At 45.9% G+C, this 72089-nt stretch overlaps 1 protein-coding gene across 3 annotated transcripts; it reads right to left on the bottom strand.

Annotated features, from left to right (window-relative positions):
- Window positions 1-22483: 22483 nt before the first annotated feature.
- RASGEF1B (RasGEF domain family member 1B) lies at window positions 22484-56304 on the bottom strand. Of its 3 annotated transcripts, none has more exons than XM_075544910.1 (14): window positions 56293-56304; window positions 54165-54350; window positions 52269-52391; window positions 51516-51653; window positions 41492-41704; window positions 40724-40798; window positions 39177-39272; window positions 38956-39058; window positions 36523-36602; window positions 35067-35162; window positions 29298-29393; window positions 28425-28548; window positions 26604-26676; window positions 22484-22684 (listed from the first exon to the last, which is right to left on the bottom strand). In XM_075544910.1, exons 2-14 carry the CDS (start codon window positions 54342-54344, stop codon window positions 22660-22662), a joined length of 1422 nt encoding a protein of 473 aa, XP_075401025.1. In that variant the 5' UTR covers window positions 54345-54350; window positions 56293-56304; the 3' UTR covers window positions 22484-22659. The 3 variants fall into 3 exon arrangements, with proteins under 3 accessions (XP_075401025.1, XP_075401023.1, XP_075401024.1); XM_075544908.1 differs by lacking the exon at window positions 56293-56304 and adding an exon at window positions 49016-49018 and having other exon boundaries at window positions 54165-54344; XM_075544909.1 differs by lacking the exons at window positions 52269-52391; window positions 56293-56304 and having other exon boundaries at window positions 54165-54344.
- Between the last annotated feature and the right edge of the window lie 15785 nt (window positions 56305-72089).

The raw sequence follows: 72089 nt of genomic DNA, 5'->3' as shown, positions 1-72089 counted from the left end.
CAGCGGTTCTCCACCCACCTAATGCCGCAACCCTTTTATACAGTTCTTCATGTTGTGGTGACCCCGAACCATAACATTGTTTTTATTGCTACTTCATAACTGTAATTTTGCTGCTGTTATGAATCAGGTGACACCGGTGAAAGTGTCATTCGACCCCCAAAGAGTCATGACCCACAGGTTGGGAACCGCTGCCCTAGAGAAATGAAAGTAGCAATTGGTGATTTGATAATCATCTAGAAAATTGTAGATGGCTTCCTGTGAAAACCTGCGTATTTTCTCATATTGCTTGTGGGGCTGTGATCATTGCAAAACCTGTTTGTTTTTGTTGTTGTGTAGTTTAAGATATATATCTCGCTTAATTTTCACTGAATCTTGGAATCAGTTTGGAGGTAGCAAACTTCACTGTTTCCTCTGTTTTGCACTTGCAGAAGTCAACTTAGTGTCACGAACCAACCTTGTCTCTGTCTTTGGTGGAAACAGTGACAGGAAACCCTGGACCCTTGTTTGCTAGCATCAGAACCACTTATGTGGTTGTGTTCATCTAGGCGGACTAGAGAAACAAAGTCATAAACATGCCTGTGTGTATAAGAGAGAGTTTTATATAAAGGGTAATTATACATGAAGAAAGCATCACAACCCAGTCCAGTCCAAGCCCTTAAGTCCAATATTAGCCCATATGTCTGAAACCAATCTATACATTCTTATTCAGAGTCACAAAACACATGCAATGACGCCAAAGGCAGGACAATCACAGGACAGTGGGTAGAAAGTCTTTGGATCCAGTGGCCTTGTAAGCATCTCAGCACTGGTAGGGGTCTCTACAAGGCCTCTCCGGCTTCAGAGGTCTGATTGCATCAGGGTAGGTCCATGTGGCTTCTCCAGATCAGGACACTAGCATAGTTCCATGTGTCTTGCCAGCTGCAATGTCTCCCAGGGAATGAGCAGAGAAAAAGTAATATCTCCTATCTCCAAGGAGGAAAATACAGCAGTTCCCAGAATTCTCAGGAGAAGGCCATGCCCACACAAAGGTCTCATTGGCTACCTCTGGATTGACAGGCTAGACTCCACCCCTACACTCTGAATCCTCAAATTGACACCAGATTTGCAGTCTGTAACTACCACAGTGGTTCATACTAGATCTTGGCCTCCGTCAAAGGAGACTAAAGACTCCATTCACACTCATCCAAGATCCACCTAGGATGGGCTAAGAAATAATGTGGAAGTGAAAACCAGAGATTTGTATGCATCATATTCTGAACTCTGATCATGTCAACATAAAACTAAATCTGCTACCTTCAAGTAAATTCCAACCCATAGCAACCCTATAGGACAGGGTAGAACTGTCCCACAGTATTTCTAAGGCTATAATCTTTATATAGAGATGATGGATGGATACATAGATAGATAGATAGATAGATAGATAGATAGATAGATATAGATTCTTAATAGAATCAGACTGCAACATCATTCTCCCATAGTGACTTTGAATCACTGACCATTCAGTTAGCAGCCAAACACTCAATCACTAAACCACACGATTTCCTACAGAACCTTGAACATAGAAGGTTCTAATAGTAAAGCTATTTTGGTAACAGACTTGGATCTCACTGTTTTATACAACTCAACCACAGAACTAAGAAGTCAAACTTATACTACTGTGTACTATGTTGTCAACAGGAAGGTTGAATTGGTCCTGAAAGAATGAAACTTTTTTGCAGGGTGGAGTGGGAAGGCACGCTGGATACTATTTCTCTTCTGAGTATAAAGTGGTTGAGGGAGCAAATATTCTGGCCATGACTCCTTTGTCCTTCATAAAGACATTGCTAATTTTTGTATTACATTTTGTAATGTTAATTTTTGCATTACATAATTTTAATGAGAATATCCATATTTCATAGTGAGTTTAATATGCTACCAAAAAAAAAGCACTGTCATTGAGTTGATACCAACTCCTTGTGACCCTAAAAGAGCAGAGTGAACTGCCTCTGTAAGTCTCTGAGGCTGTAAATCTTTACACCAGCAGACAGCCCCTTCTTTCTCCTGAGGAGCAGGTGGTGGTTTTAAATTGCTGACCTATGTTAGCACCGCAACTCATAACAGGCTATGCCACCGTGGCTCACAATCAATTATAGTAACTGAAAATAATTCTTCTAGGTATCTATTCTGTTCACTCCCTGAGTACCCACTTGTTTAGCTTCAAGCCTTTAAGACTCTAGATGCTGTATCTTTTGATAGCCAGGTACTATGAGCTTTCATCACCACATTTGCTTATGCACCCATTTGTCTTCAGCAATGTTAGGTCACATGTTAATACAAGGGGAGCTCCCCCCTAAAACCGGTAATATATTTTTTGAAAGCTATGTATTTAAATTTCTTTACAAAACAACCTTATCTCCTTCAAAGTGCTCTTCATTACACATTTTTCAAACTCATCTGTTTGGATGGCTGACAGCACCTCTTTTTTTTTCTTCATATCTTCGATGTGGTCAAATCACTGTCCTTTCTTGTCCCTCTGCCTTTGCAGTAACAAAAAGAAGTCGCATGGACTGAGGTTATGTGAGTCAGGTGTGTGGAGCACGAGAGGCATATTGTTTTTTTGCCAAAAACTGGAGCACTGAGATAGCTATGTGAGTGGGTGCTTTGTCGTGGTGACAAAACCAGTCCATTGTCTGTTACAAAGCAGCCTGTTTAGTCAGACATTGTTCCACAATCTTTTCAGAATCTCTAAATAGAAAGTGTGGTTAACAGTCTGACCTGGTGAATTGAATTCCAAATGCACTATGCCCCTCATTTCAAAAAAAAACCAAGTGTATTAGATAGGGTTCTCTAGAGAAACAAAACCAGATTGCTAATAATTATATATATATATATATACAGGTAGATAGATATATAACACAAGAAATGAACAGTTAAATTATAAAATTATATACAGATAGATAGATAATACAAGAAATGAACAGTTAAATTATAAAGCAGTACAAATGGCTCAGTGCAACTCACTCCCGTGAGAGAGTTGTGAGGCACTGGCAGTCCTTAACATCTTGAGGGCTGCCAGGTCATCCTCTGTAAAAAGATTCAGGCTATCCCGGCACAAGCAGCACACAGCAAGGTAGGTCACCAACACTCAGGTCACCAACAGTCAGTCCCCAGCTCAAGAGATGTTAATTCCAATTGTGTGCCAAAGCAGGTCTTGAAGGAACCTCAAATTACAGTGACACAGTCCACAGGTTAGGTGTCCCACAGGTAGTGTAGCTTGCAAATTGAGGCACAGAACAAGCAAGGCAGATACCACACACTGGTTCGATGATCAAAGAGTGAGAGACAAGAAAGGCGAGGCTCGCCAAGCCATTTATCTCTTGTCCCTTGCATTAATCCCACATGTGTTTGTCAGCCAGGCTGGCACAATAAACTAACTACCTCAACAAGTGAGTATTGTCTTGATCTTTGATTTGACTTGATGAGCTTTTGGGGACCAGGTGACAATTCCATCTTCCACTAGCTTGACTGGCATTTGTTTTCCAGTTTGTAAGAATAGTACCATGTCTCTTCATCAGTAATGGTCTTAGAATAAAAAAGTCTCTTCAGAACTGTTCTTTCAAAGCACGGCATGTTTCCAGTTGAAGATCTTTTTTCTGATCAGTCAGAACCCGAGGCACAACTTTTGCAGTGACCTTTCTCATTTCCAAATCTTCCGTTAAAATTTGCTGAACGGAACGCCAAGATAGTTCAAATAACTTCCCCATCTCTTCAATGGTCTGTTGTTCGTCTTCAAGCACAAGCGCACAAATTTTGTTGACATTTTCATCCATTCAGGAATTTGATTGACATCCAGTAGGAGATTTGTTATCAATCAACATTTCACCTTTTTTGAAATGAGAAAACCATTTGTACACTGGAGTTTTTCCTATAGCGCTGTCCTTGTAAGCTGTGTTCAACATCACAACACTTTCAGTGGTATTTTTCCCAAGCAGGAAACAAAATTTCACAGTCACATGCTGCTCTCTTTGGCCATCACAAACTTGAGGTTTATGGGAAACTGCTTTTATGAAAAAATTCACTGTGACCAGAGAGAACCTTCCCAGGTGGAGCCACTGGGTGCATTAACTCAGAGCGAGTTGCTCTATGCTAGCCAGGGGGGAAATGTGTGATATGTAAGCTATGTAAGCCCAGCAGAGCTTTTTTACCTTTTGGGGGAGGTGCCTCCTTGTACTTCACCTCACCTGGAAAGCCATACCTCTACTTTCTAATTTAGTCTGCTAGAAGCAAAGTCACCTATTGTGACTTTTATACAGTTTTGGTTCCTGGCTCTGGATCCTGCATTGAACTGGTCTGGGCCTGGCCTTCCTATTGGGGACTGAGCAGCACCCACATTTCCTCAGCATTTCACGATTTTCTGTGGGGTGTTGTAGTGAATCATAGAATTCAAGGATGTAAGGGAATATACCTAAGGGAGGAGCAAGGGAAAATATGGAGCAGAATAGAATGTTGGAAGAGTTAGATATTTGAGATATCTTAAACTCTATTACCTTGGAACTAGTCTGTTATCAATTCTTCTAAATGGAATTATTACCATCTCCAAAGGACCGGTATATACCATTTTAGTTTCTTTCAGTGTGCAATCTTTCCTAAAATAAATATTTTAAGGCGGCAGGTTACTTTTGCCTGGACAACTTTTCAGAGTTAGTCACCTTTCAAAGTCAAGAAACAAAAAGTTGAACACATGCAGAAGTTGATTCTGATGATCACTTATCAGATTATTTTTCTCCTAAAGCAGTGATTCATTCACAAATGATGAGGTGTGACCATTTGATATATGATTTTATCTACAGAAACAACTACAATTACAACTCTGCTGTGACAAAGATGCATTCTGCACAACAAAGCTAAATTTCAGTCATCAGAAATGATGTTTTCTTAATCTGTTGCCTTTGAAATCATATACCAAACAATTTGCACAAAGGGCATTTTCTGATTTCTCAGCTAGGTAACAATCAGTCAGGACTTTAAAGACCCGAGGCTCCAAGGGATCTACACATGGAGGAATTGGCCCAGGAAGGCCCCCACTGGTATCAACCCCATGCTTAAGGTCAACAGAGCCCAATGGGTCCAAAGGGAGATGGAACTGTGTAGCACAAAAACTCGTGGGTTTGGGCTCAAGGTAAAACTGTACTCACATAGTCTCCTCTTACTGAGAATGTCTGGGGTGCTGGGTCATTAGGAAATTTGATGATGGTAACAGTACAATCTACTTGCACCCCAAGGGAATGATTGACAATGCTATACTTCTTTGTTTATATGGGGTTTTGCTTTCCTGGTTGTAGCTTCCGTGTGTGCGTGTGTGTTTCTTTCTTTTTTGTGTGTGTTCTGTTTGTTTGCTTGCTGGTTGGCTGTGGCTGCTATGGACACAGTTGATATTATAGGGTTGTGATTCTGTCATAACTTCCAAAGTAAACCTGAGGTGTGCAAACCCCATGGACAACCAAATGGAGAACAGTTAGTTCTGATAACATGCCATGCTGATAACATGCATACTCACCTTCAGGAAAGGATCGCTGAAAATAAGGGTGCTACAGAAAAGTGTGGTGAAGAAAGCAGATGGTGCCTGACTATCAACTGAAATAGTGTCTGGGGTCTCAAAGGTTTATATTCAAATAAGCAGCCATCTAAATGAGGAATCAACTAAGTCCACATGGAAGAAGCACACCAGCTTGTGTGATCCAAAGATGACAATTAAAAATTCAAATATGGTGATTGGAAAAGTATCAGAGCTAATATTATGAACACCTAATTTGTAAAAGGCTATGGAGGACAGTGGGAGCTCAAAACACGTCTGCAGAGTATCTGGTCAGACTGAGCCACTGGCAGATCTGCTCTAGACACACGCAAGAGTCTGGAACAGCCTGCTGTCAGGCAGAGACCACTGTAATCTTGAATATGCTGAATCAAGCTTGATACTTGGTCAGATGACCTCCCTATAGACCAGACCTCAGTTGGTTCTGTGTGCAAGTATCTCTTACTTGCTCCATGACAGAAATTTCTTCTCTGGCTTTTGGAATGTCAACGGGGGTCTTTTCTTTCTTACTCATTATTTGTATTGGGGTCTTTATGTTATTTTTATTTTATCCTTACCACATTATTTTGATTTGTATTGTTTCTGTTGGGTTTGTGGCCCACAGCAAGGGTGGATGCATAGTGATAATAACTGATACAGGGGTTGGTAGGGATGCAGGGGTGGGGAGCGGGTGATAGGGAGGTAAGGGGGATTTCAGGACTGAGAAATGGTGGTAGGAAGGGGGAGGGAGTACTAGAACTGCCTGAGATTGCACAATTCATTTTAAAGGCAATTTAACCATAGGGGAGGTGCTCAAAAATTGATATTATAATGATTTTACAATTCTCATTTATATGATTGAACTATTGACTTGTATGATATGTAAACTATGTGCTAATAAAACTGTTTAAAAAAAAGAACTGAGGCTCTGACAGGAAGAGTGAGATGAGTGTCTATCACTCTGTTGTCACCAATCAAGCAGCAATTCGCCCTCTTGAACGTCCACAAAAACAGCTGCAAGGAAGAGAGAGAAGGGTGCGGATGCAAGAATGCAGCCATTGCGTTCATCAGGTGCACAGACCCACAGGCGGTGCTTGGAACAGAACAAAGGCATACTGCTTGCTTTACAAATAGGACGCATGTCTTTTACTGTTCTTACTCCATCAGCATGCTGAGTAAATAATCCTAGAAGCTAGTTTTTGTGAAGAAGAAAACTGAAAACCCAAACCCATTGCCCTGTAGTCAGTTCTAACTCAAAGTAACCCTGGGGGACAGGGGAATGCTGCTTTGGGGTTCTGAGGCTGTAAATCTTTGCTGTTGTTGTTGTTGCTGTTGCTGGTAGGTGACATTGAGTTCGTTTCAACTCATAGTGACACTATGCGTAACAGGACAAAACACTTCCTGGTCCTGTGCCAACTTCATAATTGTTCCTATGCTTGAGCAGCCCATTGTTTCAGTTACAGGGTCACTCCAACTTGTAGACAGCCTTCTTCTTCTTCCCTGCCCCTTTACTAACCAAGCAGGATGTCTTTACCTGGGGATTGGTCCCTCCTGACAACATGTCCAAAATATGTAAGACAAAGTCTCGCCATTCTTGCCTTTCAGGAGCACGCTGGCTGTACTTCTTTCAAGACAAATTGGTTCGTCCTTTGGAGAGTCAGAGTACGTTCAGTATTTTTCACCAGCGCCACACGAAATCTAAAGGGGATCAGAGAACCTTGTGTCGCTCTTCTGGAGCAGCTGGCGGGTTCTAAGTGCTAAATTGTTTTGAGCACCCTCACACATGACCCACTCTGCCACCAGGTTCCTTGTGAAGAGTAATGGGCTCCATGCCTCAGAGTTGATTCTGACTCAGAGGACAGGGTAGAACAGACCCTGTGGGTTTTTGAGACTTAAAAAGCCTCTTTCTCCTTGTGAAGAAGAATAGAGCATTAGTATTGGAGGAAGTCTCATTAACAACTTTGCATATGCAAATTATACAAGAGTGGTTACTAGAAGCCAAGAGGCCTTGAAACCCTTAAATCTCTTACTGATAGAGATCAAAACTACATCCTTTGGTGTGGATTATACATAAACATTAAAAAAATCCTTGCAACTAGATAGAGGCAACATTACACTAAATGTAGAAAATATTGAAATTGTCAAAGATTTCATTTTATGTAGCTTTGCAATCTACCGACAGTCAAAATTTAAACAATGCATCGAATTGGATAAATCTGCTGCAAAAGAACTGCAAAGGGATCAAAGAGCAAAGGCGTCAAACAGAAGGGAAGTTTGCCTCACCCAAAAGGCGTCAAACAGAAGGGAAGTTTGCCTCACCCAAGCCATGGGTGGCACTTTCAGTCGCCTCATCCGAATGCAAAAAGCTGGGACAATGAATAAAAAGGGATGCTTTGGAATTAAGGTGCTGGTGAAGAATATTGAACATACCAAAATGAAGCAAGTCAGAGGCTGGCAAGGGAAGAAGAGGCGATGGTGAGAGGAAGCTTGACCCACAGGAGAGGAGGAGACACATTGCTGCACTTACCTCCCTGCCCAGAGGAAAGTGAAGGGCAGAAAAAGGACACTTCCCCATCAGTGGAAGAGACCCAGAGATATTAGAGACCAGGGGAAGAAAGACAGGATGTCTTTGAACAGGGGAAGAAAGACAGGATGTCTTTGAACAGGGGAAGAAAGACAGGATGTTCATGGTGACTGAATAGACTGGAGTTTGGGGCCTGACCAAGAGCACAGCATGGAGTCTGGGGTGCTGGGTGATGGGGAGCTGGGATACACATACCTGCAAAGAGTAATGGTCCTATAGAGGACCAGTCAATAGCAGAAGACTGTCCAGAAAGCTAGCCTGTGCTGGGAGGTCTACATGGTCAGCAGTTGGAAACCGTCAGCACTGGTGGTGGGGGGGAGTGGGGTGCTTTTAAACACCTTGTAAACAGTTACAGTCTTAGAAACACGCAAGGGGTCACTATGAGTCAGTATTGACTCAATGGCAATGAGTTTTAAACTAATTAAGGGCCCTTTGGACTTCTTTTCCAAAGTATTCCCTTCAATAAACTTATTCTCTGCCACTGGTCTGAATCTCCCTCACCGGAATCCTTTCTTCCTAGCAGGACAAGCCTTCTCCCTGATATGGATCTGTCTTAGGAGAAGTACCACCAGAATGCTTTTCACAATCACTGGAAACATATTTGGACATACATGTTATCTCATATATGGATGACATACTTTGGACACACGTTATCTCACATAGGGAAGACATACTTTGGACACAAATGTTATCTCACATATTTTGGATAAGTTATCAGGAAGGACCAGTCTTGGAGAAAGGACATGGTATTTGGGGGAGTAGGGAAACAGGGGGGACTATCATCTATGAAATGAACCAAAACAGTGACTGTAGCTTAAACAACTTAGCACACGGCCACGATTAGGAGGACGGTGCAGGCCTAGGCAGTGCTGAGTCTGCTGTGCATTCGGTCACTTTGAGGCAGAACCCCTGCACTAACAAAACAAACCTAGCAAGTTGAGCAAGTGCTTTCCCAAACCACAGCCTGACAGGCCTGGCAGGGCCATTCCGTACCAGTGAGTACGGGTCTAGAGGAACACTGCGCTCCGAACAGCAGGCCCACTTTCCCAAAGAGCCTGCAGTCCTGAAAGGGATGGTCTAGCCCTTCGTCCTCACGTTCCCAGTCCAACGCTCTCACTCGGCGTATTGCAAACTTCTCCACCACCTTCAACAATATCAGTCCCAGGGTTTTTACAATTTTTTTTGTTTTATAGTTGTAGAATGTTTATATAATTACATATTTTATATAAATATATATAAGAAAATATATATTGTTTCTTTTACATAATTATTTAAAAACCCTGCTAGAGAAGTGGTTACACATTGGGCTACTAATAAGCAGTTCAAAACCACCAGCTGCTCCACTGGAGAAAGACAATGTTTTTCTTTTTTTGTTTGTTTTTTAAGAGAGTGAGAGAGAGAGAGTGAGTGAGAGAGTGAGTCAGTGAGGGAGTGAGAGAGAGTAAGGGAGTGAGAAAGTGAGTGAGTGAGAGAGTGAGTGAGACAGTGAGTGAGTGAGTGAGTGAGTGAGTGAGTGAGAGAGTGAGTGAGTGAGTGACTGAGAGAGTGAGTGAGACAGTGAGTGAGAGAGTGAGTCAGTGAGAGAGTGAGTCAGTGAGACAGTGAGTGAGACAGTGAGAGAGTCTGTTTTTCTTTTTACTGCAAGGTCAGCAGGCATTTACTACAACATAAGTGGACCAGGAAAAGATGACATGTTCTACTCCTTTAAAGAGTTAGTCTCAGCAACCCACAGGGGGGCGGGGGCGTTGGTGGGGGTGCTACTCTGTCTTCCAGGGTCATTAGGAGTTGGAAGTAACTCCATGGAGGGAGTGAGATAATTATTAATGATCAATTTCTTAATACGATCACTGGTATTTAATAAACAAGGGAGATTGCCAACCATCAAATGAATCATACAAATTTAAAAAATCTTCTCTGTAGCTTGAATTTTCTTATCTCTATGGGAATAGGGCTCCACCACTGTATTGAACTTGTAACCTAGAGTATTTTTAGGATTTGGGGTGATTTTACCTGGTTATTGCTTTTCTGCACTGAAAGAATTCATGTGGTGGAAGCCCTTTTGTAAGTCCAAGTAACGTGTTTGAGTGAAAAGGAAGTTCGGATAGTACAGTCTTAGGTACTGCACTCTGTCTCTGGAAAGAGGGTAGGGCCAAGTGAGAGCCTGTGAACCAAAACTGGACTGCTTCCAGGGAGCGCGCGCGGGTGGGGGAGTGCTGGGAGGTGGGGTAGTGGAATGGAAAGAGAAAGTGCAGGGGCTGGTTTTTGCTTTTATCCCAGCCCACCGGCCCCCACAACCTTGCTGCCTCTCAGTTGAGTGTCATACTTGAGAGTTTTGGCAGTTTTTTGGTGGGTGAATTTAAGCATACAAGGGGATACTCAAAAAATCCAGAATATTTTTTCAAAGCTATATATTAAATTTTTTTTTACAAGACAACCTTATCAACTTCAAAGTACTCTCCATTACACTTAATGCATTTGTCAAATGCGCAATTCCATTCTTGGAAACATTTTTCAAACTCATCTGGATGGCTGACATACCTCCTTCTTTTCTTCTTCCCCTCTTCTATGTGGTTGAAACACTGTCCTTTCACATCCCTCTTCATGCTCGGAAACAAACGGAAGTCCCACAGAGAGAGGTCAGGTGAGCAAGGTGCATGGGGCAAGAGAGGCATGCTATTTCTTGCCCAAAACAGGTACACTGAGATGGCTGCATTGTCCTGGTGGCAAAACCAGTCCCCCGTCTGCCATAAATCAGGCCTTTTCTGTTGTACACTGTTATGCAATCTTTTCAGAACCTCTAAATAGAAAGCTTGATAAACAGTCTGACCTGGTGGAATGAACTCCAAATGTACTAGGAGTCAACATTTTCATCCATTCAGAAAGTTGACAGATGTCCAGAAAGAGGTTTATCATCAATCATCAATCGACATTTCACCCTTTTTGAAATGAGAAAACCGCCCATACGCTTGAGTCTTGCACTGTCCTTGGAATCTGTGTTCAACATCACAACAGTTTCTGCAGCATTTTTTTCTGAACAGGAAACAGAATTTCACAGCTGCATGCTGGTCTCTTAAATTGGCCATCACAAAAAACAAAGTTGAAAAAAAAAGTTCAAGTGAAACTGGTTTTATGAGAAAACTCACTGTGAACAAAGAGAACCTTCCCAGGCAACACCATCGGAAGCACTAGTTCAGCAAGTTGCTAGATACTCACATACTGGGGAAAAAATTCATACTATGAAAGCTCAGGCCTGTTGAGCTTTTTTTCTGGTGTTTTGGATTGTTTTGGGTACCCACTCCCCACCCCCACCCCCATGTGTGGCAAAGTGTTGCTGGTTTCTAATGTGCATGCCCGGTGGCTTTAATTCACGTATGCAAACTTGGGGTCTTTTTCACTATAAGGTCTTCCCCATCGTCTTCTAATGGGTGCCTGATTTCTTTCAAGGCCATTATTTGTGGCAATGACCAGCTAATTTTCGTTCGGCATAGGCATTTGATGGAGGAAGCCCTCTTTTTCCAAAGCTTCCCTTCTGTCATATTGATACTTATTTGCAATTAGAATGCAAAAAATGGAAACAAAGGGGAAGAAATATGGGTTTGGTAAAAGAAATGAAGCTAGAGATCACATGGTAGAATTTTGCAAGACCAATGACTTAATCACAGACAGTAAATACCTTTTTTCTTTTCTTTCTTTTCTTATTTTGCAAATACCCTTTTCCAACAATACAAATGGTGACTATAAACATGGATTTCTCCAGATGGAATACAAAGAAATCAAATGGACTGCAACTGTGGGAAGAAGTGATGGAGAAGCTCAATATTGGCAGCTGAAATCAAGCCAGGGGCTGGCTGTGGAACTGACCATCATTGCTCATATGTAAGTTCAGGATAAAGCTGAAGTAAATGAAAATAAGCCCGTAAGAGTCAAAATATGACTTTGACATATTAGATACTAAGGATGGAAGAACTAATGAATTGTGGCAGGACATCAAGACCACCATTCATGAAGAAAACAAAAGGTCATTAAAAAGATAAGAAAAAAAAGATCAAAGTGAATTTGAGAAGAAACTGAAATTTTTATTAATTTTTGGGTAGCTAAGGCAAATAGAAGTTGTTATAAAATATTATAGTGAAATGTGCACAAGCCTACAATTAAAAAAGCAAATGGAAGAATATGCTCAGCATATCTTAAAGTGAAAAAAAAATCAAGAAAAAATTCAAGCATCTAGTTGCAATATTGACTGATTCTATAGGCAAAATGTTGAATGAGGCAGGAGGTATCAAAAGAAGATGGAAAGAATACAGTCACTGGACCAAAATAACTGGTCAACATTCCACAATGTCAAGAGGTAGCATGTGAGTAAAACCAATGGTCTTGAAGAAAGTTCGAGACACACTGAAAGCATCAGCCAAAACCATGGATCCAGGAATTGACGGAATGCCAATTGAAATGTTTAAACAAGCTGATGAAACATTGGACACACTTATGCCAGAAGATTTGGAAGAGAAACTCCTTGACCCACTATATTTTCACCCATTCAAAAGAAAAATGACTCAGCAGGATGCTCAAATTATAGAACAATATTACTGATATCACATGCAAGTAAAATTTTGCTGAAGATAATCCAACAATGATAATAACAGTACATTGACAGGAAATTTCAGAAGTTCAGACTAGATCCAGAACAAGGGATATCATTGCTAATGTCAGATGGATCTTCGCTAAAAGCAAGAAAATTTTTGCAGAAAATACCAGAAAGATGTTTACTTGTGTTTTATTCTTGATGCAAAGGCATTCAACTCTGTGGATCATAACATACTATGGATAGCTTTGAGAAGATCAAAACATACTCTGGATCACCTTGAGAAGAATGGGAATTCCAAAACACTTCATTTTGCTCATATGGAATCTAACCTTGGTTCAAGAAACAGGGGTGCAAACAGAACAAGGGGACACTGTGTGGTTTAAAATCAGGAAAGACATGTGTCAGGGTGTATCCTCTCACTGTACACATTCAACCACCAGAGAAGCTGTATTTTAAGAAGAAGAATGAGGGACCATGACAAGAGGAAAGTTTCTTAACAACCTGCAATGTGCAGATAATACAACCTTGCTTGCTGAGGGTGAGGAGAACTTGAAGCACTACTTGATGGTGATCAAGGATTCCCTCTTCAGTAAGGGCCACAGCTCAATTTAAACAAGCCCCAAATTCTCACACCTGGACCAATCATGATAAATGGAGAATAAGCTGAAGTTGTCAAGAGTTTCATCTTGCTTGAATCCACAATCAGCGCTCATGGAAGCAGCAGTTAAGAAATCAAAAGATGTCTTGCATTGGGTAAATCTGCTGCAGAAGACCTCTGTAGAGTACTGAAAGACAGGGATGTTACTTTGAGAACTAAGGTGTTCCTGATCTAAGTTCATGGGATTTTTAACCACCTCATATGCATGTGAACATTGGACATTGAATATGGAAGCCAGAAGAATAATCAATGAGTTTGAATTGTAGTGCTGGCAAAGAATATTACAAGTACCATGGACTGTCAAAAGGATAAATAAATTTGTCTTAGAAAAGTATGGCCAGAGTGCTCCTTAGAGGCGAGATTTCATCTTACATACTTGGGACCTGTTGTCAGGAGAGACCAATCCCTGGACAAGATGATGCTTGGTAAAGCAGAGGGGCAGGGCAGAAGGAGAAGGCTCTGCTCAAGATGGATGGACACCATGGCTGCACCAAGGGCTCAAGCGCAGGGACAATCGGGAGACTAGGCGTGTTCTGTTCTGTTGTACCTGGTGTCACTGTGAGTCAGAGTGACTAGATGGCACCTAACAACAACAACAACAACAACGGGAATCGTGCTCCCCGGAAGAATGTATAAGACTCACTTAAATGTAAACTCCTTTTCCCAGTGCATATGCTTTGGCTATAACTCAAAACTCACTGCCAAGGAGTCAACTCTGACATCGGCTCATCTTCGAGGACAGGGTAGAAGTGTTTCATCGTAGAAACCCCACTAGTTTGGCACTCACAAGGAATGCGTACATTTCCTTCTGTCATTTAAGAAATTGGTACCCTTTTTCCTCTTTCATTTCTTCAGCTGTCCTTTACAAACCGCTCCATCGGGATCCTAGAACGCTGCACTTTGTGCACATTTATATAAGCCTGGCATTTAATGGTGTTTTTCACTATTTCAAAGGAGCACAGGTGTTGTAGTGAGCTACATGTTAGATGGCTAGTCTCAAACTCACCTGTAAAGATGTAGTCTCTGAAACCTCATGGAGTTCTACTCTGTCTTATAGGGTCACTGTGTTAGACAGGGTTCTCTAGAGAGACAAAACCAGATGGCTAGTAATTTTCTAGATATATTTATAAAGATAGATATATAACACAAGAAATGAACTTTTAAATTATGTACAGATAGGTAGGTATATAATACAAGAAATGAACAGTTACATTATAAAGCAGTACAAATGGTTCAGTGCGACTCACTCCCCTGAGAAAGTTGTGAGACACTAACAGTCCTTTAAGTCTTGAGGGCCGCCAGTTCCTCCTCTGTAGAGAGAACTGGCCTATATATACCCAGGCAGCAAACAGCAAGGCAGGTCACCAACTGTGTCCAAATGTCAGTCCCCAGCTCCAGAGATGTACATTCCAATCGTGTGGGCTTAAAGGGACCTCAATTTACAGCGACACAGTTCACCGGCTAGGCGTCCCACAGGTAGTGTCCCCTTTAAATTGAGGCACAGAACAAGCAAGGCAGCCACAAGCTGGTGGATGATTAAAGAGCGTGAGACAAGAAAGGCGAGGCTCACGGAGCCACTTATCTCTCCGCCCTTCAATTAATCCCACTTGTTTTTATCTGCCAGGCTGGCACAATAAACTATCGCAGTCACTATGAGTCAGAATTGATTAAACAGCACTTAATTTGTCTATCCCCAAACTCATTGTCATCGAGTCCATTCCAACTCAGAGAGCCCCCTATATAGTGCATAGGAGGCTGTAAATCTGTGTGGGAGCCGATAATCTCATCTTCCTCCCACAGTGTCTGGTGGATCTCAATCAACGACCTTGGGATTCACAGTCCAGCGCTTACCCAACAGTGTTGGTCTTGATAGCTAACAATATTCTAGAGCTTACACTGTCCACAAAGGACTGACACACTTTTGGATGGTCAGTCTCTTAGCTGAGAGAATATTAGAGAAACAAAGTTTCACATTTATGCAATTTAAGCCTACTCAAGGCTGCTGTTAGTCCTCCAGAAGAGATTGATAGCAGGTACCTTGTTTTCATTAGGGGGTGGAGTTTCATTACTCATGAAACCAAATTCTTGAACAGAATTAATCCTCCCAGAGTTTTCCTTGGGAAAACTCTGCCAAACTGCAAATCCTGTCCTTCTCCAAGGTTGGCTTGCTGAATTTGAATTCCAAAAGACACAGCTAGGTGGCAGGCCAGAGACCATCTTGTGACCAGATAGCATTTGATCTAAAAGAGGAAGGATAGAATTCAATAAATCATTTTTTAAATTAGCCATCAGTTAATCTTATCTATTTCTCCGTTCTCTGTTCTATAAAGGAGTCCTGTTTGCCCTGTCGGGTACGTGTTGGGTGGCTGACAGCGAGCTCTCCGGTTCAGAGAGGCAGATGATGCTGTCTGCTCCCATACAGCTCGACAACCTCAGAAACCCTTCAGAGGGTTGCTAGGTTGACATCCACTTGAGGACCGAGGCTTTGTTCCTTTCCATTATACATCCGGTTGTACTTAGTTGCTACAAATCATTTGCTTTTACTGGACTCACCACAGTGTGTACCTCTCAGCACAGAGAATGACTGCTCAGGGGAACCCTTCGGTTCAAATTTCCTCTGAGTGTTGATTTTAACAGCACTAAAAAGCAACTCGACTATCTGGGAAATTCATTTAATTAATAACTGAGATTTGAATCTTCAGTATAGCATCGGCCAAGTGGCCTATTTTGCCTGGAATAAGTCAGGTTTGCCAATTTTGAGCAAAATATGTTTACTGTAGGGTTTGCATAATAAACCTCAAATCTTCATGATCTTTATAGAGTCAAATTGTACGATCTCTCTCTGGGCTAGAGTTACACCTTGGTCCTTGGCTCCGCACGAGAAAGAATTCACGCCAAAGCCTGGCTCGTGATCCAAGTGAGTTTAATGAGAGTTAAAAGAAGCCTCAGGTTTTACGTGGCACCCATAGATTCCTCCGGACCATGCAGCCTGGCAAAGACTGCTCGGACATCACGCAAAGATCTCTCTCACAAGCTCTCCTCCAAGTTCCCTCCCCAGTTCCTCCTCTCTTCTGCTGGCTCCTGCCTTTTCAAGGATTCCAGGGAGAGGCGTGGTGAATGACCCCAGGTCGACCCCATTGGCTGAATTGCAATCACCCGGCAGGCCCTGGTGGACTGATCCAGGTTTAAGGCCCACCCATGCCCACCGCAGGTAAACCTAGGCCTTTGAGCGTGTGCAGTGCGCCACCCTTTGTTCTCATGCTTGGCTCTCTTGGGCACACGTCAATGGACATCCCATCCCTGCCTATCTGCCTAACAAAATGTTCTGGTTATGTGACACAAAGAATCGAGGACCTATTCCATAATTCAAGCCCAGAAAAAAAATTAACGTGAACTTTCCAGAGTGCTAAAATTTCTATTGAATTTCTAAAAATCCACAAGAAGACTTTTCTCTCACTCAAAACTTCTTAAGGGTAGAATCACCACCAGAATATCAAACTAAGAAGGAGTATGAAGAACGGCTTGGCCTTCAACTTGCCCATTTCCCCTCCAGAAACCAATTTGGGAATTCATTGAGTCCTTATTTCCAACAAAAAAATTACTTCGCCCTCTTTTCTATTCCTATCCAGCATTCTCCATCAGAAGAATAAGTCAGGTTTGCAAACGAGGCAGGCACTGCTTGCGTCTCCCATTGAGCTGCTGACTGCAAGATCAGTAGTTTATCTCCACCCGTTGCTAGGCGGGGGAAAATTCAGACTGTCTACTTCCATAAAGATTTACAGCCTCAGAAGTCCAAAGGGGTGTTTCTACTTTGCTTTATAGGGTACCTATGAGTTGGGACAGGTTCAATGACAGTAAGTATCACAGCGGCAGTTCTACCTGTCCCCTGACCTATAAGGGTTGCTGTGAGTCAGCACTGACTTGATGGGAGAAAGAGAGAGAGAGAGAGAGAGAGAGAGAGAGAGAGAGAGAGATATCGCAGGGCAAACCCCAAATGCAAGTGGAAAGTAGGCGATGTTAATAATTTACAGACCAGCATTCTTATGCAGGTTTTGCAATTCATCTAATGGTGGACTATGTTTTCTTGAGATTTCAAACCCAGGAGGTTGTGGGTACCAGCTAGATAAACAAAAGTACAGAGAAAAATATGCTGGGGAAAAATGGGTGGAGGAGCCAGAGCCAGGTAAGGCAGAAATGTGATGCTGGAAGATATGACACTAGTAATTTCAAATACCAGCACTCCCCACAGTGGACGGGTCCCAGCTGACTCTTCAGACACCAGTGGGTTAGGAAGAAAGGCCTGGCAGTCAACATCTAAAAATGAGCCAACAAAAACGCTGTTGCCATCTGACACAATGCAGGAGGGTGAGCCCCTGGGTGAGAAGGCACTCAAAGTTCACAGCTGCTGTAACCACAGACTGGAGTACAGCACTCATGACGATCGCACAGCACTAGGAAACATTTTGGGGGTGCGGGCGTTGGGGGCCAACTCAGTGATGCTGGAACCACCATGCTGAAAATCTTCAAAGGCAAAGACAAAACAACCAGCTTCCAATGATCTTGTCTTTGCTACTTGTAAGGCAGGCTACCTACCCCCGGGCAAATGCAAGACTGTTCTCCCAAACAGGGGGTAGCATATTCAAGTAGTGAAATGTGTACTCTCCTGTTAGGGACAGAGGCTCTGCAGGCCTTGAGCTGGCTGCTTTGGAATGCCTGGCATGCCTGGACAAAACCCAGCCTGATTCATGTTGCTGTTTACACTTGTATTTACCCAGACTTCCACCCCAGCCATTTAAATGCATCTCTAGGCTCCCAGGTAGCTCAAATACACCTGGCCTTCAAGAGAACATTAAATGATTCCATAGACAAAGAGCTTGAAGCCTCTCTATTCCTGGGTTCTTGTCCTGGTCCCAAGACAGATTTCAAGTGAGGGACAAACTTCAGACAAGAGTCAGACAAAAGGTTTGAACAGAACGAGAGTGTATTGGAGGAGGATACTTTGGAAAGCAAGTCCAAAGGGCTCTTTCGACAAACCAAACTCACTGACATCAAGTCAATACTGACTCATAGCGACCCCTTGTGGGTTTTCAAGTCAGTAACTGGTTACTAGAGTAGAAAGCCGTCTTTCTCCCAGGGAGCTGCTAGTGGTTTGACACTGCCAAACAAGTGAATCGAAACCCCTGGCTGATCTGAGCATAATCAGAGGCTGTCTAGGAGTAGTAACTCTATGAAAATTGTTTGTAAATATTCATACAGTCTGTGTATATGTGTGTATATGTATATATATGTATATATGCATATATATACCATATTAAATGAAGGGGGAAGTGCAGAGTGGAGACCCAAGGCCCAAGTGTCGGCCAATGGAGATCCCCTCATAGAGGGGTTTAGGAGAGGAGATGGGTTAATTAGGGTGTGAGGTAGTACCGATGAAGAACACAGCTTTCCCCCAGATCCTGGATGCTTCCTCCCCCCAACTACCATGATCCAAATTCTACCTTGCAGGGCTGGATAGGGCAGAGGCTGTACACTGGTACATATTAGGGCTGGAGGTACAGGGAATCCAGGGTGGATGATACCTTCAGGACCAAGGGTGTGAGGGGCGATGCTGGGAGAGTGGAGGGTGAGTGGGTTGGAAAGGGGGAACTGATTACAAGGATCCACATGTGACCTCTTCCCTGGGAGAGGGACGGCAGAGAAGGGGGGGGGGGGGAGGGAGACTCCGGATAGGGCAAGATATGACAAAATAATGATGTATAAATTACCAAGGGCACATGAGGGAGGGGGGAACGGGAGGGAGGGGGCAAAAAAAAAAGAGGACCTGATGCAAGGGGCTTAAGTGGAGAGCAAATGCTTTGAGAATGATTGGGGAAGGGAATGTGCAGATGTGCTTTATACAATTGATGTATGTATATGTATGGATTGTGATAAGAGTTGTATGAGTTCCTAATAAAATGTAAAAAAAGAGGAGAAAAAAATGATTAGGGCAAAGACTGTACAGATGTGCTTTATACAATTGATGTATGTATATGTATGAACTGTGATAAGAATTGTATGAGCCCCAATAAATTGTTAAAAAAGTTTTTAAAAAATATTCATACAGTCACAAGTTGTGGCAATTATATAATCATTTGCCAATTTGAGAGGATTAAGAATGAAGGAGTGCAATCTAGCCTGTCAATCAGGTCATAGCCAATGAGGCCTTTGTGTGGACATGGACTTCTCCTGAGGATTCTGGGAACTCCTGTATTCCTCCTCAGAGGTGGGGACTCTCTTCTCACTCCCTGGGAGACACTGCAGCTGACAAGACACATGGAACTACCCTAGTGCCCTGATCTGGAGACGTCACATGAAAACTCCTACCAGTACCGAGATGCTTCCACTGTCACTGGATCCACAAGACTTCCCACCCACTGGCCTGTGATCTTCCTGCATCCGGAATCACTGCACGTGTTTCCTGAGTCTGAAGAGGACTTTATAGATTGGTATTGGACATGTGGGCTAATATCTGACTTATGGACTTGATCTGTACTGGGTTAGGCTGTTTTCTTAATGTACAATCACTCTGTATATAAAGCTCTTTCTTACAGCCATACGAGCCTCCCTGGATTTCTCTAGTCTACCCGGACTACACACGTTTTAGGCCAAATCCTCTAACAAAAGAAAGTCAATGCCAACTCATGTGTTTTCAAGACTAACTTTTTACGCAGAGTAGAAAGCCCGGTCTATCTTCCACAAACGGCTCGTAGTTTCAAATTGCTGACCTAGGTAGGGCTCCTAAGCCAAGTACTACTTTAGCAAATTTGTTTGTAGAAGTCATATTTAGGTTACTCAAATGGTGGCGTAATGGGTTTCAGTGCTGAACTGCTTACAAGATTAGCAGTTCAAACCCACCAGACACCGCATGGAAGAAAAACGATGCAGTCTGCTTCAATAAAAATTCCTTTTTAATGGCGTGCACCCTTGGGAATCCTATCTGGGGCCACAGAATTAACTCTACGGCAGTAAGTTTGAGTTTTTGGTTTAAATGCTATCATAGAGACCTTAAAGCATTGTGGGGAAATCATTGTAATGCTCAAAATAACCACTGAGGTCATGGGTTAGCTCTTCATAAAGGGACTGATAGTCAATACGGAGGCTTTGCATGTCAGATGATTTACATGCACCTACTCTTGTTGTATCATGGTTGCAGAAACCTGTCGAAAAACATGAGCAGAGCTCCCCCAACACTTTATTTATGGATACCGACTTTTTAATCCCAAATTATGTTCACGTATAATTAAATTTTCTTCTATTTTTTTTTTTCCCCTCACCAGTCTTGGCTCAAGGACCTTACAACATGCATCAGACTGCATCTGACAGGCAGCCCAGTTTTCTGGACCCGCAGGCAGGTGGTGGACGGATAAACATCGCATCTGTTGCAGCTTTTGGAGTGAAGGGTCAGTGCCACCAGGTAAAGGCAGTGCAAGAGTCTGTCTTGTTGTCCCAAGCGGGCTCCAAGGACCAGCGCCACCAACCCTACCCGTGGCCCACCTGAGATCAAGACCTGCATCCACCTAAGCCCTGAGCTGCTGGCAAGCATCTTGAAGTTGGAGAATCACTGGTGGTGTGATCTGAAGACGGAACTCTGGAATTAGAAGGCCCAGGACACACTTGTGTGCCTCTTACTCATCCTGTGGCCTGGGACAAATGACTTAACCCCCATGCCTCTTTGTGTACCGCACGAGGATTTAACAACGCATCAATGTACCGTAAAAGTATGGACACTGCCTGGTTAGCAACATTTTTTCAATGCTTCCAATCAGGCATTTTAAAAAATACAAGCGCACATACACCTTCTAAGACAGACACACACAGTCGCTTCCTCGTGTGTTGAGTGCCCTCCCCACCTCGTCCCGTCCATAATAAAGAAAGACGCACAACTTCAGGCCGCAGAGTGTAAAGTATATTGATGGCTGCAAAGGGGCAATTTAGAGACAAGTTGTCGGGCTGCTGAGACGGCGTGCAGCAGACATACATGCTCTTATTTTGGAAACGAGGTCATTACATTCTCGAACACATCTGTTTGAACACGCTGTTTGGGGTGGATTTGTGGTTTTCCCTTAGCGCGGATGACTACTCCACGCCGGTTCTCCTAGAGCGAGTGCAAGGCATGGCTCCGGGCGAGCAGCTGCGGGCGCAGTTCCATGGCTAAGGAGGTGAGCGATCTCACACCCAGCGCGCTCAGAGTGAACAGCCAGGTGTTTTCCATTTGTTTTGTTCACTGCTGTGGGGGGCGGGGGGCGGGGTTCCATTTTATTCTTTTCACAGGTTTAGTCATCAACCGGCTCCAAAAAGCAATGAAACAAAATCAGTCTTAAGAACAAACAAACAACAAACAAACTGAGTTGGTAATTCTGCTGTGAGTTCTATTTTTCAAGACCCTACACGTCATATAATTTAAATTTACAAGAGAGTACGACAACAAAAACGGTGTGAAGGGGCACTAACTAAAAACTACTGACACACACGCCGGGGAATACAGTGGTCCGCCGTGAATAACTCAGCGGGGCAAAGAGAACAAAGCCCCTTCTGGAACATGAAGTGGTCAGTCTCTGCTGCGTTTATTCTGTTTCTTTCTTCCTAGTGGCTATTCTCCTTCCACAGTGTTGAGCTTCTTTATTATATTAAATAACTTACACGGGTAAAAATGAGTTTGCTAGCCAGCAGCCAACTCAACGCCCTGAGGAAGAGGGAGGAGAGGAACTCCCAACCCAGCACGCGCTGCCAGCCTTCCCTCTGGCAACACCACGGAGCTGAGTTTGAGGATCTCAGTGAGGCGCTTGGTTCCCCTCCCCCTCCTCTCCTTTGTCGGTTAACAAAGACATGTGGGCTTCCTCAGGGCCAGCACTCAGCTGGACAAGTCCCATTAGCAGCAAATGTTCGATCAAATGAAAACACACAAAACATACACGCACACACGCGCTCCATCCAGGTGCAGAGCTGGGATCCACATGGAAATTCCAAGAGATGAATCATGTGCTGAGCTGGATGCTGTAGAGGATGCTCCCCTGAGCGTCTTCAGTGAACATTTCAGTCTCACAGAATCTGAGTCCATCTGTCAGCTGAGGGACATAAGTTCCCCATCTGTTCTGGAGGGAGCCTGCTTTCTTTGCTATCAGAGCACGCCCACGGTGGGGGGTGCTCTGGATTTTCATGGTCCTCCATGCCAGACAAAAGGCCAGCCCTTTATTATCTGCGTGATGATGCAGCGGCAGCAGCGGCAGGCGGTATCCCCTATGTTAAACTCTGCCTAGGAGGCTGGACCTGTGGAGTAGAGATCATGTTAGAAAGAATGTTGGAGAATAGACGAACCAGGATTGAAGTAAGGAGCCTGGTGGCGGAGTGGTGATGCATCTGGCTGCGGACCAGTCAGTCGCTCCTCGGGAGAAAGATGGGGCTTTCTTAGCCCATAAGGCGTTATAGTTTCGGAAACTCAAAGGCGTGGTTCCCCCCTGTCCTATGGGTCGAATAAGCTGGAATCAACTGGCGAGCAGTGAGAATGCTGGTTTCACCTTTCTTGTGTTTCTAAGCTTGATTTTAGATAGATTTCGAAATAGGAAAACATCCTTTGGGTTTTTGTTGTTTTGTTTGAGAAAACTGCTAGTCACTTACAATAAATATTCAATAAGGCAGAGTGCAACAGAATTTTTCTAGGGAACTATATGTCTCCCACGGTTTTATATTAAAATGACAAGACAAACAAAGGTCATTTCTGATTATCATGCTACAATAATAAGCTTTCTATCCACTTGGCATTCCATATGGTGGCTCTGCTAGTTATACTGGCCCCCTCACCCCTTTATTTTCTTTGCTTTGTCATGGCCACCATGCCTTGGCCAGCTCCTGTAGTAGCCTGGAGACATTACACAAGCAGGGATGAGAGAGGAACAGTGGGTCAGACACCAGACTCCATGCTGTGGCAGACAGGAAGGGGACTCTGGCTTCCTTGTCTTCAAGGGGCAAAGAACTACCTGCATTAGAAAACAACGCTTGCAAAATGAATGGTACGGGAAGAAGGCAACACCTGGTTATGTGTGAGCAACTTGAAAGTCACTGAAAAGGCTTTGAGCCTTTTCTTGCACTAAACTAGCACCAAACCCATTGCCAAGAGTCGATTCCAACCTATGTCGATCCTATTGAACAGAGTAGAGCTGCCTTGAGACTGTAATTCTTTACAAAAACAGACTGCCTCATCTTCCTCCCATAGGTAGATGGTGGATTTGAACCACCAACCTTTTCATTAGCAGCCCAGAGCTCAAGCCACTGCACTCCCAGGGCTCCTTTGCCTCGCACTACCAAAACCAAACTCACGGCTATTGAGTCAATGCTGATTCACAGCCACCCACTCCAGAGCGACGCTCCTTGTGGGTTTCTGAGAATGTAACTTTTTAAGAGCAGAAAGCCCAGCCTTTCTCCCTCGGAGCTGCTGGTGGTTTTAAACTGCCAACCATGTGGGTCACAGCCCACTGCGTAACTAGTGCACCACTAAGGCTAAATAAGGACGGTATGCACCTGTTCTGACTGACCTACACATTCTCAGTAAGGAATGTATCTCATTCCTACTCCGGGGACTAGATGTACTGAAGTGTAGTCACTGAACTACCCATGCAGAAATTATGGAATGGGTGTAGGTTTTGTTCTCCGTATTTCATCAAGAATTTGTGGGTTAAGCACTTGAACCATTAACCAAAAGGAGGGTGGTTGGAATGCACCAACTGCTCTACAGGTGCAAGTCTGCTTCCATGCAGATTTCTAGCTCTGGAAGACCTATGGGGTTCTACTCTGCCCTATGGGGTATGTACGAGACGTGATCAACTTGACGACAGAGGATGAGATTCGTCTAGTTAATACTGACGGAGCCCTGGTTTGGTAGCAGTCAGGTGCTGGGCTGTGACCCACATGGTCAACAGTTCAAAAAGACCAGTTCAAAGACTGGACTTTCTACCGTAAACAGTAACAGTTTGGAAAACTCCCAGGGGGTCGCAATGAGTCAGCACTCACTTGATAGCAGTGAGTTGAGGGTTAATACTGCAATACATTCCTTTAAACACAAATGCAAACTAATACAGATTTTAATTTAGATGTGCATTGGCAGGCACACCATTTCATGAAAACAGAGTTTGACATTAGCCCTGGAGGCCTGTCTGTGAGCAAATCCCCACGATCCTGGGCCATCTGCCACACTTCATTCTGTCTGTTTCTGGGCATAGAAGAATCACCTCTAATCCTTCACCCATCATCACAAGTGTTTCTCAAGAAAATCCTATTGCCTTCAGAGCTCATCCTTCCTTACGAGAAGGACAAAGGAGATGGTTTCAGCCAGTGGTTCTCAACCTTCCTATTGCCGCGACATGCTGTGATGACCCCAACCATGAAATTATTTTCATTGCTACTTGACATTACTATAATTTTGCTACTGTTAAGAATCGTCATGTAAACATCTGATATACAGGATGTATTTTCATGGTTACAAATTGAACATAATTAAAGCACAGTGATTAATCACAAAACAATATGTAATTATATATTGTGAAATATTTATTTCTAATTACAAATCAATGAAATGTTGTGTTTTCTGGTGGTCTTAGGTGACCCCTGTGAAAGGGTCCTTCGACCCCCAAAGGGGTCACGACCCACAGGTTGAGAACCGCTGGTCTAAGCTCTTGGAAACAATGGAAATGAGAGAACATGATGCTGATCTTGGGTCCCCACACACAATCTAATGAAGGCTCCCAAATGGCTCTGAGGTCATGAAATGAAGGGAAATTCTGCTTGTCAAACTCTGGATCAAAAAGGTACCTATTTTCAGAGGTTTCTTTTTAATAGAAATACAAACCAACCAACTTTGAATATATTGTACTATGTCCTAACTTGCTTCCTCGGTCCATTATATTTACCTGTGCTAGTTCTGTGTAAAAGTTCTAATGAAATAAACATCTGAACATACTCAGGATTGGGCTTAAAGCAGGACATTTGTCGCCAAAGTCCCCAGGGTCTTGTTAAAACATGGACTCCGGATTCAGTATATCTGGAGCAGAAAGGCAAAGTCTCAGCAGGGGGTCACGCAGAATGAAGCTATGGTTTAAAGCGCCCACTCCCTGAAGCCAAGCCCACTGCCACTGAGTGTGCATTGACTCACAGTGGCTGGCCCTAGGTTCAGTTTCTGAACCCTGCATCTTTATGGGAGCCTCACTGTTCTCCCACTCGGTGGCTGCTGGGTTTGAACTGTCAATCTTGCTAAGCAACTCAATGCCTAACCCACAGCACCCAGGACACCTTCTCTCAAAACCAAAGAAAGGATTAAAATCCAGTAGATGAAATCTATTCAACTTTGTGGAAATGTTGGTGTTGTCAGTCAGTCAGTCGGTCCGACTCAGCGACCCTGTGCGACAGAACAAAACCCTCTGCGCGTGCGCCACCCTCACATGCACGGCTGTCTGATGCACCGGGGCCGCTGCGGATGAGTCCCTCTCACTGAGGGTCCCTCTTCCCACTTTGTCAAGCTCAACCCTGCTTGAGGAGGCAGCTCTTCCCAAGGCCTACTCTGAACATCTTTCAGCGCTACATGAGCCAGCACTGAAAAGGTTTTCAGTGGCTAATCCCTCGGGAACAGACAGCTCATTCCGTCTTCCTTGTCTGTGTCTGAACACTGCTACAACCTGCTCACCGGGGTGACCCTGCGGGCATTGGAAAATCTGGTGGCGCAGCTTCCAGCATGACAGCAACAAGCAAGCCGTTACTGCATGACTAACGACAGGCACGTGTGAGTGGTTATTGAACTGGGCAGTGCGGAAGTCCCTTTCCTCTCAGGGAAATAAACATGGGGAGTTAAAGAACGATTCAGGTATATGATCTGAACTTCTGCTCTTTTAGATGAAGAAAACCGCAGGGCACTCTTCCCCCTGCCAAGGTTGGTTCAGTAGTTCATTTTGTACAAGAATTAACCCTGGAGGCGAGAATGAGGGGAACTCTAGAGGCTCTGCCGACCAGTTTGCTTGTCTTTTAAAATCGGGGAAGCTGAGTGGGTGGCAATGAGCACTCTAAGTCAGTGGAAGAACGCGTTTATAGGACATGAGGTGAAGAACACTTGGACCCGGGAGAGACGATGGCCCACGGAAAGCACGCGGCTTTCTTCCAGGGAGACCGACATTGCCCTTTAGATTTGAGCAGCAGCGAAACTCACCTCAAAGACTTCCATCTGTCTTTCTCTACGTGGGTTTCAGGCCCCTCACTCTCATAGGAAGCCAAGTAGAGAGCTGGAATCAACCAGAAGGAAAAGGGCATTAATGTTCACGCCTTCTCCCAATATTGTCTCCCACCGCCTCTCCTCTTTATGGACGGGAGCCCCCCCTTACAGCCCAGCACACCCTTTCACATCCAGTGGTGACCAAGAAGGCCCATAAAATTAAGGCGACCACAAGATCATGCTTTTGTCTCTGACCGACCATCAGAACAAAAGCAGCCTCGGACCAAAGAGGAAGTTTAATTAGCTGAGGGGACACTTGGGGAACACACCACTCACAAATGCAAGCGGAATGACGCTCTCACACACTCAGAGGCAAGTTTCTTACTAGAGGGGGTGGGGTGGTGGAGGTGGTGGTGGTGGTGGTGGTGGTGTGTGTGTGTGTGTGTGGTGGTGTGAGGGCTGTGGGGCTTCCTGTATCCTTCACTCCCCCACAGGTAAAAAAGCTAGGTTTCTCTGGGAAGTTTTCTATCCTTCAAATATATTTTCTTTCCTTTTACAGCACCAGGACTCTTCGCTGGAAGACTAGAGGAACGTCACTAATCCTACTTACAGAGGCAAGAAACCCTCCGTCCCTCTGCAAGGACTCTCACGAATAGCAAGGATGAAGAAGTCAACGGAGTCTCAGACTCAGAACTGCGCTTTTCACGGTTTGTTGTGCTCAGGAAAGAAGAGCGGCAGCATACATTTGCATTGGTCTAAACTAAAATTAATACATGCATAAACTGCTAAGTTTCTAAACACCATCTGTTATATAAATGGTTACCCGGTTTTTGCAAATGAAGGAGCCCCCTTATCCAGTGTGCATTAGCTGCATATGTGAATTATTTACATGAGCGCCCTGTATGTGAAAGATACTAAATTTAATTCATTAATGTTTTTAACAATCTAGTGTGTTTCAATCTTGTACCGGCAATTCAAATAGCGCTTCATTCATTGTGATCACCACTGATCTCCAAAGGTAAACTGCTAGTTAAAAGAGGCCACTGAGCCCTACAATATTAGAATGTAACAAATCATTGGAACGAATCCACAGTCTTTTCCAAACTCTATGTAATCACTTTTCTGCCGGAAATTTCCCAATATTTTAATAAGTGAAGATTTTCTGCTACTTTAAAAAACAGAATAAGGAAGCAATACACTGTTGCGTTTTTCTCCTTTTGATTACTCCCCCAAATGACCTCGAATACTGTGGCAGTTACATAACTTCATGTCGACTTGAAGACATAGAAAAGTGCAGGGGTGGCATTCAGCCTGCCAATCAGGTCACAGCCTGATGGTGCCTCCCTGTGGGCGTGACCTTCTCAAAAGGAGGGCTGGGAACTGCTCTCTCTCTCTCTCTCTCTCTCTCTCTCTCTCTCTCTCTCTCTCTCTCTCTCTCTCTCTCTCTCTTCCTTTACCTTCCTGCTCACTGACCCTGGTTGCTACCACACCCTGTGATGGGTCCATTACCATTGGATCCACAGGACTTTGCCCCCAACCTGTGATCTTCCTGCATTCTGTCTGCATCATAGCTTGTGACTTGTGAGTCTGAAGAGGGCCTAAAAGGACTAATGTTGGACATATGGGACTCGTATCAGACTGATAGACTTGAGTTGGCCTGGGCTGGGATGTTTTCCTGACATATGTTCTGGATAAATCATAAGGTTTTCTGCACGACAGAAAGCTCTTGTGTTGAAGGTGGTCACAAAACAGACCTCCTAATACACCAGCACCTAACCACAGGGCACGTGGGCAGCTCGGAAGGAAGGGCCAACTCACCATCTTCACTGAAGACAGGGACTGTGAGCAGGTGCTGCAAGATCTTCCGGTCCCTCTCAAATGGACACTCCACTTGTTTCCATGTCATCAATTCACTCACTTGCTTGGCCAGTTCCCAAAATTTCTGGAAAAGAATTTTTTTAAAAATGGGAGGGGGGTGAGATATGGCATTTAAAGGCAGTCGTTCTCACGGAGACAGCTCCATGTAACACGTGTCTCGGTGGTTTCTAAGCATCTGGGTTGTACCATTTCCTTAATTATATAATGGCTATATTCCCTGAGGTGTAGGTATAAATGTATAAGAACTCTGGTGGTGTGATGATTACATGTTGGGTGGTGATCTACAAGGTCAGCAGTTTGAAACCACCAACGAGTCTTTGGGAGAAAGATGGGGCTTTCTACTCCCCTAAAGAAAACTCCCAGGAGCCGTCTCCCCACCTCAGAACAGTCACTCTGAGTCGGCATTGACTCCAGGGCAGTGAGTTCGTTCATGTAGCCTATTCTTCTAACTAACAATAACACAATGTAGGCACTCTATCGTCTAGTTCCTTTCTTAAATCAGCTGCTCTTGTAGCTAGCTATGGTCAAGGGGACTGACCAGTGGGGACCCTCTGTGCTGCACAGTTCTGACTTTTCAGCCTCAGGTCCCCAGGCCTCTCTCTTGAGGCGCATTTTAGTGACGTGCGCTGCCAGCCTTTTGGACTAGTCAAGCGCTCACTTAACCATTGGCTCTCTCCAGGAACTCTTTCCACTTAGTGCGGAGAGAGGATAATTGGTTCTGTAGCCTCCCAAGCAGGTGAGCTTGGAGAGCCTGGCTGGGGCTCTGGGGCTCCAGCCTGTACACTCTGATTGTATAAACCTCCTAGCACTTACCTCAAAGTTGACATGGCCGTTGGGGAGGCGGTTGGCACAGCCTTCGTTGAGGAAATAAATATCTTTGATTAAGAGACTGAAGAAGGGTATCACAATCTAGAGAAAGCAAGAGTTTTCCATTAGTTTGGGCAAATAAACATCTAATTTCTTGTCAATGATAGGCGATCAATAAACAACACTGATTCTGGATTCACGAAAGGTCTCCGTGAATTCAAATCTGGCTTTTCACTTACACCTCACATCTCAGTGGGTTCCTGACATGACGTATTGTGGTTAAGGCTCAAGGGCGCTTCATCCCTGGAAACACAGCAAGTGTGTCTGGGCTGGCGGAGGGTCTCAGTGTTTTTCCTGCTTTTCCTAATGCAATAGTGTAAGTTCTCTAAGATCCCAGTATACCGAATGAACAATACCTAAGAAAATGTTTGTTTTCCGTCTAGTAAAACAGTAGTTTCAGCTGACCTATATCCGGATCTCCACGGTGCGATATATTCTTTAGGATTTTACATTTCTTTCTAGAGGGTACTTTAATTTCAGCCTTGCGGACATTGCTCAAGGTACTGGGAGAGCTCAGGGGTTCAGGTGAGCGTGGTAGCAAGTTTCACACTAGGCGAACTAACAAGTTTGCACGTGTTCTTACGGAACTCACCTAAGAGGAACCTTGCGCAATGTGTGGTGAGCTGTGCCCCCAGTGAAGGAGGACTATAAATGTAGATTAAGATGAACGGTTGATTAAATACAATGGGCCTGTTTCAGTAACAGCCTCCTGCCTCAGGTCTTTGGTTTGATGAGGTGATAGTTATGTAAATAACCTCAAATAATAAACTCTAGGAAATGACTCTCTAGCCTTCTAAGTCCTTAATGAATAAAGCACGAAGATCAGCTACAGTATCGTCTACTTTCTCTCAAATGCCAACAGGGTTTTAAAGATTGTAAATGGGTCACAAAGCAACAGCACGTCCACCGTAAACTGGGGTCTGTCCTATTTCTTAAAGATCAGCTTTCAGTTTTTCCTAAGCTTGTGATTCTTGTGGCATTTCTGAGCTGTGACTGGGAGGTCTGAAAAAGTTTTTTGGCCCACAGAGAGAGATACCATATCAGCTCACACCTAGAGAGAAACTCAGACTTTCCTCTATAGTTACGAAAAACAATAAAGTTCTCAGAATTTTGTTGCTGTTGTCATTTCATAGATCTCTGGAAAACACTCTGGTGATGCTGCTGAGTAAAGGTTGGACAGTTAACCGGAAGGTCAGCAGTTCAACCCCACCATCTACTCTGCAGGAGAAACATGAGGCTAGCTCCATCTGGAAAACTTCACAACCTTGGAAACTCTATAGAGGGTCACTATGAGTGGGAACTGACTCCATGACAGTGGTTGGGGTTGGGCGGAAATCTCTAAAGCTAAAAGAGTAAAGATCTCAGCTGCTTGCCATCTTCTCCTTCAAATGTTACTAGATATTCTGCACTGTTGTAGAACTACGCAGCTTTAAGAAAAACGCTAAAAGTATGCTGGAAACTCTGTCAAACATCAGTTTAAGACATGGCTTCAACAATACACCCTTAAAGCAACTCACGCTCACTGCCACGGAGTGGATTCTGACTCATAGCGACCATACAGGACAGAGTGCAACTGCCCCTATGGGTTTCCCACATTGTAACTCTTTCAGATAGGAAACATATCCAGGGTAGGTTATGCTAAAAGGAAATGAATAATTTGGAAAAGGGGGGAGAATGAGTTACAAGTTGAGGAAGGTAACCAGTGTCACTGAAATGTAAACGTGAGGTTGGTATGGTATGTGCTTTGCTGTGTATATATGCAGCAGCAATAAAAATAAGTTATCTTTAGAAATAAAATATGGCTCTCGAATTTACTGGCAGTTTAGCCTGGAGCTGGCAATTGGGGTCCCTGGCCATGGATCTGGGCCCAGTGCTTTTGTAGAGCCCTGGTGGCCCAGGCGTTGCACACTGGGCTACTAACGGCAAGGGCTGCTGTTCTAAGCCACCAGCTGCTCCATGAGGGAAAGATGAGGCTTCCTACTTCTGTTCCGAGTTAGCGCTCAGAAACCCACAGGGGCAGTCTACCCTGTCGTAGAGGGTTGCTCTGAGCCAGAATTGACTCCACGGCAGTGAGTTTGGTTGGTTTTGGTGAATGAGAAAATAATGATTTTTACATTCTTATATTGCTAGAAACAAACAAACAAACAAACAAAACAATGCTTAGCGATGCATGACAGTTCTACATAACTCAAACTAGTCATGGAGCTTCATTAGAACAGGGCCTCCCTGGTTACTTGTTTACACATGCATTTGCTTTTGAGCTATTATGTTAGAGTGGAGCAAAGACTGTAAGGTCCACCAAGCCTGAGGTATTATTGAGAAGCATGCAAACTACTGCTGGACATGTAACACATTCAAAAAGCCTCCTGTCTTCCCTTTGAAATGGGCTCAGCAGTAACTGTTGAGGTGAGATGAGGATTAAATTAAGTCAAGCCGATTTGATCTTAAATAAGCACCCACCCCTGCCCAAAGCGAGTGCGCCCCATACAAGTGAACGACTGCACCTATTATGGATATGCTGAAAAGACAGCATAGGAACATCACACAGCAACACCTAGTAGATCTGGGCAAAGTTACCATCGAGATGTTAGAAGGGTTTTAAAATAAGTGCTTTATCTCAGAGCTCGACTCTATATTCTACCTGTGAGATTTCCTGTAGTGCTGATCATTGACTGTCCCTATCAATATTTAAATTCTTCACAAGGCTATGCATGCACCTCTAACTGAATTCTCAGCTCAGTGACAGGGGCATCCATGATGTGGCTTTCGCATTCCTGGGGTCTGCGAGATGCTAGATTGAAGTCTGCAGCACCCCTTCATGGGAAGAGACCTGTCATTAATCTCACTTAGGAGACCACACAGCGGTACTCCTCCTGCCCAGATTTGGGAAAGAAACCTCACAGATCTCATCACCTCCTCATTTATGTGTGGGTAACCCACTTCAGATCCACGGCCACTACCCACATTTAGCAACACTGAAGAGATTTTTAGGGACTTTAGATTTCCATGAGCCAAGGCGCGATATAGCGGTTATTAGTGGGATGGGCTCCTAGAGACCCTGTAGGATACAGGAGGATGGCCTCAGCGCTTCAAAGGCTGCAACCGTACGGAAGCAGACAGTCACTTCTTTCTCCTGTGGAGCAGCTGGTGGGCTCGATCTGCTGACCTGTAAGTCAGCAGCTGAGGTCTCAGCACTAAGCCATCAGGGAGGCTCCCTCTAGAGAAGCTCTGAGATGATATGATGTCGTTAGTAGGGGAACTTTTTAAGGATTCATTTTTCCCAATTCCTTTTGAAATTACTCTTAATTCAGAGACTGGGCAGCTCTACCTCAAAGGTTTCATGAGTTCCACATACAGAGATAAACTAGTAAGCAGCAATGCATTCTCAACAACAGATGCAGAATGGTCGAAGAGTTTAAAACCAAGCAATCAGTTGGACACCCAAGCACCCAAAGGAGGGGGGGTCATTGCGAGATACTTTATGGGTTCCTGTGTGGCTGACAGATTTATTATTAGCTCTACAATACGGAGCTAAGGGATATGCTATTTGAGACATAAACTCGGGATGTGAAAAACTATACAGATTTTATTCCTTTAGTTATAGTGTCAGGAAGAGTTTAAGACAGAAAGCTACTTCCAAACAGAGATCGTCCCCTCTCCCTTCAAGAGAACCCTAATACTTTAAAATGAAAGATGGATTTTGTCCAGAAATGTTTTCATACTTTTCCTGCAGGACCAGTTGTGAAAGATCCGACGGCAGTTTAGTTTGGAACAGAGATGACTTCATTTGTTTTTATGAACTTCAAGTTACAGTCCGCATATACACTCACAGAAGCATTTTAGAAAATAACTTCCATTAGGATTTATTATATGATGGAGCAAGCAAATGCTTTAAGACCCCTTCCGAAAGAGGATGCTAGTGTTCTACAAGTAAGATGTTCAGCAAACCTTTACTGGAAGGTCTAGACATCAGAATTACTTGGATCGAATGAATTGCTGCTCTGTAGTGACAGATGAGGAACGCTGGTAGTGTAATGGTTAAGAGCTGGGCTCTGGTCTGAAAGGTCAGCAGTTCAAAGGCATCAGCTGCTCCGCACGAGAAAGACGGGGCTTTCTACTCCCGTAAACATCTGCAGCCTCGGTAACTCATGGGGCAGTTCTACCCTGTCTGGCAGGGCTGCTACGAGTCGGCATCAACTCAGTGACAGTGAAGTTTGGAGTGACAGCTCTGACTCTGGCCTCCTTGCTGAAACGAGCCCATCACAACAAACTGACCAGTCACCAGGCTGAGGTCCGGGCAGATAACAAGAGGGCCTCCACAGGGTCTGCCCTCCTTAGGGAGCGGGGATTTCTTCATGTCTGTGCCCTCAGGTCACACCTTCCCTCCACCTTGTCACAGGAGTACTTTGTAAGCAAAATTTAAAAGCTGGAAAACAGTTTGTGATATCACCAGATGGTATGAGTTCTGTTTCCTGCCCTCTCTAAGCCTATGGTAAATTTCCTTATTTTAATATGTTTAAAGTGTTATGGATATTAATGTGCTTGTAGTATCAGAAACTTCCGTTCGTATCTTCCGGAGGACAAGCTTAATATGTTTGGAAGCGGACCTTCTGTAGGCATTTGCTTTCAGTTTAGATCTTTATGAAGGGTACGTGAGAGGGAGCTTTACTGGGGGTGCAGACTCTGACTGAGATGGCTGTCACGACTTTTACCCACGTTTTGGTTTGTTTGTTGATGGCACCATTTGCATTGAAATAGCAACACAGTCTAGAGTAGAATAGCAACCTTCCTTGGCCCAGTTACCATAACCAGGTATTAATTTCTCAAATAGCACCATCTTCAATATTGGAACTTCATTATTCCTTCCTCTACAAGATAATACAACACTGAAAAGTACCAAAAAAAAAAAAAAAAGCACCCTTTAAATCAAGAGGCGCATCTGAACCTCCTGTTCCTGGATTGTCAGTTACCCTCGGTCGCGTTTCTGAGAGGGATCATCTTCCCAGGAGCAGACAGCCTTCTTTCTCCCTAGAAGTGCCTGGTGGGTTTGCACCGCCAACCTTGGGGTTAGCCCACGAAGGCCTGACCCACAGTGCTAATGGCTGCAAGGGGCTGAGCGAGCTAGGATAACAGGAAATCATTTAAAGGTAATATAAAGGGAGTAAGGCCCTTTCACTGCCTCAGACGTCATCCCTGCACTTCCAATGCCACCCACATGGCCAATTAGACACAGCAGGCCTGCTGCCACGGTTACTAATCTACTTCCTGAAAATAAATGACTTAACCAGTTAATTCTTTTAAGAGAAAAGGTTATAGCAAATCAGCTCTCTTGCGCAGAGCTTACATGTCTCTTTTCCAGGCAGTCAATTACGCTTTCAAGCTATAAGTCATCCTAACATATGACTTAATTATTGCTTGAAACACAACCCAGACGCTCTGCAAAATCATCATTTGAGTGATGCAGTAATAACACAGTAACAGACGTTTGTAAAGTTCTACGCCAAGTCACCTTGTCCTTTCCAAGGGAGAGAGAGATGCCCACATTTCCTTTCTCACTCTTGGCCTGTGTGGCAAGCGAGGACACCTCTCTGGTCTATCAAGTTCCTCAGATTTAAATGGGAAACGCAGCTCAGTCAGTGTAGGGGCCCACAGTGCTGTCTCTTATGGAGCCGAGGTGCCAACTTGACCATGGATACTTCTGCCTTAAGGACTTACCTTCTCTCGACTACTGTGAGCAGTCAAAGACCTCTGCGCTGCCCCACGGAGAGCTGTTCGGTAATTATAGAAATTGCTGGAAGGGTCCATTTGATGCTGTAGACACGACAGATTATAAACAATTTAGTGCTCAAGTGCAAGGCAGCTCACCCCATCCCACTTTTGACAACACATGAAAGGTCAAGCTAAGTTAGAGACCTCATCGGGGCCATGATGGCTCTCTCATCTACACACATATACACATGAAACACATTAGGCTACAAAGTTTGCCCTTCTTGAGTTTTGTCTTCTTCACACAACCTGATGTCCCTGTTCACTAATGTTACGGCTACATGAAATCCTGTCCAGGGAACTGTTGATATTACGTCTGAAACTGGTAACTAACGGTCTAACTCCAGCATTCGGAACCTGTACTAGATTCATCATGGAGCCAATGGATGGTTAACCATGAACAACACTCTTTATAGCCAATCATTCACAAATAACTAACACATATTACTTCCATGAGAGAAATGCAATTTATTAGACACTATGAATACATACTATATCATGCCATACATGTAATAATAATTAATTTGAGAGAATACTTCAGAAAGAATCTTTTCTTATCTCCATGAGAGATGAAAAATACCAGCACATCAAGGTAAAATCACATTTTTATGCAAGTAATTTGTGGGGGTTTTTGCCAACCGTTCAGCAAATTCCCACCCCGCACCACCCCCACTACTTTCATAATTGTGTTATGCCCAGAGTTTATATGTGGGTGAGATATGTATGTGGGTGAATTCTTTGTGAGAAAATGTATTACTGAGCTTGATCCAAACACAGATCTCTTTGGCCCACAGTTTACAACCCTCACAAATATGCGGGGGAAGGCCTTTCCCACAGGTCGGCAAAGAGGGTTGAGAAAATGGTGAGTGACCTTTCTCTCCGGGCTGAGGAACTGCTGCCCAGGGACCCTGAAGAGAAACAGAGCCAGGAGGTCCCCGGGACAGTCAAGTGCACGTTTGTTCACAGCCCAGATTCAATCCCCACTTGCAACGTGATAGGACCAACCCATCACAGTTCCTCCCGTCGACGGGCCCCTCCCCAAATGGAAACCTGTCTCTACAATGACTAGTCCACATCCTGATTTATTTCCCCAATTCCCACCCATCTTTTCTTCCCCTGGGTCTGCCATAGGAACACTAAGGGGACAGACATCATGTAACCAAATCCACGGTCGTCGAGTCAATGCCAACCCAGAGCAACCCTATAGGACAGGGTAGAACTGCCCCAGTGGGTTTCGTAGACTGTCACTCTTTACGGGAGCGGCTGGTGGTTTCAAACTGCTGACCCTGCAGTTAGCAGCCCCACATGTAACTGCTACGCCATCCGGGCGCCTAGATCACATGTAAGAACTCGATAGGCCACTGTAACTGCTGTTACTTCACAGCAGAATGCCAGCCTTGCGTACCTCAAGGATGTCGAACTTTGCAGTCTTCACTTTGGCCCATGTTTTCTTTAGTCGAGAGACGGGGCTCATGTTCATGCCAGCTTCCCGTGCAAACATAGAAGGGGAGGGAGGAAAAACAAACATGAAACACGGGAATGGGGCAGCCTTCCTAAGGAACACTCTGATGGGGTGCTGGTGAGTGCACTAAAATGTCTCAACATCCATGATGGTTAGAAACTCCAGAGGTCTGATGTGCTTTTCTCGTCAATTCCCTAATGGGCGCTCAGCTCCCACTTCCTCTGAGCAGAGGTCAGCAGTGGGCTTTTAAAGGGCCGGCCTGAACACGGTTTGAGCTCTGTGGGTCCTACGGTCTATGTCACAACCCTCCAAACACTTGTGCGCGTCCATTACTGTCAGAGTGCAGCCCTGGGGCACAGGCAAGCGCCCGTACCAGCCCACGGGATCCCATGTGGTACGCCCACACACCGACCTTACTATTTTAAGAACTATCATGAAATTCCTTTTCTTCTTCTTTTTTTGACAAGAAACTTAACTGATATAAAATGAACATCACAGGGCATACACAGGGTGTACCCCGGGGGCATTTGGACCAATTATGGCCCCGGGTCCTTGCACTCTAGTCTACACACACACTACGTCCAACGGTGTCGCTGCCTCCACTGTGTCCATCCAGCCCGTCGAGAGCCTCCATTTGTGCACCGACCCTCTGGTGGACAAAGCTCTGGGCCTTCTCCAGGGACTCGTCCCGCCTGACAGCGCGTTCAAAAGCACACCACCAGGACACTAGCCACCTTCCCTTCTAAGAAGCCTTCTGCGTACACTTCTTCCAAGCTAGGTATACATTTTACACACCAAACGCAAACCTAGGCCATGCGTCTGGGTTTGTGCTTAGGTACCATGGAATCCGCTCCGAATCCTAGCCACTCCAGATACAAGGACGTAGCCCCTGACCTGCGCCTCCTCACGACTGTTGTTATGCCCACTGCGGCAGCCACTGTGTCCACCCGTCTCCTTGGGGACCTTCCTGGTTTCACTGCCCCTCCACTTTACCGAGCATCATGACCTTTCCCAGGAACAACTGCCTCCTGACAACAGGTTCAGAGTCCGCGAGACAACGTCTCGCCATCCTCGCAGGGCTCTGCTGTCTGGCTTCCCGGCCTCAGGAAGCCCCTGGAGGAGCTCGATCTCTCCAACAGGGTCACCACGAGGCAGAAGTGACTCAAAGGTAGTACCACAATTTCGTTTGGGTTTTGAGCCTGATAAGTACACCTGAGACGCAGGCGGCCTTTCCTCATGAGGAGAAATGACATGGAAACAGGGAATGATGAGAGGGGCTACCAGAGTGAGATGACGGAATCCAACCTGGTGCTCGTTGGGGCTTCAAGTTGAGCCTGACTTTATCAGAATGTTTACTGAGCCCCTACCCTGTGCAGAATGACCACATACCTGAGCATCTAAACTAAGGTGCAATACTAGTAATTATGTCAAGACAGTGGGTAAACGGTGGGAAAACCAAGACATACTGGCCAACCTGGCCCTGACCCCCGTGTCAGATGATAATAAAGTGAATGGGAAACCATGGCCACGGCAGTCAGCACGCTCTGGTGCAGACATTTGTCCTCAGTGTAATCCTGTCCGCAGGTGCGCACAACCAAGGAGCACCGGGAGCCGGAGAACGTTTCCACTGCCCCGGCCGCGCTCTTGTCCACAGTGACGCCATCCTATCGTCCAGTCTCAGATCATCGATCTCGATGGTGCTTGGCACAGAACCCACCCACTTTTTAGAAACTGCTTATTTTGAAAACTGACTCACTTAGAAGCTTTTATAAATATCCACCAGAAACCAAATGGACTAAAACTATTCCAGGCATTCTTGCACCCTGGCAAAGGCAGGGAGACTGGACATTCTTCTCCTGTTTGGCTATTTAAAGCATTCCCGATGAACTTGGTGCTGGTGAATCATATGGACTACACTGGGGACCAACCGAAGAACAAACACATCTTTCTCCGAAGAAGTACAGCCAGGAATTTCCTGAGAAGCGAGAATGGTGAGGCTCGTGGATTTGGGGCATGCTATCAGAAACGGACTGTCCCTAGGAAGGGCTTTCTCTTGGTACAGTGAAGGTCAGTGAGAAGGCGAGACCCCGAATGAGCTGTACCGACAGGCCTGCATGCGGCAGTGGGCTCAAATATAGGCAACAATGTCGGCCTGGCACACAACCGCGGGGGGGGGGGGTGTTGGTTCTGTGTGCGTGGGATCACGGAGTCAGAACTGACTGGACAGCACCCTAACAAGAACAACGTTCCCATAAAACTCGGGATTCAGTGGCACAATTTTCATTACCCAAACCCTACCACTTTTCAAATTCACACTGGTGCCATGGCACAGCCTCCATGAAAGCAACAGCTACGCAATTTCTGGAAAACACTCACAGATGATGGCCATCAGGGAGTTAAAGTTGCCGATGTTGAAACACTCCCGCGCGACGTCGATGAAATACTCAATCATTCTTGCCCGGTGCTTCTTCTTTACCGGCTGCCCAGGGAAAGAGACGGAAAAAAGAGGGCAGTTATCTGACCTGTTGGCCCAGCAGCGACATAATCAGTATGGGACAACACTGCCACAGGGACACTGAGAAAAGTCATCGTCTCACCATGCAGATTTCCGTAGCAACCAAGTAGCTGAGGCGGTTAAACCACTCCACATAGGCTTCTAGATTCCGTGTTTTCTTCCGGTCACTGTAGCAAGTCTACAAATACAACACGGGGAAGATGAGTTGAAGAAATAGCATCTATCAGGCTCTAGTTCTGTCACATACAGGCCTTATTCTCAGTCTGTGGATTAGAAAAGCTCCCTCGGACCCCCTTTCCTGACTGTCTCGAGTCCTCACAGAAGTCGCAGGTCCTCCTCCTGTAGTGGGGGAACCCCTGAGGGCGAGACACGCACTTGGGTATCATTGTACAGGTGCCCTGCCTGCTCAGGAAGCGAACTGACGCGCTGTCCTCAGAAACGCAATTCACAGGCAACTGGGCTTTAGGATTTCTTCTTCCATTTTTTAAATCATTTTATTAGGGGCTCATACAATGCTTATCACAATCCATACATACATCAATTGTGTAAAGCACATTTGTACATTCATTGCCCTCATCATTCTCAAAACATTTGCTTTCCACCTAAGCCCGTGGCATCAGCTCCTCATTTTTACCCCTCCCTCTCCGCACCCCCCTCCCTCATGAACCTTTGATAATTTATAAACTATTATTTTGTCAGGACTGAAGGATTTCTGGCAGCTTGTAAAAACTGTCTTGACTCATAAATGGAAGAACACCAGCTGCTGGTCATCATTGCATGGAGGCCTAAGTGTGGAGGGGCTAAATGTCGTCCTAGGACATCACAGCAGGAAACTGAGAGGGCACCAAGAAGCTGCTGGGACCTCTGGATGGAATTTCCCCAGCAGCGCGTGAGGCGCCGCGGGAGAGCAATGAATGGCTACATCATGGACTTTATCCAGTGGGTGATCGGCTGTTGATAGCACAAAGACGGGACCTTAGCAAGAAGTGGAAGGCCGGGCTTCGATGGGTTCACGACACCCCCTCTTTCCCTCCTTCCTTTCTCCACTGGTCTCCTATTGCAAAATATTTTCTTCGCTTCCTGTATTTGGGGAAAGCGCTGGAAGGCAGGAAGGCAGCTGTTGCCCGTACTCGCAGAAGGGACCTTTCACCAGGAGGTGATGTAACCTGCCTGCCGATGCAGCATGCTTCTAGAAGTAGCTGGGAAGAGTTCTTGTGCATATAAGTTGGCATTAATTCCAAGCCCGGTATTAAGTCCCTTTCAAACAAGAGGCCAGCAGTAAAGCCCCTTGCTTAGCAAGCTGGATGTGCGTCCAGTCTCACTGCCCTGCTCGTGTTGAATCACGTGCAGGGCAGTCTCTTTCTTGCTGACTTAATCTGCTAAAGCCAGTATGCTTTTATCTCCACAAATGCCTGCCTCTAGTTGCTGTGGAAGACATTCTGTGAGGGACGAGGAGAGGGGCAATGCTGGCTATGGGGTAAGAATATTGTAAAGCTACTTGGGAACCTTCCTCAAGAGACGAAATGACGGTGAATCAGACATTTTAAACCTGGAACCGAATAGCGCTGACTCTCAGGGATTTCCATTTGTGGTTCTGGGGTCACCTGAAAATAGACTGATAGACGTTACCTTGTCGTTGTCCAACGGGTCCTTCTGTACAAACGCTTGAACGAATTCTTCTGGCCCAATATAATTAAGCCTCTCCTGAAACCCGAACCAGAGGTCAACAGGATTAAGAGAAATTGGGAACAGAACAGACAAATTCCTCTATTGACTGCTAGCATCCTTATAAAAGGCTTATAAAATTAATCCTTAACCCCAATATTTTCATCACCTTGGAAAATGATGGACGGGGAACTTTTCTGCTTTGATCAGTGCTGCACGAGGTACTGAAATAATGCATGAATGAGGGAATAACAGGAGTTCCTGAGTGGTGCAGATAACAACGTCGGCTGTTAACCATAGGGTCTGAGGTTCAAATCCACCCAGAGGCCCCTCTACAGAAAGGCCCGAGACGCTACTGACAAAACTAGCCCCCAGCCCCTGAGATCTCTGGAACGCACTTTGGCCCTGACCCCCTGAGATATGGACTCGACAGGAAATGGCTGAGGGAGTAATAGGAGGGGTGAGACGAGGAGAGGAAAGGCAACACATGCTCTTCGCTCTTCGGGTCTTGTCTGTAGTCTTGCTGAACATTTGTTTTACAGTGTCTTCACAGAGCTTCCAGAAGTCTTATACTCACGTATCTAAAGACACGTTCCACCTGCCAAGTACATTACTTCCCGTTTGGATCACTCTCACCTTGACCCTGGCCATGATTGCTGACAACCACACTGTCTGGTTGCCGAAGCAGACTGGATCGGGAGTGGTAGAGGGCCAGCATGATACCCGCCTTACCAGTTCTATATGAGTCAGCTGCTGGGCCAAAGTGTAAGGGTCACTGCAGATGGTAATGATGTCCCGTTGAATGGCCTGCGGCTTGGTCTTCAGAACCGTGAGTCGGTCCGTGGCTGTGGCGCTGATCTTTGCCAGGACTTCCTCGTACTGGCTGAGGGCAGCAAGCTTGCGGAGCAGACACTGGATCATCTGTTGCACATTCTTCCGATACGCCTGCCAGGGCAGAAACACAGGATGAGAGTCTAACGCGGCTGCGTGTCAGTGTTTATCGCTTTGTGGTCCCAACTCTTGTGCCCTGATATAAGAGAACTGCCATGGTCCACAGCAGTTAGAACAGGATTCAAACCCAGCACGGGTGGTTTAAAGGAGATGCCTTGGCTCAGGTTTGACCGTGAACACATTATAAGGATGGGTTAGATTCACTAGCCAGGAGTGGAGTAGTGGGCTACCGTGAGCTGCTAACCCCCAGGTCAATGGTTTGAACCCACCAGCCACTCTTAGGGAGAAAGAGGAGGCTGTCTGCTGCCATAAAGATTTAGTCTTGGAAGCCCAAAAGAAGATTTCTACTGTGTCCAATAGGACCATGATGAGTCAGAGTTGGTTCGATGGCAGTGAGTTTGGTTTGGGTTTTGGCCCGAAGAAATCAAGTATAATGAGAATTATGTATAACTAAATTTTCTCTAGGCCAATTTATAAATATATCAGTTTATTTTTAGTGAGGTAAGATGCATTCAAATCATGTCAGAACATTCTTTTCCAAATGTTTGTCTGTTTCCCCAAATGTTTTTAAGGTAATCTTCTTGACCATTCCTATAAATCCCAATCCCACTAGTCCAAGGACATGGCTGGGTCAGACCACCTTTACTTCCTAGCCCCACGACCCAGCCACCTTCCTGACTTGCACACTCAGGAAGTCCATGCATTGCCATAAAGAGAGAGCGACAGTTTGTCATCTGATGTCTATTTGGCTCATCCCCACTTCTTGTGAGGTCATGAGTCAATGTGAATGTTCACGCTCAAACTCTCCCCACTTGGCATTCGTCTGAGTAATGCTATGAGCAGCTACCACTGGGCTTGCTACTTTACCGGGCTCTCATCACACCTGCCACTGGGCTTGCTACTTTACCGGGCTCTCATCACACCTGCCACTGGGCTTGCTACTTTACCGGGCTCTCATCACACCTGCCACTGGCCTTGCTACTTTACCGGGCTCTCATCACACCTGCCACTGGGCTTGCTACTTTACCGGGCTCTCATCACACCTGCCACTGGGCTTGCTACTTTACCGGGCTCTCATCACACCTGCCACTGGGCTTGCTACTTTACCGGGCTCTCATCACACCACTTCAGACAGACGACTTTGGAAAAGCACCGTAGATACTCTGGGTAAGCACTAGCCATTTACCTTTAACAACGCCTCTAAAGTCAAAGAAATGGCTTCCCCGCCAGTGAATTCCGAGGCTCCATTCAAACAACTCTCTGCTCTACAGCACGGAGCAGAACTTCTCCTGCTGATCTTCCCGGCTGGGTGACTCTGGCGCAGGCAGCTCATCTTCCTCCTAGCCAGCAGCTGGGAGCTTCAAATTACTGACCTTTCATTCGGCAGTCCACAGTGGACTCTAAGACCACAGGCCCCTTTGCAAAGCTATGGTACCATGATCTAGGTTATGGGGCTATGTTTTTCCCTAACAAGCCCAGACATTGAAGGAGGCTTGGTGGTATAGTGGGTTAGGCATTGGGCTGCAAAATCACAAGGTCAGCAGTTACAAACCGACCAGCCGCTCCACGGGGAAAAGGATGAGGCTTTCTATTCCCATGCAACGTTAGTCTTGGCAAGCCCAGGAGGCAGTTCTAGTTGGTCCTACAGGCCCTCTGTGAGTTGGAATCGGCTGGGTGGCAGTGAGCGAGTTCGAGCCAGACAGTGACAAGCAAACCAGAAAGGTTCCTTTTGGGCCGGTGGCAATGCTCACAGACAGAGGCAAACAGGCTGAGTCAGGCGGATTGCTCCTGATAATGCGGTCCTGAGGTTAATAGCACCACAGGATGGCAGACACAGTGAGTTTGTTGTTGTTAGTCATGCTGAAGTTGACTGTGACCCACGGTAACCCCATGTACAACAGCGAAATGCTCCCGGGTCCTGCGCCACCTTCCCTGTCCGTGGTATGTCAGGAGCCTCCGTTTCAGCCACCGAGTGTTTTGAACGCTTTCCAACCCTACCAAGGGCTCATCATCCGGCACCATAGTGGGCGATATTCTGTTATGAGCCATAATGTAGACCTTTGGCTTTCTAGTCTATTTTGGTCTGAGATCTGCTGAAACCTGTCCATCAAGGGTGACGCTGCTGGTATAAAGAACAGCAGTGGCATAACTTGCAGCATGGTAGCAACACGCAGTCCCCGGAGAACAGCAAAGCCACGGCCAGGTGGTGGTCAGTGAACGCAGAAAGGCTGATGTGTGCGCTCCACACCTTAATCCGGTGTTCGAAAGCATGGCAACCTACTTGTCTGAGATCAGTCATCTGGAAATCAAGTAACACCTTACCAGGAATAAAAAGTACACAAAAGCATAGACATATACATTTAACAGGGGCGCATTAGTTTACCTGACCACATTACCAAATGTTATGGAATACCAAATGAACCAGCATTTGCATACTGAAGCCAAGCAAGCTGACAGCAACATCTAGCAATGGTTAATTCTCCCCAGAGTCAATTTTCAGGAATGAACAAACAAAACAACATACTGAGCCTTCTTTTCTTCTCCACTTGTTTGGATACTCCACTGAGTACTTTAAACCGGCCCGTTGGAAGACGTCTCCCTATTGCCCTCTGTCGGGTAAACGTTGGCCAGCTAACTCAATGTCTGCCATCCAAACCTACCAACGACTCCAAGAGAAAGATGAAGCTATTTGTTCCCAGCGGGAATCACCTGTGCTGGGTCAGACTCAACCCAATGGCAGCGGGTTTGCGAATGCCTCGGACCTTCATAGAAGTTGGGTTTTCAAAACCATTACCCTCCACATACCACTAAAGCCATCTGTTTAGAAGCTGCTGTCTGTTTGATTATACGCCTATCACTCACTCAAGGAAAATGTGTCTTTGGAATGTCGAGTTGTTCATAATTGAGTTAAGGACTACTTAAAAATCCCTCACTCTTATTCCTCCACCTCTTTTATTTTCCACACTTTGAGTTATAACCAACCCCTTATCTCCAATAAATGTCTACTTGAGTCAGATCCGTGTTATTAAAACTATGCAAATCTTTCCAGTATACTCAACATGAAGGCTTTCACGGAGGTGGTTTGCTTATAGCAAGTGCCATCCAGAACAGAAAGTGCATTTCATCAAAGTGAAGTTCACCGTTACTAAAGTCTGCCTACAAAAGCAACTTGCCTCTGTTATTTTAAAACCTGACGAACCACCATCGTGTGGCATGGATTAGGGGATTCTCCTATTATTTTATTTTATTTGAAAAAAATCATCTTATTGGGGCTCTTCTAACAATCCACACATCAATTGTATCAACCACATTTGTACATGTGTTGCCTTCACCATTTCCAAAACAGGAATTATATTCTAGAGTAAGTTTTACAGAGAACATTTCTGAATTTTCTATCTAAGAATTTCATTTGATTATTTCCAACAAAATAATCCTTGGAGTGGGGTGTGTGACAGGCAAACAGAGAGAACACTTTTTGTACGGACAAGAAGTAGACATTCCTGGCCAATGTATTTTCCTTGGGATCCCAGGAAGAGAGGAAGGGTGCACGAAGGAGTCAGGATGATAAGGTACTTGGAATCACTGATGAAGTCTAGGGTAATGGATGAGGTAAGAACATTTTTTGCTTGACGAGAAGGAAGATATCTTATTCAATGGAATGGGTATATCTTAATGTTTTAAAGAGCGAAAATGGGGCGAATATGTCTAACCCTTTTTTTAGTATGCATGAAAACGCTGTGTCACTTAATTTTCCTCTGAATATTTTAAAAGGTTTTGAAGTGGGGTATTTGCCCAAGTAAAGGGGTCTGGGTAGTCAGTGTATCAAGTGCCATAGAGATAGGTGATCTGAGACTAAGTGATAGGATTAGTTCCCTATGGGCAAGAGAGCAGCCTGAGAAACTGAAATGATGTCTGGTCGCCTGTTACTTGTCTTACGGTACTCCAGAGAAGCAAAACCAGTGAAGTGTCTCCTTTACGTCAGGGGGAGAGAGAGAGAGATTTACGTCAAGGAAATGGCCTGGCAGATGTAAACAAGTTCCAAGTCAATGGATCAGATGTCAGGTTAAAGGCTTCTCCTCAAGGCTACAGGGCTGAGGGACCCAAGATTGGCAGGTCAGATGGCAGGCTTCTGGCCACAGGTGTGCATGATTGCACTGTGGGTAAGGTAGATTGATGGGCTGCTGATGACTCCCAGGATCGACAGGTAACATGACAGACCACTGACCCAAGCCAGAGGTCAGATGACAAGCTAGATGTAGGATCCAGGCTTGGCAAAAAACAAACAAGCTTTTCACAGCTACCTGAGGGTAGTCGCAGAGAAGCGATGAGTAAGACAGATAACTGAGGACAGGCAGCAGGCTTCCCCACTCCCCATTCTGGTATCACTGGTCTGGGGTACAGGAGGGGGTTTTAATAATACATTCATGGAAAACTGAATTAAAAGATAGAATCCGCCACCCTCCAACTTTCTGAAGTCCCCATTTATGTAAATACTGTCCAGGTGATTCTAATGAGCCGCAAAGTGGGGAGACTAATGTTCTCTGTACAGAACATGGAGCACAGGGGGTCAAAGGCTTTTATTCTGCTCTGTGCTGTTGCTGCTGCCAGGTAGATTCCGGCTCACGGAGAAACCAAGCGTGCAGCGGACAGCTGCTGGGACCTTTTGGAAGCAGAACCCAGATCTGTCTTCCAAGGTCCCTCTGGGTGGATCCGAACTGTCAACTCTGCAGCTGGTAGTCAAGCACTTCCTGTTTGCACCCTCCAGGGACTGTTTCTCCCTGGGCACCTTGCTTTTCTCAGGGAGGAGACAGAGGGAATGCACTCAAGCAATCAGCTCCCAGGAAGTTGCGAGTGAGCAACAACAGCAGCAAACTTAGGGGAAATGTGCCCAACGGGGAGCAAACCAAATGGAACTCACTGCTGTCAAGTTAATTCCCACTCACGGCCACCCGCTAAGACAGCATAGAACTGTCCCTGGGAGTTTCCAAGACTGGAACTCTTTATGGGAGGAGAAAGTCTCATCTTCCTCCTGGGAGCAGCTGGTGCTTTCCAACTGCAGACTGCAGTGAGCAGCCAGTAAGTCACGATTGCCTTACAAGGGCTCAAGCTATTCAAATGATAGCCAAGAACGAGGTGGTGGCGGTGGTGGAGGAGGTGGTGATGGTGGAGGAGGTGGTGATGGTGGTGGAGGTGGTGATGGTGGTGGAGGTGGTGATGGTGGTGGTGGTGGAGGTGGTGACGGCAGTGATGGTGGTGGTGGTGGCGGCAGTGATGTATGTGTTAGAGAGAGAAAAAGAGAACGGGTGTGGCCTCTTTAAGTGTCTTGCTGACATCTGATTTCATTAGCAACCACGCTTCATGTAGTTAAGCATGCTTCCTCACCGAGTCATTCATTGCTAAATATGCACTTATTCTTTTTCTAACTTCAAATGCCAGTGACAGTAATTACCTGGCAAATAAAGGTAGATGTTCTTCTTACAAAGAGCAGCCCCGTGAGGAAGAGAAAAGTGCATTCCACCCACTGTGGTCATTTGTCATGTCATTCCATCATGAGTTTCATGTTATGTTTCTTGCAGGCAAGTCCTCAGAAACCACTTCATTTTAGGCAATCCCCGGGAGGGCAGGGGGGGACACATTAAGCCAAATTATGTGGAACAGGAATAGCGAATTCAGAGGAACCTGACTAAATTATATACAGGGTGCACCTGGATTCACGCAGTGCCAAAAACAAATCCCCAAAGTCCCCAACAAGAAGCAACAAATCCTACCTCAAGCCCACACTCCTGCCAGGGGAGGGAAATACCGTTTTTCCGGTTCTAATGAGTGATTCATCGGTTTGTTCCTGTGTTCATCCTATTGTTTATTCATTCATTCATTCATTCATCCATTCAAATACTGCTGGGTGTCTATGGTGTGCCAAGTTAGGAAATCAATGGAGAGCCAGGAAAGCACAGCCACACGGCCAGGAGTGTGGTGGGGGGAGGAAACCATCAATAAGCTCCTCATTACTAAGTGCAGGGCACTACGAAAGAAGCTGTGTCCCAGTGGTGAAAGCCAGCATGGGGGCAGGCGAGCTCGACTTTGCATCGTCAGGGAAAGCTTCCTGGAGGAGACACACTTAATCATGTCATAGAGAAGAAGCCCGCTGAGCTAAGAAACAAGGCAACGCATTTACTGCCCAATTGTAAAACTCAATGGGACGGACACAGAAGGCACATCCCTCTAGGATTTACAGAAATGTGGAAATCAAGGAGAGAGAAATCCTGTTTGATCGAGGGTCCGTGACACAGAGAAGACCCTCAAGAGATGGATCAACACAAGGCTGCCACTCTGGCCCCAGCACAGAAGCACAGCAGGATGGTGCAGGCGTGGGAGCACTGTGCTCTTCTGGTATGCTCCAGGGCCCTGCGAGTCAGAACTCCAGGGCCCTGCGAGTCAGCAATCACAACTTTCGTCCGCACAGGGACATCTCGCGTAACCCCTACTGAGGGCTGGGGTCTCTGCCATTTGCTCTTCAGCAGTAAGTACGTAGTTCAAGTCCTTTCATCAAGTGAGGTGGTGTCACCTGCATCTCACAGGCTGTTGGTGGTTTTCCTCTAATCCTGAAGCCAGGGTCTTCTGCACACGGCCCAGTTTCCCAAATCATTTGACCGGCTTAAAGGGTGAATACGCTGATGAAAGGGCACTACCTTTGCAAATGGGAAACCATGCAGTAACCCCGTGTTCTACTGGAACGGCCGCTTGACCAATGTAAAAGTTTTGCCCGAGCACAATTAAGTTTTCTGAAATTCCCACCTGTCACAGTATTACATATAATTTGTGACAGTTCGCAGAGTCAAATTCTTTTCCACAATCCGTTAAAAAAAGGGAAAATTGTGTTCTGGTATTCTCTGCTTTCAGCCAAGTGACATCTGACATCAATGGTATTCCTCATTCCACGTCCTCTTCTGAATCCAGTTTGAATTTCTGGGAGTACCTGCTGATGCCCCACTGGAACCACCTTTGAATTACCTCTGGTAAAATTCTATTTACATGTGATACTAATCGATCATTTCCTCAGTGTGTTGGATCCTCTGTCTGCAATGGCCATAATCATGACTCCTCCGGTTGGCCAGGAGGCGCTCTTTCAAATTCCTTTGCATAAATGACTGAGTTCCTCTAGCACGGCATTTGTCTGTGGAAACATCTCAGTTGGTTCTCTCAAATCCTGGAGTCTTGATTTTCATCTGTGGCTTCAGTGCAGCTTCTTTCAGCATCATCGTGTTTTTACTGCCTGTCACCTTTGGGCACGTTGTCAGCAGAGACCTGCTGTCAGGGGGGAGGGGGGGGAAACAGTCCCTGGAGAAGGACATCATGCATGGTAAAATAGAGGGGCGGCGAAAAAGAGGAAAGTTCTTAAAGGAGGAAGTCTGTGAAAGAGCTGGGCAGAAGCTTTCGACGGGCAGCTCAAGAGGGCACAGTAGAGGTTTACAATGAAATGTACAGGGATCTAGAGTTAGAAAATAACAGGGGAAGAGCAAGCCCAGTATCCTTCTTCAGTTGAAGTGAATCAGAAACTCAGGCCTGGAGTTGCAATACTGAAGTATTTCTGGGACAAAATATTGAACACCGCAGGAATCTTCAAGGCATACGCAGAGGAGCCATAGGCAGAGTCACTCCACTACAAAGAACTGTTGGATGTGCAACCATTTCAAGTGTTGTTGTGAGGTGCCTTTGAGTCGGCTGTGAGTCACCGCGACCCTATCTTCAACAGGACAAAACACTTCCCGGTCCTGTATTAGCCTCACAGTTGTTCTTAGGTTGGAGCCCGTTGTGACAGCCACCGTGCCACTCCTTCTTTGTTGCTGCCCTTCCAGCTCCTTTGTGAAAAACCTGGCCCCTTACGCCAGGCTGGAATCTGCAGTTGGCAAACACGCACGATGATTATAACAGTCCTAACTTGCAAAATGACTCAGGAACCCGCTCATTTAGCCTTGTAGAAATAGTGGCTGCCCTGGACACCAGGGTTAAATATCATGTGTAAGAGAGGAATAAGAGGGTTCATTCCATTTCATGAGCTAAGACATCATGCAGCTAAGCCAACTGGGAATTTTTTGACCACTAATTTTAGGTATGATTTTGGCCTGGTTGTTTCCCCTTCTCTGTCTCTCTCTTTCTTCATGGCAGGTGGAAATGGCATTAAGATGCATTCACAAGATGCAAAACAAATAGAGAAGGCGTTTAGTTACATGATCTTGAGGACACACCCCTGCAAGGATGAGCTCTTAAACGAAGATTATTCCAATTGAGAAAACGCATTTCTAAGACCAATGAAACGACATCACTGCCACTGCCAAATGCTTCATCTGCTTTTTTAATGTAATAACGTTGCATCTGTGCTGAAGTAGCCTGCGCCGAGGCACTCAGTAGCAGCACAGAAACTACAAAGACATACTTGCCCAACAAGCCTCAACACTGCGTGCCAGCCCTCCAGGCCTGCTTCAAAGAAGACAACCTTGAATTTGTTACAGCTAGTTAGCTCTTATCAAAGGCTCAGTTAAGGGAAGGGATATTTATGGCAGATTATCTCAGAGACTTGTTTTCCATCGCAAGATATTCTCAGTGCTAGCCAGGAATCAACTTCCGGGCTGGGGTCATTTTCTCTTTGTCTTCTCCTCCCCAGAGGAATCACCTTTGCCAAATGATGCCTTCATCTTCTGGCCTCAGCTTTTATCAAGGGGAGTTTCTTGTAAACACTCTAAGGAGCATTTTCTATGACCTTATTCTATGGTCGATGGGCAATGTCCCTTATAAGACAGTTTTTAAATTCGATTGAATTCAATCCCCCAAAGAAAATTTTATTTTTTCTGATAGACAAATGCAAAAACTTATGCAAAAACTCATTGCCTTTTCATTTCATTTTCCCACAAACTTTTCAAGGTCCCATCATCTATCCAACTGTGTCTGTCCATTATTTAGAATTCACACGCCAATCACGGAAGCCCTGTTGGCTCTCCAGATCAGGATATTTGTTTGGCCTTGGATTAAACTCGAGAATCTATGACTATTTATATTTATGACTTACTACTATATGATTTAAGGAGCTCTGGTGGCATAGAGGTTACATGTCGGATTGCTAACCATGAGTCAACAGTTCCAAACCACCAGCAGCTCCACGGGAGAAAGATGAGGCTTTCTACTCCCACAAGGAGTTTCAGTCTTAAAAACCCATAGGGGCAGTTCTACTCTGTCTTATAGGGCCGCCATGAGTCAGAACAGACTCGAGGGCAGTGAGTTTAGAATATGTGATTTATTATCTATTAACACACAAATATGTTTTCTATTTCATGTATGTTATCTAAATGCGCTGCTGTTAAGTCCTACTGAGTCAGTGCCATGAGACCTGTCCCCCCTGGGCAGCCCTGCTAGTATTCCCAACACTAGTGCAGCAACACAGTAGCATGCAAGCCCCCACTGCACCGTGCACGAGGTGACGAATGAACTATCTGCATCCACACCTTATTAAGAAAGAAAGATGTAAGGAGAGTAAAATTAAAACACGCTTACAACAGGACTCTTGGGCAGGAATTGACATGAACATACCCTAAATTAATCACTTACAACTTGAGATCATAACCCTTTGAAGTAGGAAGATAGAATCATCCCCATGTGACATGCCAGACAGACCAATATTTTACATAGACGACTCGCCAGAAGGCAAAACAGCAAGTAAGCAGTGGAGAAGCTGATGCAAAACCCAGCCTCATTTCCCGCCAAGGCTTGGCCTGGGAGTTCAAGTGCTGTGTGCTCAGCGCAGGTTACCGACCTCCTCGCCACTCGTTATCCGGTGAGCCAGATCTTTCAAGTTTCTCATTACTCGTTCATCCCGAAAGTCATAAGGAAAGGTCTCCGTCCATTCCGTCAGGAGTTGAAGGATTTTAGGTGCAATTTTTCTTATCTGGCTCTAGGGAGAAAAAGCAAATCAAATTCAGTGCTGTCTGTTACATGTTCTACATCAAGGAAACAATAACCAACGCCACCACCGAGAGACTTCTAGCGCACACTTTGGGAATAACGGGGTCCCAGCTCAAACTTCTAGGGCAATGCCTAGTGTCACCAACTGAGGCAGGATCAAAGTTTACACCAGGCTCTTTATAATCCAAGGAGGGACCAACGGGTTTGGGGGACAATTTCACTATCTTCTCATTCCAGTTGTCATGACATTTTTGAAGCCCATGCACATTCCCCACTCCCTTTGCATGGATCGCCGCTGTTGAATCAGCCCCCACTGTGGAAGTTGGTCACAGAGTAGAATTGCTCCACAGGGTTTCCTTGGCTGTAGCCGTTCTGGTGGGAATTCGCCAGGCCTTTCTTTCCCAGGGCCCTTGGGTGCACTCAAACGGCCAGCCTCTACGCTAGCAGCCACAAGCCACTGGCACCGTCTAGGCTGGAAGAGGGATGGCTTAGCGAGACGAGGGTTGCTTAGAGGACTGGACATGGCAAACACTAAGCCACGCGTGACTGAACTTAACAGAGGGGAAAATCTAACCACCCTGAGATGTTCAAGAAGTGTCATTACCTTATCACTGCTAGGATCGCTTAGTCTCTGGTGCTCAACACATAGGTGGCAAACTTTGGCCATCAGCTCAGATGGATGCATAAACAGCCGAGAGCTGAGCAGGAAGGTGAATATGTACGTTCTCTGTGTGGCAGGAGAAAAAGAGTGACCGCGGTTAGATGGCGCTGAGGTGGATCCCCCTCGTCCTAAGCTCCTGTGTCTCTTTCTTTCTTACACTCACTTGAGTGAAGTTAAGAGGCTGCAGTTTCAAAGTGAGGCGGACTAGTCGGAAGGAAAAGTACACTTAAAAAAACAACAGCGCAAGATGGAGACGTCCTTTACTCTCTGCTCTATCTTTTCCCTTCAGCCACCCTAAAAATAACCAACGTGCAAGGCAAGTTTGGCACCTGCAATTATGCGGCGCACTTTTCCATGTCCATCCTCGGGGAGCCCGGATACCAAAACACATAACTGACTCTGGTGAAGCCGAATAGAATTCAGCCCAAAGAGATAAATCGTAACTGAAGTAGATACCCATACAGTCTTCTTCTGTGTCCAGAGATGATGGTAAATCAATGGAAACCCCTCCCCCAGTGTGACCAGAGTAACACACTAGTGTGTTTGTGTTCGAACGCTCCAACTGTAGGCTTTCCCGTCACCTGGTTGCTGGCTCAGACTGTGGTCCAGCCATGTGATAAAGCATAATGAAACACTGTATACTTTTCTCTAACCACATTGTCTACCCAGAAGCCAGTAATGAAGCAGTGCTTATTGGTTAGACGAGTTTCAGACTCCCAATGAAAAGAGAAATTCCACGGGGCTTTATTTACTTATTTTTCCTTAGGTGCCTTAAGTAGCACGTAAACATTTAACAGGGCTGAACAATGGGGCTCTTTTTATTTTGATTACAAGGTTGTCCTGCTTGGCGACAGATTCGAAAATGCTGTGAACCAAATCGCACACAAAGGAGAGGTAAGCCCGTCAGGAACATCATGGAGAATTATGGGCGAGCACCACACCAAGGAGGCCATTATTATGCTTAGGAAAACGTACAAGTGCACTATCTGGATCTCTTCTTGAAACATTTATCAGCGCTCAACTCCACAAGGGCCTCCGAAGCACAAGGGAGGGAACAAGAGAGTCACTTTGCCCAGAGACAGAAAACCATGTTTGAGTGCGCACACTGGGAGGGAGACCAGGTACAAATAACTCAACACCTGAGTCTCACCCCTCACCCCCGCCTCCAGCCCCCTTTCACCTCTCAGAATTATTGTCAAGTTTGAGGAAACGAGTACAACTATCCTGAAACATCTTTATACACTTCAGTGCAGGACGTCCAACTATAGTTATCCTAACTAAACAAATATGGGCTAGCACAGTAAGACATGTGTGAACATGTTACCTATGCTTGAACTTCAGAGCCGTGCCTTGACACGAGCCCTGTTCTCTCTTCTATGTGCCTACCTTCCCTGGCTAATGTCACTCTCTAAGGAGTCATAAACTCATAGATAAACTCATTGTCATCGAGTCGATGTGGACTCAGAGCAACTCTACAGGACAGGGTAGAACTGCCCTTGTGAGTTTCTGAGCCTGGAGTGGACAGTCCCGTCTTTCTCCTGTGGAGAGGCGAGTGATTTTGAATGGCTGACCTGACCGCTAGCAGCCCAACTCATAACGACTAGGCCACCAGGGCTCCCCAAATACAAATACAAGGCGCTTCCTTTCGGGGCCCTCTGACTGCTTTCCTAGGGTGCTACCTGCCTGGAAATGCCTCATGATATTCAGACAACCACGTCTGATCCCCACCGGGGCCACTCCATCTGGAAACTCTCAGCATCCCCACGGGACGGCTTATTACCAGACAAGCCCGGCGACCCGCATGCAAGTGGGCAGTGTCTGTGGGACACGGGTACCTACATCGGGATAGTAATCCACATTTGGAACTAAGTGGTGGATGAGTGCTTCCAGAGATCCGGAGAGGAGGTTGTTGTCCTGGTAATACAGCCCCCCGCAGCTGTCCTCCGCGGCCGACTGGTAGAGGTTTCGGTTGTAACCACTGCTGTCAAACATAGCTGAAAAGGGAGGCGTCTGAGGCATGCTTTCCTAGAAGGAAAAAAAAGAGACAAAAACGTCGTGTCAGCAACATGCAACGCAAAAGGAGAAACTAGCTTTCTTTGAATAAGGACTGAACCTTAGTAATTTGAGAATCCTAAAAAAAATAGTTTAAGTTCTAACACAATGTTAGGGGCCTAAGAGAACCACATGTAATACACGTATGCCTGTTTGTGAGTGCTAACGTTGTTGAATTAAACACCATAAAATGTTTAGACCAAAGGCTATGATCTGGGTTTAAATTTAAGTTTCTGGTACCATATTTAGTTATCAATCTTATGCAATCCTGGCATTGCTTTCTTCCTGAGTCAAAGCTGGTACTAAGGTGTGAAAGTTAGGTGCCATTCCACCAGTTCGGCTTCCATCAACCCTGCGCAAACACTACGCCATCCTCACAACCGCTGAGCCCACAGGTAAAGCCAGTTTCAACCCATCTCCTCCTGTGGCTTCACCATTTTCATTGGCTCTTTACCATAGGGAGTCCTTTCCCAGTGGGGTGCTCTTACAGCTCTTAAGACATTCCACACATCCATTGTATGAAGCATTTGTGCAGGTGTTGCCATCATCATCTTCTAACCGTTTTGGTCTCGCTTGATAAAATGCCCAAATTATATGAGATGAAGTCACGCCATGTTCACAGCCAGGGAGCATTCTGGTATGTGCTTCTTCGGGTCAGATCTGTGCGTTCAGTATTGTTCACTGACGTCATAATTCAAATACATCTCCTCCAGTCTTCAGGACTCACTGTCCGGTTGTTCATGCAGTTTGCTATGGCAAGAGAGGTGTACGTCTTCAGACTGGGTTGGGAAGAAACTGTGATAGTGACATGCCCACCGTCCCTGGGTGGTGCTCAAGGTTAAGAGTCATGAGTATTAACTGGAAGGCTGGAGGTTCGAGTCCACCCACTGCTTTTCTGGAGAACAGCCTACCAGTCTATTTCTCCACACGTGGCTGCATCCGTGGGCAGCCATTGTGAGGATGGCACAGGGCTGGCACAGGACTGGGCAGTGTTTCGTTCTGCTGTGTACAGGGTCCCTGTGGGAGGAACCAATGGGGCGGCACCTAACAAGAACAATGACCTAGTTAAAATAGAGCGTATGTGCATTAGTGAGAGAGATTCCTATCTGTGTATACAAATGTCTATAAGTAGCTTGCGTATCTGGGTCAGCGGATTTAATGCATCATCCAGACTCCCCAACTTTCACTACAGTATCAGATGCTGTGGGTTTTCACGCCTTTGTGTGAAAGGCTGTGGAGCAGGGGTGGATAGAGCCCCAGTTCTCAGTGAACATGCCGGCACAGAAGGCACCTGATTTGGGGAACAAATCAGACCCAAGATCAGTTGCAGCTCCCCGTCTGTGTCCTGAGCACCTCACAAAGCCCTGTCAGACGGTGCTCAGTGGAGGCCAGAGGCGATTAAGTTATTCCAGGGCAGAGCAAAGGGCCTGGAGAACCGACTCCCCGTTTGGTTTCTGGCATCTTGTCCGGACAAAGGAGGCATTCAGAGGCTGCCCAGACCACTGGATTCAGAAGGCCAACAATGTGGGTGGCAACAACTGGGACAAGGCGTGTGGAGGCTGCAGGAGGACACAACCTGGACTAATCCTTCTTTTCAAGATGCCTACAGATATTTGCATCAGAACGGGGGCAGGCTATGGAGCTGGGTCTAAGAAGTCACAACAGTCACTCCAGAGCATCTGTTCAGGTGCATGGGGGAGGAGGGAGGGCAGAAACTACACCGGGCACTCATGCCTGGGTGGGAGGGAGGCAGCCAAGGGTTGGGAAACTGGCTATGGGGCGGATGTGGCAGGGATAGCTTCATTTAGGAAATCGGCAGCAGGAAACGCAAATGCAGAGGGCTGGGGCGGGGTGGGGGTGGGGGGGGGATGAGACAAAAATCTTCTGCTCTTTACATGCGATCCCATCCACAAACCAGAGCTGAAGGAGAACTGGAAAGGATCCAAGACAGACTAGCCACAAACGGGAAGCGGAGCCTGAGGTTCACTCTAAAGGGGGATTGGCCGCCGCCGTGGCCGGCTTCATCTCCGCTGTGTCTCTTGCTTAGGCAGGACACAGTGGTTGACAGCCAGAGAAGCAGGAGCTATGGAACGTAAACATTAACACAATGTCTGCAACAACAACAACAACACACACACACACACACACACCGCCCCCGGCCTCATTGGTTAGTGAGACTGCACATAGAGGAACGTTAGGTTAAATAAATCACTTAACGTTAGACATTTTATAAGACCTAGAAGTACAAAGTGCATTTCTTTCCTCTTCAGGCAGGCTAGTTCTCCAGAGTCCCATTCACGTATACATATACACTACAACCCTCTGCAAATGGCCTGGCCTTGGTGAAGAGTCAGAAAACAAAAAAAGGTTTGTCTCCCACCCACCCCCTCCCCCAGGGGGGCAGGGGGAGGCAGACCTGGAAACCCTCCAGTGGGCCCCTGCTGCCTGGATGTGCTTACTCGTGTTTTCCAAAAGCTTATGACTGTTTGAGGTCCCCCGGGGGTCACAAACAGTTTATACTCAGTGGCTCACCAGAAAGTTGGTGGTTTAAGCCCAGCCAGTGCAAAGAGCCTGGAGATTGGCTTCTGAAAGGATTACAGGTCAGGAAACCCCCAGGAGCTCAATTCTGCTCAGCAGTACCTGGGTCATCGTGCATCTGAACAGACTTGAAGACAAGTTGAGTGTGTGTGTGCGTGTGTGTGTGTGTGTGTGTGTGTGTGTGATTCTCTGTTTACCTAGGGCAGCAAGTACCTGGTTCTGCATCTATAGGACCAACAGGACACATGCAATCATTATGCTTCTAGGGGTGTCGAAAACTTTATGTTTGTTTTTTCCTGACAAGAGCAATGTATGTATTTTTCTCAATTTCTTTGCTCACTGGTTGCTATGAAATTGCCTAAGTGCTTTGGCCTGGATTTGGGGATTCCAGGAAACATGAGGAGTGTAAAAGGGCCGTAGAAAGCATCAGGTCCAGGCTGGCCAGTGGAGTTATTTCACGTCCCAGCTGCCATGCATTTAAGGTGGTTGCTTCGGGGCTGAGGGTAAGTGTGCAGGAGTCCGAGGTTCTTGCTCACGGGAGAACGTGTGCTTCGTGTGATCAGCGAAAGACCTCGTTGCCGTGCCATACGAAGCCTGGTCGAATCTTCTTGGCTCACCCATGGGCAAACTGTGAACCCGGGGGTGGGGGGCTGAGGGGTGAAGGGGCCAGACTAAGATCACACAGCATGCGGCGACCATGCACATAAGCTCAGGGAATGCCTCCGATCCTGCCCGCCTGCTGCCTTAGGCATATCAACAAGGTGCTGCTTTGCCACCTCACGGAGACCCCCATGCACAACGGGACAAAATGGTTCTCCTCATGAGCAGCTGAAGACTGAACTACCGCAGGGCCGTCCTTACTTGGTTTCTGAAGTGGATGCCAGGCCTTTCTTTCTCGGGTGCTGTTGTCTAAAAGGGCTGCTGAAACCCGCTCTGTGCCTTCACGGACAGACAGGTGCTGGCTGCCTCCCTCCTCGAAGACCAGATCTGCAGTGCACGGCCCCTCGGAATGGACCTGAGCATTCAGAGTTCCCTTTCAGGGAGTCAGCACCAGAAGCCAGCAGGCATTTGAACGCCTTACTTCCTTACTCCTGTAAAGCGGACAAGGGCTCAGACTGAATCCAATTCTTGTCCCGGTGCTCCAGAGCGGGCAAACGTCACAAAGTCTCGGGCCCTGCCAGCCCCTCCCAGCATGATGTCCGGCTGTACTCTCTCACCCCTTTCTAAATTCTAACAAAGCTGCCTGTGTTTTGAACAGTAAAGCTCTCTTCGTGGAACATTATTATGAAGACAACAGCAAGAAGCTTTTGTATTATTTATTCTCTGGGCATCCACTGCTCACTGGATTTCTGGGAGGAGGTACAAATACCTCAACATTTGACTAAGCCCGTCCAACCATATGAGGGGTCTTCAAAAAGCGTGTGGAAATTGTGAATGAAAAGGTAATGAAGGTTTCCCATAAACTTTCTGAAAACACCCTGCAATTCAAGCCAAGGTCATTTATGTGGGGTGAACCCCTAAGGACCATTCTACCCCATCTGAGAGGGTCGCTGAGTCAGAATGGACTCACCCACTGGCAGTCAGCTTGGCTTTTGGTTTTGGATCCCTTATTGTATTTTCAAAAACTCTACTGAAAGAAGCGTGGACGCCACAGGTGGTGTTCTGCTTTCTAATGAGCCCACCATGCTGTCTGTCGGCTAGTGAGCTGCCGCCTTTGTTTCCTCGGCACCACCTCCAAAGTAATGACTGAACCTGCAGCATCGAGGCATTGACCGCAGACCTCCAAAGCTCTCCAAGGACGCTTAGTCAGACGTCACGGCCACATTTCGCTACCTCGCCCAATAACGCAGGATGCCTCCGCTGCACCACTCCTCCAGCCCTTGCCCATCCTGAGCTGCACTTTCTGTTCCAGGATTGCTGGGGTCGCGAGTGCTGGACGAGGTCACCGCACTCCAGTCCTCTCCTTCCCCTCTCAAGGCAATCCAGGACATGGAAGGCTGGGGAGTTGAGGCAGCTCCCATGTGTGTAAGCGTGTACTGCATACATGTGCCTTTTCCTAATGGACCACCGCTCCATTCAACAGGGAGCTGGGGCCTCTGGGGCCTGCCTAAGAAACTGAGGTTCAGAAAAACCATCCTTGGGGATTACACGTCTAGTAAGGGGCAGACGGGGCAGGGTCACCAGATGCTGGGCTCGGATTTTACAGCACATCATGTCACATTGCCAACGATCTTTGAACATTGACTGTTTAGCAATAAAAAATGAAAAGTCTGTCAGTCTGCCCCAAACTGTAGGCTAGCAGAATAATTTATATGTTCTATATGTTCTACATGAATCCTGGCTCGAATGACTTATTAGCATCATAAATTACTCTTATAAAAAGGCAACACTGTCACCAACAACACTATTTAAGCTACTGACCTTTGCAACTGAAGCATAGTCCTACCTATACAGAGAGAGTTCAGAGATTTTGTTGTATACTTTCAGAAGATCTTAGCATCTTCTAAGTTGGGATACGTGCAAACAATCAAAGTGAGGGTAAAAAGTTGTCACTGTTTCATGTACATCTTCTTTGGGCAATATGTGAAGTAACACGGCATCTTCCAGTTGACAGTATCCGAGAGCCAAGGAAAGGCAGTAATATTTGTTTATATGTACTTTTACGATAGAGTTCCAGTGAGAAAGGTTAATGAGATACATAACCTAACGAAAGTGAGGGGTCATAATGTTCATTATCTGTGACTGGGCAATCTTTAACAAGTGGGTGAATTGTCTACCCGCACTCTGGAAGGATCCACAGCCTGTGTAATAGATGTACTTGATAAACAAGGAGAAAGGTCAGTGTTGTGAACGATACAGAATGTACTGTGTGTGAAAGCACATTCTCAAATCTCTTAGGAGATAAACATGGGGGCCTATTCCTTCTCAAATGTTTCCCCTCTCAGTACACAGAATACTAAGAGCTCCTGCTGGGTCAGACTTCCTCAGACCTCAAGCTCAGTTCTTTAGTTCTAAAGAGCCCTGATGGGGCTGTGGGCTAGGCACTGAGCTGTGGGAACTAGGTATACACCCCCAAGGCCAGCGGTTCAACACCAGCAGCTGCTCTGCAGGAAAGGTGAAGTTGCCTGCTCCCCTGAGATGCATACTTCAGAAAGCCCCGCGGAGCAGTTCTCTTCGGTCAGATGGGGCTGCGAGGAGCTGGAATCAACCTGGTGGCAGTGGCTTGGGTGTATGGCTTCGCTTTCAGTTCTACCATTTTCGGTTTTGAAAGAAAGCAAAGTGAAGGGGTCAGAGGCTTCAGGATTGGTTTGGCTATTCTTTAAGAACACAACCCCAATAACCAAAGTATGAGATAGATGAGAAGTCTTCCCCTCCGGACAGACACTCCTGGGAACACCAGGAACCATTTGTTCATGATTTCCCCGGGGAAGAAGAGCTCAGGCTGATGCTGATCTGCCCATCGCTTCCATGCACTGTCTAACTCAGTGCAGCTGGGATGCCTTCGTCTCCGCGGCACGCCTCACTTTCGCCTTTTGCTCGCACAGCTGAGGCTTTCTGTCTCTGGGGTCCTGCAAGGGGTCCCGAGGTTGCACAAACAGTTCGTGAGAGACTACCCTACAGATGGGTGGTTTAAACCCATCCAGAGGTCCGGCGGAATTAAAGGCTTAGTGACCTAGTTCTGCAGAGATGACAGCCAAGGACGCTCTATGGTGCAGTTCTCCTCTGTAACACATGGGGTCACACACGCAACGCTTGAGTAGGAATCCACTAGATGGCAGCAGGGTTTTGGGAGTTGGTTGGTTTTTGTTTGTTTGTTTTTTGGATTTCGTTTTTTCTTAGTTTTGGGGGAGAAGGCTCAAAATTTACCACTCTCTGGGGGAGGATGGTGAAGCCTTCAATGTCCACAAAGAGTGACAGTCTCAGAAACCCACAGGGGCAGTCCTACCCTGTCCAATAGTGTCATTAGGTATGGGCACCGATGAAGGGCAGTGAGCAAGACCTACCTCCCACAGCCTTCTGTTTCACTGTTGGCCAGCACACAGTCTGCCCAGCCCAGCCTCTGGGGAGCTGTGAGCCAAAAGTACTATTTAGAATAAAAGTGACTCTTCCTTCACCATAGAATGTGTGTGACCGAGCAAGTTCAACAGCGGCATGAATCCGCGGTTAAAGTGGCCTTCGAAGCGGTTGCCGCCTTGGCCTCTGGAAGAACAGATGTTTGTAGGAGATACCTGGGAAGCAGCAGCTCTGCTGCAGTCGCTACCAGTAAGTGTGACAGGAGGCAGAGAGCAAGATCCACACCTTGTGCAATTGGAGTTTACCACGTTCATCTGTCAATCAACTCTTCACAGCTCAGAATGTACTCTCTTAGGCAAGTAGTTCTTAGTTGAGGTCACAAACCTTTCCCATCTCCTCCCACCCCGAGAGACAAAAACTGCTTATTTGTATTTACTTTCAGGGGGTTCATGGACCTCAGATTAAGAAGTCAGTGGGCTGGACTGTACAGAACCTCAGAACTTTGGTCTTATTTATTTACTCCTTATCTATGGGTGAAGAGGAACCAAGTTCTGGAAAGAGCCCCGGGCTAATACAGTCAGGTTCTTTTGTAGAATTCCCGTATCTGCAGGCCCTGCCAATCAAGTAGGCTTTAAAATAAAAGAGTAACTCTTCTGGTTTGGGAAGAAAACTAAACTACACACACACACACACACACAAAAGAAGACAGCACACACACACACACAAAAGAAGACAGCACTTGGGAGTAAAAAGAAAATGCAGACAATAGGAATCTGACTGGTGTTTGGTTGTTGTTTGGTTTTCTTTCTAAAGACCCAGGCTACAAGAAGGATGTGAGCCACCAAAACTAGCATGGAGAAAATAGGTTTTGGGAGTGAACTGTCCAATGGGGAGGAAAGACATGCAATTCTGGTGTGCAAGGTGCATATCCTGTCTCAAAATTAACTTGGTTGGCTAAAAGGTTGGTTGGCAGACAAGATGTCTTACAGGGACAGCTAACAGGGTCACAGAGCTAGATCACGTTCTCCCAGGGAGTTTGCAAAAGTTCAGCCTGACGTTGCCCCAGCAGCAAGGAAGCCGGGCTCGGGGATTGAAGGGATGAATGGATTTGAAAGGCATGCCTAATGGTTTCAAACCCACCAAAGCGCCAGATGAAAAGGTACCTTTTTCTAAACAGCAGACTATGTTTGAATTAGCAACTGCTTTTTGCACAGTTATTTATGATGAAGCAGGTGCACCAGGATAAGGTGGTTTCAGGTGACAATACAAATTGGAAAGCAGGTTGAAGAAAAGAGGGGTGTAGGGACCAAATCCAAAGCTATCCAGAATGCCAAGTCAGCACTTCCTTTAAAGTCACGAAAATGGGAGAGGGGAAGACAGGTAAGAGTCAACGGAAAAATAAAGCATGCTTTTCTTTACCCCCAATCCCTAGTGCACCTCTGCGCTGCAGTGGGGTGCTCACTAGATGGAATTCCTTTATGTTCATCGTTACACTTTCCTTTCCATTGAAATCCTGTGCTGGCATGCATCCAAATCACAGGTGGGGGGCAGGGGGAGAAACTAAAGTGGCGAAGGCCTCCCTATCACAGTTGAACTTTGAGAGCATATTTGTTTTATGGGGAGAGGTTTGATTTAATATCCTGGAATTACTGGTTCCCAATTGCCCTGGATTCCAAAGGAACTTTGCACTTTGGTGAGATGAAGGTTCAAAGGCAGGGCTCCCTCTTTTTCTCTTCAGGTTCCAGAGGTCTAAATTAGAAAGTTTACATATTACACCTTAAAATCTAAGTCTCTCTGTGTGTGTGCAACACCAGTATTTTGAGCCTCTTTCTATACTGCTAGATAGAGGGACTTCCTAACTACGGGGTTTGGGTTAAAGGTTCAAACCAAGGATCTGACTCTCTAAAGCCTGGCTTATTTTGAGCCTGGGGATGGCTAAAAGATTCTCCTCATACTCCTTTCCTTATCCATGGGAACCCCTACAAGCAGAGTGGTCTAAAAGCCTTTGGAAACTGCAGAAAGTCTACACCTCTGCTAACTACCTGGAAGGAAAAGGTAATGTGTTAGGTGTGCAAACAATGAAGTCTCCATGACTTGGAATCAACCCACTCTTTGGCACATAAACAAAAAATGAGCCATTCCAAGATAAGTGCCTTCTTTGGAGCCAAGCCCCAAATGCTTACTAGGTTTCCCAGTTGAGGGAGGGGGAAATCAGAGTAATTTTGAGGAAGGAAGATATTACTTCTCTCCCAAACTAGAATGATATAGCTGTATTAATAGATTTGTGTGCTATAGGCTTCCATACAAAAAGTGAACTTGCATTTTGCTTTGCTGGGTCCAAGTGGCTACTATTAAAAAAAGGCTTTGCTAACACCACGTTGATGAAAGAAGGGGCTTCTGAATTAAATAGGTAACTAATTTTGGTTTCTTTGGAAGAAAAACAAAGCTAGTCATCTGCTGTCCTGGGGAAATCTGGTCAGCAATTTATTAAAACACAAAGCAAAGCGTGTTCACTACATGAGATCCATTGGGGATAATTCATAATAGTCCTGAGGAGTCACTTAATTAGTAAACCTGGTAATCCTGAATCAAGTAAAAAATAATTTGTGACTCAACTACCTTGCTAACTATTATTTTTAAAAACATTTTAAAAGAAAAACAAAACAGTTCAAGAAAGAGGAAACTTCATACATTTTATCAATAAAAAGAAACGTCTTTCTCCTCTCTTTATTTCCAAGTATCTACAGCCCCGGTAGTGCAGTGGGTAAGCATGGAGCTGCTAAGTGCAAGGTTGGAAGTTCAAATCCACCAGCAGCTCTGCTGGAAAAAGAAAAAGGCTTTCTACTCCAATAAAGAGTAACAGTCTCGGAAATCCAGAGAGGCAGTTCTACCCTGTTCTACGAATCGCCATGGGTCAGAAGTGACTCAATGGCAGGGGCTTTCAGAGAAGAGCTGAACACATAGCTGCACTTATCTCATCCCTCATTCTTCCACTCAGAACAGGGCAAGGCAAGACACCTGAAATAACAGTACAGCGCCGAGCTAGAAGGAACTCATAACTCATTTCTTTCAACCACATGGCCATCTTCCACACTGCGGGTGCAGGTACAGAGAGAGGTTGCCTTCTTAAGGTTTCCAGCTACCTAGGCTCCAAGCCTTCTCATTCTTACAGCAGCTGTCTGCCCCTAGCACGAGCCTACGGCAACCATAAGTCAGGACAATCAGGGATTGCCTAGCTCCCCATGTTTAAAAATACGTCATCAGACAGCACAAAATAGGATGATAGTTCTAGAAAAAATGGAGTGAGGGTTCAACACTAACTACAAAAGAATCTCCAAATTCTCCAGCAGTATTTTAGGCAATCCCTCGTTAAGACTTTACAAAATGTAACCGTAGCTCTTCCATTTTTATGCATAGCACCAGAATCAGGATTCTCAGCCCCTGCTCTACAGATTCTAGACTCTTCTTCCAAGCAAAGGCGACTATCCCCCACCACACCTACCCCCACCCCCACTCCCAATCTCCTTGTCAAAGAGGCGACTTTTCAGTGCCATTTAAATGCTCCTCCAAAACGCAATTCTTCCAGGAAGACTTTCCAGATTAAGAACAAGATTCCTTGGGCTTCCTGTGTCATACTGCAGGTGTCTAACCCAGCACTGGTGCTGTCCCTGCCTCTCCTTCAAATGGCCCCTCCCCAGATAAGCCTGACTTAAGGGGGTTTCTTTCGTCTGTTGTACTGTTTGCCAGCAGTTAATCTCAAATGGAAAAATAAAATCTTAGTATAATATGTACTGGCACAATAAATAATAGTGAGCACAGATTCGGTAATCTGTACCTAAGAATATATTAGAGCAGACAATAAACCAGAAGGGAAGAACAATAAATGTAAATGCTTTCTGGTGATTCTCTACTCCAAAAGATAGCTTGACAAACCACCCACCCCACTACCACCACCGCGCACGTGCACGCACACACACACACACACCAGGTATCAGGTGTGGTAATATCAGATAAAATGTCAAGTGAAGCATATTAAATGGAACAAGGCAGAAAACGTGCTGTGGGAGAAAAATGAATTCTTAGCAGTCAACAGTCAACGCGCCGTTAGACAACTGCCAAGTGCAAAGCCAGTATGCTCAGGAGTCAGAAATGCTGCTACCTCTAAAAAACAAAGGAGTGACCCACACTAGTCGTGGAAGAATGCCAACAAGAACCTTGCTCATCTGTGGCTGTTCTCATCTTTGCAAGCATTGTTTACTCAAAAGGCATAAGATAGAACCTTGACTTCAGGCTCAATGCCGGAGGGCAGCCCTCACCCCCGCCCCCACCCCCATTCTGTAAAAAGTGTTCATTAACTATATGATCGAATAAGCTGGCATTCATGTCTTACATCTGCTGTGAAAACCTCAACAGTGAAAGGTCTGTTCATTGATTTAGAAAACAACTCTTCATTTGCTGTAAATCTCATTTTGCCCAGTAAATTTCCTCTCAAACCCAAGTGCATACACCGATGACTTGTAACGCCCCTGCTTCGGAACATAGGCTTAGCACCACGGTCCAACGAGGGTTTAAATTAAGACACAGCCATCACGTGTTCCGCTCTAGCTCCGGCGCGCTCTCCGAAGGAAAAGCTAATTACTCACATCATCTGAGTCTGACTGTACCAGACATCACCCACGAGTGCACAACTCCTATCCCTGGACGCTTCCCCTTTAGGGACGCATTCCGAGACCCTCCCTGGGACACTACCGACTTGTGAACCGCCCGGTGCTAAATATAGATCTACGCACACCAGCAGTTCCTGACCCTCGTCACATGGCGCTGCTGACGAAGCGCTCCTCGGAGGTGTTGATGGCGCTTGTTCGCGTAAACACGCCACATCCACTGGATTTCCTCCGTGAAGATGGTCGCATCTATATTCAGAAGAGTCGCTCCCAAGACCATCTCCTGAGCTCCTAATCCTAAGCACTCTTGTGCCATCCTCCGGCTGTCAGAGGACTTAGTGACACCGCTTTTGACCGGAGGTAAGGTTGGAGCAAGGGGAGCAAGGAGGGAGACAATACACAACACACACACACACACACACACACGCACACCAACACCCTGGTTTTGTCCCCTTTCTCTGGAACAACACTGAATTCGCTCCCATCACACCCCTAGAAAGAGCAGGCTCTTTCACACTGACTTCCAGGGACCCCCACCTAACTCCATCGCCTGGCCAGGTGACCTGAGCTGACTCACCTGCTCAGGCAAAAGCAGAGTGACTAGATGTTTTTCAAGTTCACCAGGTGAACGGGAGGGATGAATGAGGATCACCACGTCAGGAGCGAACCCATGACTTCTGCTTCCTTAACCCTTTCTAGGAGTCAGACCATGGACTATCTAGCACCCACACCCCAAATAACGCCACTCTCCCCGCAAAACAAACCAACAAAAACACGCACACGTTAAAACTAGCAAAGAAAGCGACCGCAACAACCTAGCAGTGCGCAGGATGACAAAACTAGAACTCAGACAAAACCTCAAAAATGGCACCAACATCCGCAGAAGCCCGACAGCAGGAGGCCAAGGAGGTTCCGATTCGGACCCAGCCTCTGCACCGCACCTGTTGGGGTCGAGACCACCCCGTGGTAGCCGGGCCCCCAGCAGCAGCCGCTTTCCTCCGACCCGGGGCTTCTGAGAGGCACTGCGCACCAGCGAGCGCCCTTTCGGGTCTCTCCCGCCACCTCGGGGCGCACCTGGCCGCTGAGACGCGCACTCCGAGCCGCGGCTCCTACTCAACGCAGCGCAGCCGAAGCAAGGCGAGGCGCGCGGGGCCCGCCGGCGTCCTCAGTCCCGCCGGGCGCGGGCGCGGGCTTGGTTCCGGCGCCAGTTCGGGCCCCTCCAGGAGACCAGTCCAATCAGGGAGCAACCTACCGGTCGATGGACCGCGATCCTCGCCCTCCAGACGGTGCCGCGCGCCAAGAACGCGGCCAGAGGGCCGGGAGCGAAAGCGCGCGGGAAGAAGACGGGGGAAAATTCCCACAAGGACTCTGGTTCCTTGTTTATACTGAAACTACTGCACCAGCCGCCACACACCCCCTTTCTGCGAGCGCCGGCCTCCGGCCCCGCCCCGCGCCGGCTGCTGGACCAATTACAGGCCCGGAGTCCCGCCCACTCGCCCCGCCCCTGCCCCGCCCCCGGGGCTCAGCAAGTCGGGGGTGGGTCGGGGACTCCCGCGGCGCGCTCGCCGCCCCCCCCTCAACCTCCCACGCTGCGGAGGGTGGCGAGCCCGCACCGCGGAGTTTACCAGCGCTGAGCCGCGCGTGCCCGGGGTGTGCGGTGGGGTGTGCGGTGGGGTGTGCGGTGGGGTGTGTGTGTGTGGTGTGTTCATTTACCTGGGTAAGACCTGTCAGTACCGGCCCGACTAGTTATACAGTACCTATTAACATAATTATGACTTAAAGGTTTCTGTCCGTGGAACTTTCAGAAGAGGGCTGAAAGAAGCCGCAAAACATTTACTCGGCAAATATTTATCGAGAGCCCCAGTGCCAGGCATCATGCACGGCACTGGCAAAAGCAGGCAAGGCTGGCCCTTGCCATTAAAAAGCTTACAGTCGTGTGTGTGTGTGTGTGTGTGTGTGTGTGTGTGTCTTGGAACCGGGGCGAAGAGAGACATTTAGCAGAGAATCACACAAACACGTAAAATTACAAGTGCAGTGAGTTCCACGAAGGGAGGGTGCCTGTCTGTGCTGTGAAATTCGACTCTGGAGGCAAAGCAGGGAGGCTCAGGAAAGGCTGTGTTGTCATGGTGACCACATAGTCACAGGATCATTGGATACTTGATAACTATTTTAGAAACAGGTACTAACAACAGCAACAAAAACCCTCAGCACTTCATCTTGTACAAATAAAAGGGTGCTGGAGGAAAACAGTGATGCGGGAAATAAAGGAGATTCTTGTCAGCCCTGTGACCTTGAGTGAGCAGCTTTTCTGAGCTTGTTTCCCTATGCTATGCAAACCTGTCCTATGGGGCTATAATTAGGATTACTGAGCTGGAGGAACCTTGCCGTCTTGTCTCTTGTCATGTCTCTGCTCTCCCCCTTCTTGAATTGAAAACAGTCATTTGAACCTCACTTTGTCTATTCTTAGCAGCTGCCTCCCCTTCGTTTCTTCATTTGTGCTTCCTCTCACTTCTCTTTATCATATCTCCCTTCTTTCTGCAAATGGGTTTCCCCTGTCTCAGTAATTCCCTCTTACCGATCTGATGCGTGGACTTAACCCTGGCTTCTCTGCGGTTTTAAAGAGAAGCCATGAGGTCTCAAGAACGTGAGGGAGCCAGCCAGGCAGAGCTGCCCAGCCCAGCTATTGTTCCGCCTGCTCCCAATCCCCCCACCCACCCCACCCTGTTACACATACACACTGAAAGCTCAGCTTTGGATCCCGGTTCTGTAGCAAACAAGCTACATAACTTTGGGCAGGTCACTTAACATTCTTGAAGTTCCTGATTCTGTGGCAAAACATTTAAGAGGTTGAACGAAATTAGGATTCCTTTGTGGAATAATCTGACACATTGCTTATAAATTCTGGATAGACCCACCAGGCCAAATTTTACCCAGTTTTACTTTAAGTTTTTTTTTATCATGGTCCCTAAATAAAGAATCGATGCATTTGAATTATGGTACTAATGAAGACTATTGAAACTAACTTGGATTGCCTAAAGGACAAACAAATCTGTCTTGGAAGAAGTACAGCCAGATTCTGTGACATTCACCTTCCAACATGATTGCTGAAGACAATGTGAAGAACACTGATGGTGCCCGCCTATTAAAAGATACAGCATCTGGGGTCTTAAAAGCTTGAAGTTAAACAAGAAGCAATCTAGCAGGGAAGCAACAAAGTCCACATCAAGAACCACACTAGCCTATGTGATCATGAGGTGTCAAAGGGAGTAGGTATCAGGCATCAGAAGGCCCCAAACAATCATATTGATGAGAATGACAGGGGTTGAAGAGGAGAACCAAAGCTCATCTGTAGACAATTGGACATCCCTTCACAGAAGGGTCACAAGGAAGGGATGAGTCAGCCAGGGTGCAGTATGAACACACAACATTCCTCTAGTTCTTTACTTCTTCCTCCCTCCACTGCTTTCATGACCCCAGTTCTACCTTACAAATCCGGCTAGACCAGAGCATGTGCACTAGTACAGATAAAAGCTCTGGACACATGGAATTCAGCACAGATAAACCCCTCAGGAACAGTAATGGGAGTAACAATACCATGAGGGTAGTGGGAACGTGGAGGAGAGAAGGGGAAGAAAGGGGGAACCTATCGCCATGATCGACTGATAACCCTCCACCCCCCACCCCACCCAGGGGGATGAGCAACAGAAACGTGAGTGAGTGGATAGTGTAATATATGAAAATAATAATAATTTATAATTTATCAAGGATTCATGAGCATGGGAGGGTGGGGAGAGGGGGGAAAGGCATGTTTGGAAATCAGGGATTTATTTTGCTATGTTAATGAGCACATTACACAATAGGATGGATATTAAATTAAATTACTAAGCAATGCTTTATTCAAAAGGAATATAGGTGGCATAGTGGATTACGAATTGGCCTGCTAACCACAAGGTCAGCAGTTCAAAACCAGCCACTCCTCGGGAGAAAGATGAGGCTTTCTGTCCAGTAAAGATTTACAGCCGCTCAAACCCAAAGGAGCAGTTCTGTTCTGTCTCATAAGGCCACTGTAAGTTAGGACCGAATGGATGGCTGTGAGCCTTATGCAAAGAGCAGAACAGCTGCAAACACACAGACATACATACCTAGAGATAGACAGACAGACAGACCCTGTGAGGACCTGGAGACAAACAAAAGAATGCCAAGGATCACTGGGAGATTCCGGAAATGAGGATAGAGGCCCAGGGGTGGCATTGACATGACCAGACTCTGATTAAGACTTAGCCTTCAAAACTATGAGAAAAATGATTTTGTTCTCAAAGTCACCCACTTGCAGTATTTTTGTTGTTGTTGTTGGTACTAAACTTCAGGCACCAAAAGACCCATGTGTTCATCTGAAAAATAGCAATCACGACTAAGACAAGTAACTTCATGGTGTTAGGACGAGTCAAAGCACTAACACCTGTGAAGGATCTGGGACAACGCCCCAAGGAGAACCCTACCCCCGCTCCTTCCTTAAAAACTGCCTTAAAACTGCTGCACCACCTCTTCCTGCTTGGCAGTTGTTGTCTTTATAGGACTCCGGCGTCAGTCATCTAACGTACTGTGGAGTTTACTAATCCTTGTCTGTCGCCCCTCGCTTGAATATACATTTTCTAGAAGAGGGTTTGTTGTTGCTTTCCTCCTGTATTCCCCAAATCTAGGCAGGAGCTGGCCCATAGAGCAGGCACTGCACAAAGGCAGGCTGACTGAATGATGCCTACATCAGAGGAAGCCTCTGTGATTGGCTGTTAGCACTACGTGTCACGCAGTGTCTGTCATGAACAGCTATTTAAAAAAATGTTTCATCTTAGTTTTCTCATTTGATCATGGCTTCTTTCTGGTCCTTTGACTCTATTGGCACAACTTCTACCCTTCTACCTACTGGTAAACGCAGTGATAGCCAACAGTGGGCTGGCTGCAAATAGTCTGCTGAAAGTAGATCACCGAGCAATAAACAGAGCCATGTGTACTGACTCTCTGTTGTGCATCAGACTCTGCTGCTGTTTTGTTTTGTTTTTCCATTTCCTCTTGGGACTCAAATGATAAAACGACAGGAATCTATGACTAATCCATGTCTAACCTAGCTTCTTTTAGTTCTTTTCATTTATCATCTGAAAATTCCCGTTTTGACCATCCCAAAGGCACTTACTCGCTCTCACACTGTTTGTGAGTCTTTTGAGCCGTGACCAGTGTCGATATTGTTCTGTGTGTACCACGGAAGTGTATTTACTCAAAGGGTATTGTGCACTCCAATTCATTCTCTTTCCCACCGCCTTCCTTCCAATGTGTTCCCTTCATCGCCTCTCTATGTTGATATATGTTCATGGCACTTATTCCTGTTAGCCTCAGTACGTTGTTTCATTTCACCATATCCTTACCTTATCTTGAGTCCTCACCAGATCCTGAGAGATAAGTACTAGATCTTCACTTCTGAGTTGAAGGATTAAGACATAGGGAGATAAATACCAAGCTTGCCCACACAGCTGGGAAAGCCATGAGTTAAACCTGCAGCTTTCTGATCCCAAAGCACTTGTCTTCTCTAGCTCGCATCGCAAATGGATTTAGTGGCTTGCCATAGAATTTATGAAATAATGTTTGTGAGGAGCCACCCCCATTAATGTAATTCACTTCACATGTTTAAAATGCTGCTTTAATAAATATATTAATATTTAAAGCTAATAAAGATATGTATTTAAATTAAACTAGAAACCAAGCACTTCAATGCAAACCATTCTTTATTATTGGTCCCATTGACAGAGGCTAATGCCATGATTTGTACTTTATTACTTTCTTAAAACACTTGAACTATCAATAAGAAGCTTACAGAGCATATTTAAAGAACTGTCATGTGGAAGAAGAATGTGCGGCCATAACACAGGCAATAAGACCTAGGAGGGGACAGCAGAGGGAACGGGTCACAATTTCAATGGAAGTAAAACTTTAAAGCTGTCAAACTAAAATGATCAGCATTTATCACCACTGAGTGTCATCTCTCTGTGTCTGTGATAGTTAGGTTTATTGTGCCAACCTGACCAATAGGAGCATGCGGAAGTATTCAGGATGCAGTTTGATTGGAGGGCAATGACTCTGGAAGGCCCACCCTCCTCTCTTGCTCTGGGTTGATTGGACCAGTGTGCTGCTGCTTTAGCTAGTTCTCTGCCTCAACCTGTGCTACACCACCAGTAGGCCAAGCCAACCTGTAGATTGTGGATCATGTCCATAGAGCAGTGGTTCTCAACCTTCCTAATGCTGTCACCCTTCAATACAGTTCCTCATCTTGTGATGATCCCCAACCATCAAATTATTTTCATTGCTACTTCATCACTGTAATTTTGCTACTGTTATGAATCAGGTGACCACTGTGAAAAGGTCATTCGACCCCCAAAGGGGTCACGACCCACAACTTGAAAACTGCTGTCTTAGAGCTTGAGGCTCCTTCAAGAGAAATTGCTTTGCC

This window comes from Tenrec ecaudatus, chromosome 3 (assembly GCF_050624435.1).
Source record: "Tenrec ecaudatus isolate mTenEca1 chromosome 3, mTenEca1.hap1, whole genome shotgun sequence".
NCBI classification, from domain to species: Eukaryota; Metazoa; Chordata; class Mammalia; order Afrosoricida; family Tenrecidae; genus Tenrec; species Tenrec ecaudatus.
This window is presented reverse-complemented; position numbering and strand designations above follow the sequence as displayed.

What these genes read in the sequence shown, in the direction of transcription:
- RASGEF1B (XM_075544908.1), bottom strand. Translation starts at nt 54,344, where the DNA reads ATGCCTCAGACGCCTCCCTTTTCAGCTATGTTTGACAGCAGTGGTTAC. An exon ending in ATGTGGATTACTATCCCGAT is followed by an intron (nt 52,392 to 54,164) that starts GTAGGTACCCGT and finishes CCTGCCACACAG; the next exon opens with AGAACGTACATATTCACCTT. An exon ending in ACGGCCATGTCAACTTTGAG is followed by an intron (nt 28,549 to 29,297) that starts GTAAGTGCTAGG and finishes ATTCTTTTCCAG; the next exon opens with AAATTTTGGGAACTGGCCAA.